At 36.3% G+C, this 72089-nt stretch overlaps 2 protein-coding genes across 2 annotated transcripts; one reads left to right on the plus strand and one right to left on the minus strand.

Annotated features, from left to right (window-relative positions):
- The first annotated feature begins 15999 nt into the window (after positions 1 to 15999).
- On the plus strand, positions 16000 to 16566 carry LOC121258679. Its single transcript, XM_041160223.1, has one exon. The coding sequence runs from the start codon at positions 16000 to 16002 to the stop codon at positions 16564 to 16566; it is 567 nt and encodes a 188-aa protein (XP_041016157.1).
- A 3895-nt stretch (positions 16567 to 20461) lies between these two features.
- Positions 20462 to 48431, minus strand: LOC121257764 (THO complex subunit 1). The gene is made up of 22 exons (XM_041158978.1): positions 48273 to 48431; positions 47922 to 48028; positions 47266 to 47349; positions 46731 to 46805; positions 35351 to 35441; positions 34882 to 35027; positions 34698 to 34769; positions 34152 to 34224; positions 33989 to 34054; positions 33824 to 33870; positions 30281 to 30352; positions 30060 to 30185; positions 29870 to 29935; positions 29731 to 29772; positions 29445 to 29561; positions 29252 to 29334; positions 28000 to 28066; positions 22670 to 22741; positions 22452 to 22502; positions 22129 to 22188; positions 21893 to 22042; positions 20462 to 20854 (listed from the first exon to the last, which is right to left on the minus strand). Exons 2-22 carry the CDS (start codon positions 47922 to 47924, stop codon positions 20594 to 20596), a joined length of 1824 nt encoding a protein of 607 aa, XP_041014912.1. The 5' UTR covers positions 47925 to 48028; positions 48273 to 48431; the 3' UTR covers positions 20462 to 20593.
- Positions 48432 to 72089: the final 23658 nt, after the last annotated feature.

Genomic DNA, 72089 nt, shown 5'->3' on the forward strand with positions numbered 1-72089 from the left:
TTACTCAAACTTTAATACCCTAAAACGATTCTTTTGGTTAAGTTTGGTGAGAGGCGGACCAAAAACAGCTGGACTGACCCCACTCGGGTTGAAAAGGAATGAAATATTCAAATATGTGGTAAAATAATTTTATTCATCAATTACTATTTATTTTTATATTTTATATTTATAATTTTTTTATAGGATATAGAGATATTTTTTTTATAAAAAATAATTATATTTTTTTATAAGATGTGAGATATGAAATAGTAAATAAGAAATTTTTAATTTAGTAATAATATATTTCAATCCGAAGTGACGATCCAACCAAACCGATAAAATTCATTTCAATAATAGACTAATATATAGTCCTGTCTTGATATTTTAGTTTTCCAGTGTTTATCTCATTCTTTTCTTTTTTTCTTTTTTTTCTTTTTTCTTTTTATTAATATAATCCTCTCTCCATCCTCTCACAAGTTTTCACCACTGACATCTATGACTTTCTCATCGGATATGAATCGAAAGATCGTTGACTCACTTCTGTATCAAAAACATTATTTATTTCATGATGCTTCCAGACATCTATGGTTTATAACGGTATGCCTCCTCTGTTTTAGAGCTTGTTTGAGATTAATACAAGAGATAGAGTTTAGTAACAACGTTTTTAAACGTAAAGTATTGAGGTCATATTTCACATCCGGAGCAATGTCACAGTTGCCAATCTTACGCCACCTACAACAAGGAGGGAGAATAGACTCCAATGACTTCCAAGGTAGCTTTGATTCCAAAGTTAGTGAAGAACACACGAGTAATGGCGAAAGCTTAGAATAAGGAGAAAATGACAAAAAGTGTTCAGAGATTCTTCCCATAGGAGGGATGGCTATTATTTATACTTAATTCGGACTCTACTACCGATGGAGGTCATGGAGTGTCAGGTCGTACCTGACCTGCCATCACTCTTCCTCCTGCTGTGACAGTGTGTCAATTTGCAGCTCAGACTGCCAAGAGAGATCGTGGCATGTCAGGTCGTGCTCGGTCAAATCCATTGCCACCATCCTACCAAGACAGGGTGTCAAGTCATGGCCAAGCCATCCTACGTACTCTGGCAGCGCGCCGTTGTGTGTCAGGTCTCCTGTCACACGCATTGGATGCGACGTGCCTTGCGTTTGACGCGCCCACAATGGGCACGTTCAGCCGTCTACGCACAGTGGGGTAGTCTGCACGGTTCCTTATGGCAGAGCTCGGTAGGTCACCGAGTCCCGAGACGGGGCTCTTAGCGTATTCGAGCTTGGTGCCAAAGCCTTTCCAGATAGGTTTACGGTTCTGGGCTCAATGCGTGGTCTCCTGGTCTAGGCTTCTAGCCCACGTCAGGATTTCATCCGAGGGCCTGGGGTTCCCGTAGCTTGATCTCTTTGGGCCTGGGCCCTTCTGAGATGGGCTCCCCTCACAGTACCCCACAAATTCCTATCACAAACATGTGGTGGGAATTCAAAACAACCCCAATAATGGTGTTGACTGTTTGCCTTCCGTCACTTCAAGTTCTCGAGGCCATTTATCCGTTTGATGAATGCGATTCGCCGATTCCCATTTCCCTTCTGTCTTTTGTCTTTAGTGGGCCGTCCACCAGTTGCGTTCTCGATGTCACCCGTTCGGCTTCCACAGATTCGGGTTCCCAAGGCCATCTGCCCGTTCAATGAACGCCTCTCCTCGTCTCCCATGGTCGTTCCGCCTCCCGATGATTGATTGGACATGCTGGCTGTCTCTTTCTCCATGTCTTGGGACCTCATTGGTTCGTGCCCCCTACTCACTTGACACAACGACTGCCATTTGTGCCGTCGCTTCGGCTACTAGGAGCCTCATGGCATTTACTGACGTCATCACTGTCATGACTGATTCATTTCCCATGCACTCTCCAACCTTCCTCTGCTATATAAAGCATGCTTCTCCTTCTTCTTCCTCCATTTCTTCCCGCCACTTCTCCAAGTTCCTTCTCCAACCGTCGTGCCTTACTCTCCTTCTCAAGCCTTTCGTTCATCTTCTGCCACCGTCTCCTTCTTCTTCTTCCATTGTGACCTTCCTCCGCCTCTTACTTTTCCATCGCTTCTCACTATTGCCATGCCACCCAAGGTTGACGCCGTTGCTCCGAGGGCGAGCACGCAATGAATCCTGACGGCACTGCGTCGCGGGTGGCTCTTTTCCAATTAATGTTTGCCAATGTTCTTTGTCTTCCATTCTACAATCTGGTTTGCGAGGTTCTTAATTACCTTGGGCTGGCCCCGGTGCAACTCCATCCCAACGCATGGCAGCTCTTGGTATCTAGTTGCGTCATCTTCCGGATAGCACTTAGTGGGACTGCTAAGGAGTACTCCGACTTGACAGCCCGGGAGTTCTTGTCGGTATATCGCATCAACAACCAACTGACGAGCATTTGCAGTTTCCATGCATGGACTCCTGGCCGGAAGATTGCTTCACTCAAGCAGTGTCACTCGAGCATAAATGAATGGTCCTGGATGTTTTTCTTCATGTTGGGCTCAGACTGGGAGTACCTTGAGGGGGGAGGCCGCCCAGAAGGAGTATCCTGTTCAGGCATTCTGGGGGTTCCTCCCTTCCTTGGAGAATCTGGAACTTACACTGAATCGGAGGGAGGAGGCTCATTTAGAGACGGTGATAGCTTGGGGGAGGGCCCATCCTGACGAGGCGCAGATTGATCAGACCCTCTCCGACAAGAACATTCACAATTTCTTGTCCATCCTCAATCACTCGTATGCGATCGATAGGAGCTTCTTGGGTGATTCCCTCTCCCCGGGGGCGAAAACGTGTCTCGAGCTCCTTTGGTAGCTGGGTGAAATGACCAAAGGTGCATCATGATCCGCCTTAGAGGAAGCCAAGTAGTGAGGCCGGGGGTTCCTCTTCCTTCTGTGGTCTTCCTTGGGAGTTTGAGAGCCATGCAGAGATGCCTCGGGGCTAGGGCATTCGCAGACAGGGGCAGCAATAGCCCTTGCGTCTGGAGATTCCGATCCCTTCAACGTGGGAGACCACATCATTTTCGAGCAGTTCGAGCTCCACCGTTGGGCCTTCTTCTTATTCAAGGGTCCATGACCTGCTTCCATTGGGTCCCTCCCCCCCCCCCTCCCCCTCGACCCGTTGTTTCCTTCCGGGGAAAAGGAGGACGCATGCGACCTTCAAGCGCACTTCTTCAATTCCTTTGCGCACTCCCCCTCGTGGGCCCAACATGTTCGAGCAGTTCATGTCCTTTAAAGATACCTTGGGGGAGGCGGTGGCCCATGAGGTCCCTCAGCAGACTCTAGAGGCCAGGCACCAAGGAGAAGGGCAAAGTCAGGGAGCCGAGCACCGAGAGGAAGAGCTGAGTCCAGAGGCAGGGGGCCGGGAGGAAGAGTAGGGTCCCTCCGAGGCCACGGGCAAGGAGGGAGAAAAAGGAGGAGAGAGAGAAGAATGAGAGCATCCCGACTTCTTCTTGCAATCGGGTGACGAAGAAGAAGAAGAAGAAAGGGAAGCAAGGGGAGGTCAAGGAGATGTCCCTTCTGCTGCAACCAGGAACCCAAAGGGGGTAGCCAGGTCCACCTCTCCCCACACCAAGGCCGCTCCCTCTCTGCCTCCTTCGCTATGCCTAGCAGGGCCGAGCGTGAGGGAACTTCCCAGGATCCTCCTGTTGTTGTGGAGCTAAGTGATTAGGACGATTACGTAGTACACTTAATTAAAATGAGACGCTTGAGGCTTTCTGAATTATTTGATTAGGCTAGATAAACTCGTAGAGGAAAACTTGTGCTTGAGGTATTCCATTGTATACTTATATTTTATTTTTTATTTTAATAAAAGTAGTGTACATGAGAAAGCCACGTGAATATATAAGTTTTTGGCCAGTATAAATAGCATTGCCCTTTAAAAAAAAAGTGAGTTTTTAGCCTTTTTTAAATGCGTGAAACATTTGTTATAAATTTATCAAACATTTAACATTCTATGCTTTTTTTGAAAAATAATTTATAAACTGTTTAATCAAACTCTCAAACTCAAAACTAAACAAGTGCTTAGACGTCTTTCTGCGTAAAATTCATTATTTTATTTATTTTTTTGTTAATTTTGAAGTTACCAAAAGTTTTGGTTAAGTTTGCCTTCAAAAATAATTTGGGTTAAAATATTATGTCTAGAATGTGTTTTGGGTTAGTGAACTAATAGGAAAATAATAATACCACTCTTAAATATGGCTATATCAAATGTGTCCATTCATATACATATATATATATGAATAAATATAGATAGAAGTTACTATTGGGAACATCCATTTTGCACATATAATGTGGCATCATCTAGACCACACATCTCCCCAGGTGAGTGGTGGAAATAATCAACTAGAAGCAGCTATGTAGTGAGTATAAAGTATACACTGCTACAATGGCTTCTCTCTAGTATTACTATATATATATATATATATATATCTTATATATAATAAGTGTCAATAAGCAGGTGTCGTCCATCTCTTTTTTCCAATTTTATCCTCAATTTTCAATTCATTTTACTGGCATTTCCTTCACTTTTCTTACGTTCTGCTTTCCACTTTTTTTAATTTTTATTTTATCACCGCTTGGACCACCGCTTGCACCGAACGCTTTAAAGTATAAAATCGAATTTCTTTTGCCTCTTCCTATAAAAACGTCGATCCTTCTGGTTTCAAGTTCTTATTTTTTGCACCACCACTTGCACTGAATGTTTTAGAGTATAAGATCAATTTATTTTTTCCGCTTCATGTGAAAACAACTATTTTATCAAATTGTGATTTCCTTTTTGTTTCCCACCGCTTCCGCAACTCTTATAGGATTCTATTATTATTTTTTTTCCATCGTTTTCTGGTTTCTGCAGCTTCTATAGATTTCTATTCCAGTTGTTATCTATAATTTTTTTTTTTATCACCGCCTGCACCGAATGGATTTAAGAATAAAATCTAAATAAATTTTTTTATCACTACCTGCACCGAGTGGATTTAAGAATAAAATCAAGTCTTTTTTACCGCTTCCTATAAAAGCCTCAATCTTCAGATTTTGATTTCCTTTTGTTTTCCACCGCTTCCGAAGCTCTCCACGACTTTCAAAGCTATTATCGGATTCTATTTTTAATCTGTTTTTTACCGCTTTCACCGCTTGCGACTTAGTATAAAAGTGATTGTCATCCTTCAATTCCTCCAAATTTGGTTCTCTACTTGTCAATCTCTGCAAAGCGTGGTATGCTTGCTTCTACTTCTTCTTGCCAGTTAAATATTTTTAGTCCGAATAATCTTCTCCCTCTGCTCTGTGAAACCGCTATGTTATTCTGCTGCTAGGCCGGAGACCTTGACATTGGCCATGCGGCCCCAACGATGCCGTCACGCTCAAAGAATCTGATAGAGAGGGAATTGACCATAGAGAATAACGAATAAAAATAGAATCAAATACTTCACTTCGTATATGGAAGACGAGATGGGTGGAGAGGCAGATGATGAGCCTCCTAACTCGGCTGGAGAGCTTGAACCCATGTGATGGCCAACAATGCGGTTTGTGGAAGCTGGAGGTTGGGGAGGCAGAAGAGGAGCAGGGAATGATCTGGACCCTCCACTCTCACAATGGAAACGTACTGGACACTTACACAGAGTTTTTACCTTCTGTGTGTTTCTGACGCTGCAAAGGTGGGTGGTTGGTCTAGGTTTACTAATGGGTCTTCCAATCTGCTTTCATAAGAGGTTCTGAGTTCGGACGGTTCGATAAGGGTACGTTTTGGTTTCTTATGGCTATGGATTAAGGTTACTGTGTTGTGTGTCAAAGTCAGTAATAGCGGACAAAGACGAGGGGCATTTTGTAAAGATGGATTTAGGTCATACATCACACTGTGAGGCTGTGACTCCACTGCAACGAGCGAAGTTTTTTCTAGAAACAATAAAAAGTGATCCTGTTTAGGAATTCGAGGATCTCGAGACATGTGAATGTACGCTTGTAGACCAATTTGCCCCGTGGCTAAAAGAGGTCACGTTTTGCTGGAATAGAGTGTATTGATCATGCGTGAAGTATTTGTTTTTTGATGGTTTACTTTAATGATGACTTGAACTTGAATTGGATAGCAAGTCAAATCAAAAATTTTAAATTTTTTGAACTCGCATGTAAGATGCATGTAAATAAGAATTTTTAATGGATTTACTTTGTTGAATATAAATATGTAAGGAGAGAGTTTTGTTAATGCAAGATTGAGAGTTGAGATGAGAATTTTATATTTTATTTAAAAATTTATTTTGTTTGATTTATAAATTTATTTTAATTTATTATTATAATTTTTTTAAATTTTAATATAAAATATAATAAATAATTTAGTTTTTTTAAATCTTAAAATAATAATAATATTAAAAAATAATATTTTGATAATATTTTATCATCTCAATCCAATTCAATTTAGTTCAACATCTAAACACAATCTAAAATATTATGTCTTAATATTATTATTGTTTTGAAATTTGAAAAAATTGAATTGGAATTTGAAAAAATTGAATTGTTTATTATATTTTGTATGAGGATTTGAAAAATGTGTAACAATGAGATGAGATGAGTTCAACACCTCGTTTGTATTCAAAACTCACCTCAATTCATCTCATCTCATCATTATAATTTTCTCAAATTTTCACACAAAATACAATAAATAATTCAACTTTTATTCTACTATTTATATACCATCTCAATCCATTTTGTGTTTTGTCTTGTGCTCTAAACTAGCCCTGAGATAAAATTTTATAAAACTAATTGGAAGAGAAAAAGAGTTAAGAAAAAATTATAAAATTAAAATATTTTTAGAATATAATTTTAGAATATTATTTTTGTTTTGACATTCAAATAAGTGAATTGTTTTCTACTTTTTATTTAAAATTTTGAAAAAATTTTAATGATTATTTTAAAAATTTTATATTTTAATTATGTTTGAAAACGAGATGAAATAAGATACAATGAAATAATATAAAAATTTTGAAATGAAATTTATTTTCAAATAGACATTTATTTGAAAATAAGTAAGGGGATGAACAGTTTTCTCATCAATTACACCCCTTTATTTATTTATTTATTTTTTTCAAGGTTCTCTCACGTGTTTTTGCTCTTTTGCCGATTAAGGTGAGTTTGAATATTGTGGTTTTTTTTTTTTTTTTTTGGATAGGTTGGATATTAAATTGAGATGAAAGTTAAAAGTTAAATAAAATATTATTTTTTAATATTATTATTATTTTAAAATTTTTAAAAATTATAATATTTATTATATTTTATATAAAAATTTAAAAAAATTATAATAATTTAATGAAATTAGTTGCAACAAATTGTGTTTTGAGATTAGTTGCAACAAAACAACTGAATATGGAAAAAATGAGAATGTTTTATATTATAGTTGCCAAAAAATAGAGACTTAACAATTAAGGTGAACATTCTTTCTCATATTCTGGAGTTCAAAATTTTTACATTATAATTAGAATATATTAATTTTTAATATTAATAAATAATAATTTATTTACTATTATTAGATATCAAGTGTATTTAGAAATATATGATAATAGTATATCAACTCTAATAGTCACTTTTGGATCTGCAATCATTAATATTTTGCAAATAGTATATATGATATTTTTTATGAACAATAAGAAAATTTAAAATATAGTTAAAACTATTACATTTCATAATTATATATATTAATCTATTTTTTATTATTACATATTTTTAAAGAAATTTCTTATTTTTAAAAATACTTTTTTATATTTATGCAATTGGGCACACGTGCAATGCACGTGTTTGCCCTTCACTAGTATGTATATATATATATATATATATATATATGTATATATATTTCTTAATAGTTAATTTGAGGCAAGCCGTGTGGTTTTAATAAGCCCAATTTTAGTATTTTTAATGAGCAAATAAGTCTAATAAAGCACAACTTGGACAGAAAGAAGGAGAGAGTGAAATGAGTTTACAGTTTTGTGGCTGAGGATTTAGGTAGGGATTAGTGGCTGAGAACCCTCCATCTAAAACTACGCTGACATTGGACCACGTGGCAGTATCTGGTCCCACTTTTTGTAGATGAGGATCAGTTTGGATTTTGGCATAATGCCATAAGGTGCCGTGTGACCTGGCGAGAGGTGAGTTGCATCATAAACTTGAATGCCCTAAATATCCCTGGATCTGTTGCGTTTGGGTTGGGACAGAAAAGTAAAACGATTCTTTTGGTTAAGTTTGGTGAGACGCAGACAAAAAACAGCTGGACTGACCCCACTCGGATTGAAATGGAATGAAATATTTAAATATGTGATCGAAAAATTCTATCAGATACTATTTATTTTTATATTTTATATTTATAATTTTTTATAAGATATAAAGATTTTTTTTATAAGATGTGAATATTTTTTATAATATATAAAATGTAAAATAATAAATAGTGACTTATGCCAAAAAATTAATTTAGTAATAATATATTTCAATCCGAAGTGATGCTCCAACCAAACCGATAAAATTCATTTCAATAATAGACTAATATATAGTTCTGTCTTGATATTTTAGTTTTCTGTGTTTATCTCATTCTTATCTATGGTTTATAACGGTATCCCTCCTCTGTTTTAGAGCTTGTTTGAGATTAATACAAGAGATAGAGTTTGGTAACAACGTTTTTAAGTGTAATGTTTTGTCAAAAAGCTTTACAACTAAAAAGTTGACTATTGCATAGTAAACATATGTCAAAGTGCTTTTAAAATTGTCACGGATGTTTCAAGCCTTATGCATTATTTCTGAAAGCGTTTTCAACTTTTAGTATTTTAGAAAAAGAAAATGTTAAATGTACTCACAAAAGCTTATTTATTCACTAGGAGGATCCTTTGTACGTGACATGTAGGAGGGATGGTATTATAGAGGATGAGACTCATCGATCTGAAAACTCCTTGAGTAGTGTCCAGTCATCGAGTGCTCGCCCACACGGTAGGCGTGATATACAGAGAACTGTTGATCTACTGACTAAGAAGGCATGAACGAACCAGAAGGAAAGAAGACTAAGAGGAGAAGATTGGATAACCACGCCGCATTAATGGTTTCGCCACCTGGACAACACACCACATTAATGACGTCGTCGCAGAGCCACACCGCATTTAAAGACTGACAAAAGCAACAGTATGGGGAACACGAACTTCATGAAAGCAGGCACGATCTGCTCCTTAGATTGGTAGTATAAATAACAGATCCCATGTACGAGAATGCTCTCTCTGATCCCTAGACTCTCTTACTTATTTACTACACTCTAAGAATATTTACTAACTTTGGCATCAAATGTTACCTTTTTTTAAAAAAATAGAGACAATGTCATATGTCCATGAGTGACCCCTTTCCAAATTTATTAAAAGCTCTCATTTATGGCGGCGGAATACCGTGGTAACATGGTAAAATCCAATAAAGACCAAATATTGACAACCTTAAAATCAAAGAATGACAAACCAGGAAAAAAAACAATTAAAATAAAATAGCCGACTTCACAATGAGAGTCTAACAAAACCTGGAACGAATCTGCTCCAGCTCAAGAAAAAACCCAACTGCATCCCTTATCTTAGGAGCACATAAGGTAAAGACCACTTGTCAAGGCACAACAAACATTTAAGTCTACGAGGAAGATGACTATGAGCCCAAAGATCCATGCATGAGTTATGAGCTCCTTCTTTGGCAAAATAATCTGCCACCATATTACATTCTCGAAAAACATAGCAAATAGGAGCATTAAAACTTCAAAGAAGATCAATAACTTCTTCCCAAAAATCCCATAAATACCAATAAGAGCATTCCCCACGTTGAATCCATGAAACCACCATCAAACAATCTATCTCAACCATAATCCCTGATAGCCCCAATTCTTTACATAACCTGAGACCATCCATTAAAGCCCAGAATTCAACAACTACATTAGTCTGGTGTTGATAGTGGTGAGAAAAACCTACCAAAAAATCACCTCTATGATCACAAATCACACCCCCCCCCCAAGACAGCCCAGGATTCCCCAACGAACAACCATCTATATTTAACTTCCAATACCCACGCTCTGGATGTTGCCAAGCAAAAGCTCTAGCTTTAATATGCTTCGGTGTAATAATCAGGCAACTAATACTCCGTTGCATGTCGTGGTCCCGATATGAACACGCCTTAAGTTTCATTGGCTCTAGAAAAACATTATGAATCTGAAGTAAAATAGCCAACACAATATTCTCCCAAGAGACAGTCTGATTCTCCATAGAAATCTTACATCTAAACAACCATAAACCCCAAATAACCAAACTCGGCATAAGCCTACGTACAATCCCCAGTTGAGAAGAACTATTAGCTTTCGCCCACCACAGAGAAGCACGATCACAAATACTCTGCCCACTTCTATATCTAACCTCTAACCTCTTCGAGAAGAATTCCCAAACTTTTTCAGCCAAAAAACCAATGCCAAATAAGTGTTCTTCTGATTTCTATCCACACAACAATACCATCTAAATGCTAGATAAATACCAATTTTTTTAAGATTCTCATCAACAGGCAGCGCATGATTCCAAAATTTCCAAGCAATATAAGAAACTTTCCTAGGAAGTCCTCAAAACCAAGTCCATTTTGCCCACTGGGCTTTGTCGAGACAAGTCTCAAAATATGCCATGCTCCCTTAGTCGAAAACTTTCCATCAGCCGAAGGAGCCCAAATAAAGTTGTCTGTACCCTGTTTCAACCAAACATTAGCTTGAAGGATTTCATTACAAAGATCTTCCCCTACCAAGTTTAACAGACGAGGGATATTCTAGCCGAGTGGAGAAAGCAAATCACAAATATGAAGCAAAGGAGAATCAAGCACTTGAACTCTATCAGCAAGCACACCAGATGGCAGCCATGGCTCAAACCAAAAATTTACTTTACCTTCCCTTATTTTCCATAAATCGTGTTTAAAAAGCAATGGAACTCTAGCAATCACACACCTCCAAAAAGAAGATCCACGAGGAGACTGAGAAGCTTAAAAAAGGGACATATTCTTCAATAATGACTTTTAAAAACATTTGCCGAAAGAGAATCATTCCCAACCAACTTCCATGCAAATTTAAGCAAGAGCGAATCCTGCACTTCCTTAAGACACCTCACTCCCAAATCATCCTCCATTGTCGACCTGCATATTTTCCTCCAAAAAATCCAAGTTCTTTTTTTCCTCCCATCTTTGAAACCCCATAAAAATTTTGACAAAATACCTTGAATCTCTCTAAACACCAGTAAAGGAATTTTCAACACCGAGAGAATATGAATCGGCACACTACTAAGGACATGCTTCAAAAGCACCAATCTTCCACCAGACTAAATAAAATTTCTCTTCCAACCTGCAACTTTCTTCTGGATTTTCTCAATTAATGGTTTCAAAATAGAGACAGTAAGCCTACCAGTATGCAACGAAACACCAAGGTAAGAACAAGGAAAACTGCCCTCATTAAAACCCGACATATGCAGCAACTGATTTTTCCTAGTATAGTTTATTTTGTTAGAATAAAACAAACTTGATTTTTCTACATTCATCTTTTGACCCGAGATTGCCTCATATAACTTCAATGTTTTCAGTAATCCCCGCATGGAACAAGTATCACCTCTCAGAAATAGCAACAAATCATCCGCACAAAAAAGGTGTGAAATCCTTAAAGAGGAAGTCGACAAGTGATAAGGCTTAATAGTACCCAAAACAAATTGCGATTCCAATAATCTAGAAAGGATATCTTCCGATAAAATAAAAAGATAAGGGGAAAGCAGGTCAGCTTGTCGAATACCACGTGAAGCCTTAAAAAAAACCCTTGGAAACTCCGTTCAACATAATTGAAAAGGAAGGAGAGGAAATACATTGGAGAATGAGGTCACACCACCTTGGGGAAAAACTGAAACCCTTCAACACTCGAAGAAGAAAACACCAATTAACCCGATCATACGCCTTCTCCATATCAATCTTACAAATCACATTCCCTCCATGAACCTTTTTATCCAATCCCGTCACCAATTCTTGAGCAATGAAAATATTCTCAAAAATACTACGATTACTTAAGAAATCTAATTGTGTAGGAGAGATCAACTTACTTAAGATAGAAGACTTCCAATTTACCATAATCTTGAAAAAATCTTATACACCACACAACACAAGCTAATAGGCCGGAATTTAGTAAAATTATCTGGTTTCTCCACTTTTGGAATAAGAACTAAGTTTGTAGCACCATAGAAAGTGGGCAAAGGGTAGCCAACAAAGAACTCATTCGCCGCCTTCCACACATCCATCTGAACAATCTTCCAAGCTACTTTGAAAAAATCTGCTGAAAAGCCCACAAGGTCTAGGTCAACTATCATCCAGAATGGAATCAAGCGCCGCTTTAACCTCCTCCAAAGACGGAGGTTGAATAAGAGCCGCATTCTCCTCCTCCGACACCAATTTAGGAATGAGGGAAAAAATAGTCTCATCACTAACCACCAGCTCGGAAAACAAAATTTTCTGGTAGAAATTAATGGTGCCATCATGAATCTCCCCAGGAGACTGTAGAGAAGATCCATCCTGTAAAACTAAAGAAGATAAGATTCTGCTTCTATAAAATCTCTTCTCTATCTACCCATTGTTCATGCTTTTCTTTAATAGAATCAACTGAGTTTCAACATTCTCAGAATAATTATTAGCAACTTCATTCTCCAATCCAACCAGTTGGTCTTCAACCCTTTGAATCTCCTTCTCCACCCGCCCAAAAGTTGAAACATTCCATAGTTTGAGGGCAGATTTGAGCTTAGATAAATTTATGGCCACCCTATGCAAAGCATTACAATTCATATTAGAATCCCATACTCTCATTACTAGAGGGAGAAAATCCTCATGAGAAGCCCACATTCTTTGAAACCGAAACTGACTTGGACCCAAGAAACTCCTATCCTGCAGCAACTCAAAACACATAGGGCTATGGTCAGAGGAAGTACGAGGAAGATATTTCATATTTGCATTCTGAAATCTGCACATGAACTCTGGATTAATAAGAATCCAATCTAGCCTAGCCCAAATACGCCGACGCCCCGATTGACCATTACACCAGGAAAATTTAGATCTCGTAAAAGGAACCTCTAACAAGCCACAATCATGAATAAAAGAATTAAAATATTGTTTAGCCATAGCAACCCGATATGCACCTCCCACCTTCTCTCCATCCTCCCAAATAATATTAAAATCACCCACCAAGAACCATGGCTGACCGTCACTATCTAAGTTACTAATATCCTTCCATAAGTCCAGCTGCATCCTCCTAAAACAACTCGCATAAACAAAAGAAGCCAATATACGGTTACCCCCACACGAGAACCAACCAAATAAAATCTGGTTAGAAACCAGGCTTGAGGAAAATTGAATGCCCTCATCCCAAAACAGCCAGATTTTTCCACCCACATATGCATTCGAAGTATAGTTAAAAAGCTTCATACGTCGTACCCAAAACTACATATTCTTGACATCCAAAAAAGGTTCCATAATTGCTACAATACGTGGTTTAAACTACTTCATGATACGGGATTCCCTTAATATTCCATACCCCTAATATTCCACTTAAGGATGTTAAACATAAATTAACGCTATTTTTTGGAGCGGGTAGTGACCCCGCGATTCACCCCAACTTTCACCTTCCTAGACTCCAAAATTTCTCGAATTGTTACCCCCATCTTCGTGTCAGAATCATAATCCTTTTGAGCAATTTTTCCAGCCTCTAACATGCATTCAAAATCCGACACAACAGCATCAACATCCACAATCGATTCCTCAGCATGTTCCCCTTCGAACTCATCAATAACATGTTGCGCGACACGACCTAATTCATATTCCAAAATTTCATCCACCATTTTTAAAGAGCTACGTGGAGTTTGCAGATTCTGAGCTAAATTCAAATAAGCTTCTCGAGGAGTTGCAGCCCCCTCATCCTCCTCCACAGAATTCTCAACAGTACCTGCATTATGCACACCATTTCTTGAGTCATGACCTTCTCCAAAATCCCTCAAGATACCTTCACTAGAAGCATACATGATTTGATCACTAGTCGCCCTGAAATTCTACCTCTATTTATTGTTATTCAAAATTTCTTCCCTTCGTTTATTTCACTTCTCTCGCTAATCCAATTCATGCCTCTCCACCTGAGACCATACTGGCTTAGACCTCTTCAGTTTCACTTGAACTCCCTCCTCTCCTACCTTAGTTTTCTTTTCTACAGTTAGACTCAGTGTGCCCCTGAACATGACAAAGATGACAAATGCAGGGAGGGTCTCAAAAGTAACCTCCTGGTAACTACTGCCAGATTCACCAGGGGAACCAATCCAAAATCCCTTACGGATCGGTTGAGAGATGTCCATCACCACACAACTTCTAGCACATTCTGACCGAGAGACACATGTAGTGGCATTGTCTCTCCTCAGAAACCTTCCATAAGCCCCTAGTAAGAATTTTCAGCATCGAAATGTGATAAAAATTTGGGGGTAACCTCAGCAAGAACAACCACACCGGAGCATTCACAGGTTCAATATTCTCATCAAAAGCAGGAGACCAATGAAAAATGCGATAGGGCACTCCTTCAATGTCGAAGAATTCCCGCGCCATAGCCATGCAAAAGTCCTCCTCATTCGTCAATCGAACCATCACATTGGCCAATTTCCTCATCCCGCCCACCACTAGCTGTATCGTCAAACCCCAACGCAGCTTGATAAATTTTCGAATACGATCTAGAGAGGGACGTTTCCTCAAGAATTTCAGAACCACTATAAATCGAAATGGTGAGGCTGAGCGTTCGATTTCCTCTGGTGAGAAATGAAAGAACATTTCTCCATCTTTGAAGCCAGGTCAACGCATAGGAATACCAACCTCAAGGAGAGGTTTTGGGAAATCCACCACAATATCGGCAAAGGAAGGGCGGGCCGCTGGAGGTTGAGACTCCAGCGGGGCCTCCAGAGAGGCCATGCAGCCAGGCAGAGGAAACCACGCTATCGCAAAAGTCAGAAAGAAAAAAGAAACCTAGGCCACGTTAGCAGAAACCTTGTGCTCTGATGCCTTCAAATACTTCTCAAAAAAATCTTCCTTCCTTTACTAAATCTGTGTTATTTTATGAAAATGCCATTCATTTTATAACATAATTATGAAAAGGTTGTGTCTACATGTTTTGCCAAATTAAAATGAATAACGAACATTAACTCGATCAATGGAACCTCATTTATAGAAACTATTCAAACAAACAATCCAACTATCTAGTTTTGTAGAGAATCAGCTTACTGTTACTGAAATCAAGGATGAAGATCAGGAACTTAGTCAACCCAAAAATGCAGGAACTGAAATTCTGAGAGATCACAATAACAACGAGAATCCAGCAACTAAAATCCCATGAGATCCTTCGTGAATGCAGCAACAAAATTGTAGCAATTGGGATAAAATCCTAGCAGCATATCTAGAGCCTAAAATTGAGGAAGGCACGATCCCATGATCCTACCAAAATTATATTGTACAGGTATTACTAGTTTTGAATGTATATTTTCATTAGAGTTCAAATTTAAATGCATTACTATATAAGTTGTACGTATACAGAATATTCATCAAGGAAAAACAATTATCATTCTCAACTTCCCTTGTTTTGAATTCTCTTATATGGTATCAGTAGAGCCACAAAAGACAAACATCTAAAATGTCTTCCTCAAATCCCTCCAACACCAATTCTGAAACACAAACTCTCAACCACCCTTCAGTCATCTCCATGCCTAACGTTGTCACTGTTAAAATTAACCAAGACAATTATCTCCTATGGAAAGCACAAATGGTATCGTATTTCAGAGGCCAAGATCTGTTCGGGTATATTGATGGTACCACCCCCAAACCACCTAAAACCATTTCTGTTCCTCACCCTGAAACTACCATTGTCTCTAAAAGACTAAATCCTGCTTATTCTCACTAGGTTCGTCAAGACAACCTCATTCTAAGCACACTAATGTCTTCCCTATCAGAACCATTTCTTGCTCAAGTTGTTAATTATACAACTTCCAATGCTGTTTGGAATGCTTTGGATGACACTTTCTCACCACGATCTCGTGCACGCATATTGCAAATTTGCACCCAACTCGCAACTGCAACCAAAGGCAGCAAGTCTGCCACTGACTATTTTCACTTCATCAAAAGGCTCGCTGATGAATTAACAGTTTCCAGACAACCAATGACTCGTGATGATATTATAACATATGTTCTTGCAAGTCTCAGCCATGAATATGACAGCTTTGTGGCCTCAATCTCAGCACGCACAGATAGTATCACTCTCGAAGAAATCTATTCCCTGTTGCTGACCACTGAAGCTTGCCTTTCTCGGCATCAACTCACTCCTACCATTCAGCAACCTTCTGCAAATGTTGCTCAGCGACAGTCACAACCTTTTCAACGAAATGGACGGAGTGACTTTCGAGGAAGGGGGCATGGTTATTGTGGCGGCTATAATTCAACCAACCGAAACAATGATCAACCTCCTATCATTTGCCAAGTTTGTGGTAAATTCAGACACTGCTAGAAAGTGTTATTTTCGCTTTAATCCGTCTTATCAGGATGCACCACAACCGCCATCAAAATAAGCAATGGTAGCAATGAACAATGGCAACAACTACACTTGGGACACTGAATGGAATGCGGATACAGGAGCTACTGATCATCTCACGAATGATGTTGTTAATCTAAACTTAAAGGAAGATGACTACACTGGCTTAGATAATGTGCAAGTTGGAAATGGATAAGATTTGCAAATTTTAAAAATTGGATTGGTGGCTGAAAACCCTCCATCTAAAACTACACTAACATTGGACCACGTGGCAGTATCTGGTCTCACTTTTTGGAGATGAGGATCAATTTGGGTTTTGGCATGAGGTGCCGTGTGACCTGGCGAGTGGTGAGTTGCTTCATAAACTTTAATGCCCTAAAACGATTCTTTTGGTTAAGTTTGGCGAGAAGCAGACAAAAAACAGCTGGACTGACCCCACTCGGATTGAAATTGAATGAATGAAATATGTGCTCCCAGCCTCCTTCCTAGGTTTGGTCTCCATCTCAAATATTAGAGATTAAAATAAATCTATTTGAAATTTAGTAACAATATATACTTCAATCCAAGTGACGCTCCAACCAAACCGATCAAATTCATTTCCACAATATACTAATATATATATTTCTGAAAGCATTTTTCAATTTTTAGTATTTTAGAAAAGGAAAATGCTAAATCTACTCACAAAAACTTATTTATTCGCACGACTTTTTACAATTTTTCTCTTTTCTTATTGTAAGATGGAGAGACACTCACATGATTAGATCATCTCCTATTATATGATGACAAGTGTTACATGCTTCAAATTGAAAGTGACAATTTCATGAAAATTAAAAGGTAACCTTTAAGGCCAGCCGTGCACAAGGCCTCGTTAGTTGGTTCCCAAACAATTTTTGATAAGCACATAATTTCTTTATATTTTTATTATATCTTGAGTCAGCATTTAGGTTTCTTTAGTATTATTCTAGTTTATTTTACATAATACACTTTACTAAAATGAGACGCTTGATGTTTGCTGGATTATTTGATTAGGCAGGAATAAACTCGTGGAGGAAAAGTTATACTTGAAGTATTTTGTTGTACACTCTTATACTTTATTTTATTTTTAATGAAAGTAGTGTAGATGAGAAAGCCGCATGGATATATAAGTTTTTTGTGAGTATAAATAGCACTGCCCTTTAAAAAAAAAAAAAAAAGTGGGCTTTTAGCATTTTTTAAAAGCATGAAACATTTGTTATAAATTTATCAAACATTCAATGTTTTGTTCAAAATAATTTAAAACTAGTTTAATCAAACTCTCAAAACTCAAAACTAAACAAGTGCTTACACATCTTTCTACGTAAAACTAATTATTTTATTTTATTTTTTTTGTTAATTTGAAGTTACCAAAAGTTTTGGTTAATTTTGCTTGTGTTTGAAAAATAATTTGGGTGAAAATACTATCTATGAATGTGTTTTGGGTTAGTGGGTAAAACCAATAGGAAAATGATAATACGACTCTCAAATATGACGATCAAATGTGTCCACTCATATATATATATATATATATTTCTTAATAGTTGAGAAAGTGACTATTAGTGAATTTATATTTTTTTTCTTAATGATTAAGAATGTTTAAAAAATACTTAAGGGAAAAAAAAAAAATCATTTACACTGGTGGGCATGAAATGCACATTTGTGCACCCTAGCATTATCCAAACCAATAATATCAATTGAGACCGATCGGCATCGACGGATGTTATTATATTCAAATGATTTAGAGCCATTGGAACAATTAATAATATCTTCTTTAGTTGTCTTGCCAATATAATACCTTCATCAAGATAAATGGCTATTTTGGTCATTTCAATGAGACACATGGAGGTTTAACATAAATTCAACATTGATGTGACTGTAGGGTGAATTGAGGAGAAGTTGGCTGAGCACATGTGAGGGGAAAGAGTGGGGAAAGGCCAAATAAAGGTATTGGTTGGTCAGATTTGAGTGTGGGGATAACGTGTGACAACAAACAGACAAAGGTGCCGCAAGACTCCAAGAGGGTGGAGTAGGAGGACCACAGCCACATATTAATTTGTGGTGCCAAGGGATCTCATTTACTTTAATTTGTTCTTTCCCCCCGACGCAACAGTCAACATCCCTAACTGTATGACATTTCGAATACAAGACATTAGACAAGCACAAACCAAATAGATTCATCCAAGGGCCCCTTAAGATATGAGTGGACAAAACTAAAATATTCAAGCCTAATGATAAGATAACTTCTATTTATAAAACTTCTATTTATAAAATTGCTGTGAAAAACATATCTTCTGCATTGTTAATAGTTAATACGATAGGATTTGACTAACAAAACAAGTTTAAAAATTAAGTCTCACATATGAGATGAGATGAATTAAAAAATTTAAAAATTGAATAAAATATTGTTAAAATATATTTTTTTAATATTATTTTTTATTTTGAGATTTGAAATAGTTGAATTGTTTATTTTATTTTATGTGAAAATTTGACAAAATTGTAATGTTTAAATAAGATGAACTGAGAGGAATTGTAAAAACAAACGAGACTATTTCTTATAAATCAAAGTTTTTCATATCAATAATATAAATTTAGAAAAAAAAAAAAAAAAAAAAAACTTTCACGCTAACTTGTAAGTGTAAAAACTTCTCGATAGAAATGAAAGCCCAACAAGATTCATGCACAAAGAACCATCTAGTCCAACACATGATGTCTCACGCTTGTATCTGTAAATGATTAAAAAGCTAAATATGCTAAATATCTTGAAGGTAACCTATGATTAAAAAATGACATTTTTTTTATTCTTGACTAGAGTTTTAAAATCTATCAAAGAATGATGGATGCTTAATTATTTCTCAATTTTTTTTTATTAATTTAAATGTGCAAAAGTTTCCTTTCTTGAGAAAATTTTAAGAGACCATTTAATAGTGAGAATTGTGTATGAAATCTCACATTACTTGAAAGAGAAATTCTTGCTCTTTATAATGATCCCTATTTACTAGTCTTTTTCAAGTAGAGCCCAAAGGTGCTCCACTACATGCTCCTTTCACAAATTTTGAATTCTACATGGGAGATCAAAGATCATAGCAATCTAGAAACCCTAGATCCCATGCTAGTTACAGTTATATAATGTGCAAGTCTCGTTTAATACACCTTGTATGAGTTTCCCATGATGTTACCATATGAATTTGTCAATTAAATGAAGTCCCCTATCATTGTTGAATATTAAATTTCAGTAGAAACCAACTAGCAGCACCACTAGACATGGGCCTCCAACATCGATTGGCAACCAAACAATCTTTAATATAATGCTTAATGCTGGATCAATGGGATTAGGATAAACTTCAGAACATTAAGGCATAGCTTATAATCAATTAATTTCCGTAGTAGTTGGTCAAGAACACCCATCTAAGCGGCTGTTAAAAATGCTTTGAAAAACCATTTGAGTACAAATTAGGCAGCACCAGGGCCAAAACTTTTTCTCAATATATCTTCCGAACAATCGAAGACATTCGTTTTCCTGCGTGAACGCATTTGGTTCTGTAGTTTTAGAATACTGGAGATCCCAAGTCCCCATCTCCGCCACTGCATATGATCTAATAAAGGAAAGCAGGAGGCCTGCAGAAATGGCTCGAAACGTTTTAACTCCTGGAATCAGGTCTTCCAGTACAGGGGCTGACGCCAAATACTTTTGAGTTGCTTTCTGTCCAAAGCCCTCACCAAAATCTATTTAGGATACCTACTTTCGAAATATATTGCACTTCCACTCTGGCTATACATACATACATACATACATATCTATATAGACGTGCGCGTGCGCGCGCGCGCACTCTGTAAACACTTCCAATAAAGGCATTAATGTTCCCCAAAATCTGGTAGTTACATTAAAAACACCAGAAAAATTGCCATTGTGGTGGGAAAAATACAATGCGCACATGCTTTTAATCAAAGATTTAAGTGCAACCAAGAACGTCCCTCAACTCTTACCATATCAGCCAACAGCATCTAAATCAACTTCAGCATCAGTCTCTCCATCTATCATTCCCGTCTCAACCTCAGCATCAGCTTCTAACTGACCTGCCTCTTGAACAACATCAGTGTCGGAACTTTGCTTCTGATGTTCATCCGGTGTTGGAGTGCCACCTTGGGATATATTTCCAGTTGCCGTGGCATCAATATCCATCTGTGCTGCCGAGGCTTCAAGATCAGCTCTGATTCCCTCACCATCAACTTCACTTGCAGGAGTAGCAATCTATGTCCAAAAATAAACGATTATACAATCTCAAGAAGAAAAACTAGAACAATGGTGAGGTGATTCATCAAAGAGAGGTGCTATATAAATCTTCTTTGAGCCCTGAGCATAAAGGAACATCCACTCAAAATCACTGGTCATTTTATGTCACCAAATATCAAAATTTTCAGTCATCTCTGGAGTTAAAAACACAGTATAAAGTGCTGAATGAGAATTCCCTCTTTTAACTGAACCATCAAATATTTTATTGCTCTCTTGAGGTCTATTTTGATGCCTACAAAATCTTATTGGGTATGCTCATGTTTGGCTTCTAATTTGATCGTTCTTTACACCACTTCCTATGCTTGATGTTGACATAAATATGCTGATCAATGTCTAAAATTTAAGAGCTTGACATAATGGCTGACACCACTATTTAATCTTTTATTTTCCCAAACTATCTATTACTATTGCTGTTTGTGCCCAAACCCACAACTTGGCACGTAAAAACACCAGAGTTTTGTGTTATAAAAGCCCCTTGTGCGGCATGCTAACTCGTAATAATTTCCAATACCTCCCTCTCTTTCTTTCTCTCGTCCGAAAAAGATAAATTCTTGAAAACACCTCTCTGTGGCACATGTAATCATCATAAAACTATTTTTTTTTAACCCCTAGGGGGTTGTCTCAAGTGGTAAAGGCTTTCATCTTGGTGGTATGCTCCGTCCAGATCTAAGGTTTAAATCCTCTTGGGTGCAAACAATTTTTAGGGGCTATCAGATTGAGGGAACTTCCCCTTGAATTACCTGAGATGCATTTGTTAGAAACTCCTTGCCAAGGGCCAGTGCACCCCCGGAATTAGTTGAAACTTTGTTCTCGGAAACCCGGTGCCTTTTTTTTTTTTTTTCGTTACTTCTATATTGAGCAAACAAAATTATTCACTTTACAACTTGCTTTTCAAACCTAGGCACCATTGCAAACCTTCAATTCATGCCAATATCATAATCCACCATTTTGAAAAATAAAACATCTCAACTGGAAAATTAAATACTGCAAAGCCACCTGATTGTCCTCAACTTGAGGTGCAGCACCCTTTGTTTCTTCCTTCTTAGCACGCTTAGACTTGTCGTTTGGCTTTGCTTGGTATTTTGACCGAACGTCAGGTGGCAAAAGTTCTAAAGGAACAACACCTTCAATCCCATGGTCTGTAAACTGCAGCCAAATGTACATAAACTCATTTTTTAAGTGATTATTCGACAATATTCAAGTTAAAAATACATTTCTAAAATTAAACATACTCTAGAAAATCCATCCAAGTCCTGTCTAGCTGAAAATCGAAGACCTTTCCAACAATAAACCTGCAGAAAAAGTAGACCATTCTGAGAACAAAATACGCTTGAATATTAAGTTGCAGGCCAGTAGTCAATGCTAATTGCAATTTAAAATCCATGCTCTACAGCATACATCCAAGCATGTGATAAAGCCTTTGAAAATAGTTAAAGAGTAACATGTATGAAAATAGGACCATCTTCAGGGTAACATCAAACTAAATTAAATGTGAAGTTCTATGGACTAACATCAAACTAAAATTGGACGTGAAGTTCAAAGAACTAAAACTCACCCGATTATTTTTGTGGTGATATTCAGCTTCTATTCCAGCTGATGCATCCATCTGTAATTCCAAGACGAAATGAGTAATTCTGAAAATTGACAATGAAATGAGGCCTAGATACAAAGAAGAAACATTAATGGTAACTTAGTTATATGAAAGGGAGAAAAAAAATTCAAACATATCATATTTAAATGTTAATTGGAGTTTAATGACGCAAGGGTGCTTACGTCTTCAGCCAAGGGTTTCCAGTACTCCATGATGGAAGGTGTTCGGACACGTTGAGGATCAGTCATTGCATCCTGAACACGTTAATAAGATCCTAAGCAATATATAAATAAAATTCCAGAAGTGCTGAATCAAGGCTATAACATCAAGTACATTTGTAAATACTTCTGAGTATTAAGACTATTTTTTTTAAAAGTAATGTTCTGAGTATAAGACTATTATAATCACATCTGGTGTTATCCAATGATAAAGGCAGCCAATAGAGTGCAGTAATAGAGATGAAATATGGTAGTAAGTGGCTTGGATGGAACTCTAATGAGGGGAACAAGAGTTCCGGAGTTGGATTATAGAAGAACAAAAGAGATTGGGTGTGGTGATTAATCCGTATGGTTACACAGATGAGATGAGATGAAAGTTGAATAAAAAATTATTAGAATATTATTTTTTAATATTATTTTTGTTTTGGGATTTGAAAAAGTTGAATTATTTTTTGTATTTTGTTTGGGAGTTTAGGAAAGTTGTAATGATTATATGAGATGAGATAAGATGGTTTGTGAAAACAAACTAGGCCTGTGTAAGCCAGCCCACCTATGTCTCTCTCGCTTACTTTCCAGGTTTTTCTTGCCCTCCTCTCCCTCTCTCACTGGGTGTATCTATTGTACACTCCCTGTATACTTCAATTATGCCTAAATATTCTTTTATCATGAATGAAACTATTAAAAAAAAGAATATTATAGTCGTAGAGCATTTACACACCACTGGAGGAGATCATTTAACCTTCCAACCAAATAGACAGACTTAATATAGCCAGTGATACAAATTTTTTTTTTTTTTATAAGTATATAGCCAGTGATACAAATTACGAGTTATTAAGATTATACTACGCGATTTCATCTAACTCTCTTAATTAATAGAATCAATCATCATCTTACTTATCAAAAAAATAAATAAATAAATAATCTAAGACCTAGTCAAAGTGGCAGGCTATATCTAGTAGCAGTCATAAGAAAAAAAGCTTGAAATTCCAATTAAGTTAAGTGTTTTATTTTGTATTTATGGAGTCTGATGTCTGGTTGGCAAAAACCGGGCAAAGGGTTTTAAAAATCTGTACAATCATGTGGAGACACTTACCAGTAATTTTCTCTGTGCTTGGTTAACCCTAATCATGTAGGGCTATATATAATGCTTTATCTATAAAAAATAATTGTTCATTAATCCTATTTTGTCTTATAGTGTAACGTAAATGGATGTACCTCACATTGAGCAAACCGCATATATGCCATGCTTTGCAAATTTTTTTCAACTGTTTTCTTTTGTGTTCCATGTGTGTTTTCAGAAGGGATTTTCTCACAACAATTTCTGGGTCTCAAATTATTCTCAATCCACACTTCAAGATATATATATATATATATATATATTCATAAGTAAACGAGACATAATCAAAAGTCGGCTAATATCAAGAAATTCAACACTTCAAGATATGTTTTGTGCGCTTTAAAAAAAATGGTTGCCATTCTGCCACCAGATGTGTCCCATGTGGCTGGCATAAACCAACCACCACTAAGTAGTTCCCTTCATTTAATTGGACTGCCTATCTCAAGAATCATTCCGTCCAGTGTGTCAAGTTTGGTTTATGCACTGCAAACACGTAGCTAACTTCTGTACTGAGATCCTAATACTAGCCCACAATCAAGCAAACCGCTATCCTTAACCGACCTTTTCTCTAAGTCCTTACCAGACCATGGCTTGCAACTTATTGGGTTTCACCTACACCATATTCTAGCTTCAACCTCATCTGTGCTCCACTTCCTTTTGTCCCCCTACTTGCATTAGAAAATTATTTTACATAAAATAATATCAACTTGGTCCTATCATTCTGCTGTCATGACTCATAACACTAGTGCATAAATTATCATCCTTTTTATTTTTCTCTCCAGAACACTAAATTCTTATATGCATAATTGTTTTTTTTTATAAGTAAAAATATATATATCAAAATGAGTAACCAAGTATACTGAATGTATACAAGAGAACACCTTACCCATAATAGAAAACCCCTAATAACCCAAAAAGTCCGTGAAAAACAACCCAAAATACACCAAGCCCGACCCCCAACCCCTTGCTTCCCGTAGAACTAAAACTCTACCCAAAAACCCCACCCCAACCCCTTGTTTCCCGTCTTCACAATGCCCTCCCTTTAGGGCAGGTTTGGGGGGTGAGATGAAAATTTTTAGTTTTAGATGAAAGTTTAAAATATTATTTTTTAATATTATTATTGTTTTGGGATTTGAAAAAGTTAAATTGGGATTTGAAAAAGTTGAATTGTTTATGATATTTTGTATAAGGATTTAAAAAATATGTAATTATGAGATGAGATGAGAATAGAATTTTGTCTTTTGTCTCACCCCCCAAACCAGCCTTAGACTTCCCTCTAGTTGAGCTACCACCCTTCATGTCGTAGTTGATTGCCGAAAAAAGACGCTATAACTCCCTGCTTTTCTTGAAACTTGATTTGGTTTCAAGTGTGCGGCTTGCCTCGATCGCAGTAATTAGTTCTTTAAATTGGTCTTCACATCCTCCATGTGAAATTTCCACAAACTACTGAATCTCGTTAACTTTAGGCAAAATCCAATCCACTATTGGAGGAAGAGAGACCAGAGGAGCCACAATATCCCCAGACATAGTCTCCAACTGCACTCCCGACTCTAGGCATTCCTTTACACAAGGTACCAACGCCAAATCCATATTCAAATCCCGTACCTCCTCAGCAATCCATTGGTTCTCTCCAATGGTATCATCAAGTCCCTTCACCTCTAATGTTAAGCTAAGAAGGGACAGTTGCCTCATCAAAAACCAAATTTGACCTTTCCTTAACCTTCCCTTACTTCAAGTTCATTTTAAGAATGAAGCTGCACATCTTTTTTTCTCAAAAACAACTGTAAGTGACGAGGATGTGTAACATATGGAGCCAACTTCTGTCACAATTGCAAGGCCAGAGCAAGATATCATTTGATTTGGGAGGAATAGAGGCTAAACCAAAGAGGTTATTGACAGAGTTACTGGAGAGAAAACCTTGTTGGGTTTGTGGAGCCTAGTTTGTTAGTGTCGGCCCGATTTGATGACCCAACCCGACAATGATGCATTATAGTTTTTTGGCAGATTTTCAAGGAGGCTTATGCCATAGAGCACAGGCTTGGGCCGATGCGGGAAAATTTCTGGCACTGTTTGCGATCAGAGGAAGCGCCAGTAGAAAGTTCGCTCGATGTTATTATAAGTGCTATTAACGCCTAAATTACAAGCTACTTAAGAACTTCCAAAAAGTTGTTAAAACTCTGATGCAAAGCAAAGAGATGAGTGTTTTCTAGTGAGGAAAATTTTCCACGGGAAAACAATCTATTACCTATAAATTTGTGAAACATTTCCTTTACTCTCATCAAGCCACCTCAGCAATTTCCAAATTACTTTAATTTTTTTACTATTTTATTGGTTCCTTAATTTTATTACTGTCTTAATTACAACACCAAACTTTCCACTTCACCCATTGTGATCATTCACTTACCCATCTCTTACACTCCCCCTACTACTTAAATGGTCATTTGTTGCATAAAAGGATCATTCAATTTTCAATTCACAAAAGGCCTTTCAATTTCCACTTCCCAAAAGACCCTTCGGGTTCCATTTCAATTCTAGGTACTAGGGGTATAACAATTCCTGTCCGGACCAAAGAAACTGACCGGTTTCGGTCAGTCCGAACTGGACCGATTAAGGAACCAGTCGGTCTCGATCCAAGAAAGTAGGGAAATTCATTTTTCGGTCCAGTCTCAAGGTGGGGTTTTTTCACCCCGAACTGGACTGACCGAATTTACCATATAAATTTTTATTTAAAAATTTACATCATATTTTAGATTTTTTTTAAGTAGTTATATAAATTGAAAGCAAGTAATTATGTAATTTTCTTCTAACCTAATTATTTATGCTTAGATTATATAAAACATTGAAGGCTAAGAATTTTAAGATAGGGTATTAACTATTAATTATTGATAATACACATAGTATTAACTTTATTAATTTATTACATTTAATTAAAATAATGAATTATTCAAATATATAAGACTTAAGGTATGATGGAAGGGACTAAAAAAGAAATAAAAAAAAATAGAAGTTGCTAACTCGAAATCAAATTCTGAAACATTTCGTTGAAATCAAGATAGTAATATAATTAAATAAGTAATAGAAGAATTTCTAACTACATTTATAATCCCAGTAAAGTATTTCATTTTTCATTTAAGTATTTTGTATAATATTGTTGACCTAGCCATCAATTTCCATTTTTAGTTAGACCACTTAGATTAAATCATTCAATTGATTACTTTTTTTTTTTTTATCATTTTATACAACCTTTTTGGTCAAAAACTTGAAAAGAAGCAGAAAAAAAGACCCGGACCAAAATATCCCGATAAGACATACCGGACCGAGCAAAATCGGTCCAGTCCAGCCCAAAGGCTTAATAATCTGGTCCAGTGTTTTGGTGGACCGAAAGAATCGGTCCAGTCCAAAATCCTCCTCCAAGAAAGACTAGACCGGACCGATTACACCTCTACTATTTACAACATTGAATCATGGTTTTTTTTATTTTTCTTTTCCTACAATGAATTTAAGGACTTTTTCCTGTACATGGTGCGGGTGTGCATCTAGTTTTCATTAAGTTGTTGATCCCTGTCCCTCTTCCCAAATTTTCAAATTTTTCTTTTTTCTTTTTGAACTTCCTGGTTTAGTGTAGAAATATGTTTAGCTAATCTTAACAAAATGAATGCATAATGAATAAAAGTGTAAGGAATGAAGTTTAATTCCCCTCTCTCTTTTTTTTTGATAAATTTAATTCCCCTTTCTCTTTTTTTTGATAAATTTAATTCCCCTTTCTGGTCTGGCAGACCACTCATTCCCAAAAGATCCTATACCTCATTATTTTATTTTTATCAGTAAATAAGAATTTTATTAAAATAGGCAAAGCCCTCTACCTCGTATTATTTTTATTCTAACTATCCACCATAATCCTGCATTAAGACTTTAGTAATGAACACTTTCCGATTGTAACTGTCAAAGTCAACCTGGATTTCTTTTTATAAATCGGGAAAAGGGCCTCACCTAAATTTAACAACAAAAGATAATTACTAGATGGTTAAATCACAAGCAACATATCATCATTGATAAAGTTGTTGGTTGCTACTGTCCAACGTGGAGACACTTTTGAAGTAAAACTTGCACAAGAGGGACCTTATAAGGTTAGTTTGTTGCCTGTTAAGAAATAGAGAAGTCGCTTAAGAATACACACCGGATTCTGATCTGCCCACTTCCACAGCTGAGAAAGTTCTTTATTTCCCAGTCTCCACCTTGGTCTACTGCAGTATTACAAACACATAATGTATAAGTAAATCTAGAAGTACTGCATTCAATAGTAAAGCGATATATGCTAGGAATGTCTTCATTTTGAATTGTAAGCATGAGTTTGAAGAACGAAATAATGCAATGCAGAAGAAAACAAAAGAGAATAGATGGGTCTACAAAGAGAATAGCAAAAGCTTTCTTTTTTGTAATTTTCTTTGTAGACCTAGCATTTCTCAAAACATAATGGTTGGATTGGTTTAGCAACGCAGAAGAAAACATAAGATAAATGATGGGTCTACAAAGATAATAGCAAAAGCTTTCGTTTTGTAATTTTCTTTGTAGACCCAGCATTTCTCAAAACATAATGGTTCGATTGGTTTACACAGTATCATATGCTGACTTCATGGTAAACACCCTCAGAATAGCCATATTGACACTCAGGCAACTAGATGCCATAGCCTATGCTCTCAGCACGTATCTGAGTTGGACACAATAACTTCCTACTCTGAAAACAAAAGATACGTGTCCTTAACTATACTAAATGTCCATATACTCCATCTCCAAAAATAGCTAACCCCTAAGACACTGACCAAAGTTGTAATATTCTCGTATCTCCTCAAATATTGCCAGAATAAATTAACTTTTCATTCCACACACTGGTGGAGACAAAAAAGTCCAAATGATTAGAAACTAAACACTCATTGGAAGACAAACCTCTAAGGGCGAATTTGTGTGCATGTGCCCCATGTCACAGGTTCAATTCCCTTTGGGATCAAACTGCGATTTAAGTGGAGGCCATGGCATAGGTTGTTGTGCTAGTCTCCCTGGGGGTATAGGTTCCATGGATGAGTCCTAAGGACTCTGCCGTGGGGTGGTTCCCCCGTTGTTAAAAAAAATCATGAAGTTACGTCCAAACTCATTCAATCAACAAGGATAAAGCTTGTAAGCAATATTTTCATTTCAGTTTTAAAACATCATAATTTTCAGTTGACTGATTCCTATACCGATGTAAAGGACCACTGCATAAACACCATCACCCAATGCCTCGTTTAAGCCCCAGAAACATGGATTACAAAGAAATGATTGATTTTTATCTATATCCTTCCAAGAATACCTCTTAAAACCCATCAAAATTTACCAGCATTTATTGTCGTTAGAACCAAAAAAAGTCAAAGGACCATACTCAGTTACTTCCATACCGCTTTTTAGCTCCATCTTGCACTGTTTTCTTCTCTAGTGGTTGCTTTTCAAATGCTGGACAACCATCGCGTTTCCACCACACCTAAGGGACAAGAGATTTGGTACCAATTGAGTTAGACAGCAAACAAAACAATTTCAAAAATATTTAAGTGAGAAGGGTGGGTGGGTGGGGAAGATTGATAGCATGCTCACCCAATTCTTCTCTCGTTCTAATATGTGTTCAGTTTTACTGAGAAAATCCTTCCCTTTAGGTGGAGTCATTTCAAGCAGCTTTTTCACACGCTCCTCACATGATTTTATTTCTTCTTTCTGGAATCAACAAAGAATCATTCAAGTCTATTGTAAAGTATTACACACCCATGGATACATCTAACATATCCTTATTACTATACAATTCTGAAGTTATAAGCTAAAATACAACAAAAAGCAGGATGTTGGCAAACACAAACATAAGATAAAGATAGGAAAGAGCATTAACCATGCTTTCAGATGGCAAATCTTTCTCGTTCTTTCCTGGAGCCTACAAGCAAATAAGAGTTTCATAATCTACTGTACAGATACAGAAAAACAGAAGGCACATATAAGGATTTTAATTAAAACCTTCAGATAAACATTACCCTCAGATAATCAAACAATATGAGGCACTGCACCAGAATATGGCGTCGAAAGCTTGAATCCTTCAACTGTGGCCCAAAATATATTTATATAAATATACTGATTTTAAATGAAGACTGAAGCTATTCTTAAAAAGTCAAGAAATATAAATTCTTTTATGAATCAGTATCAGAGCTTCTAAACACTGCTTACTTCTAAACCCATCAGTTTAGTGCTTGTAAGATATTTAATGCTGAAATTTGCTGCTTCTTCCTCCAAGTTATTAGCGTCCCCCTCTTCATCACTTAATGGTTGAGATTCGAACGTATTCAAGACAATCTATACATCTCAAAATCCAAAAGAATAATTGAGGTAAATAATGAAACATCAAGATCAAGTAGATCATAAAACCTATCTGGAGATGAAAGGTTTACCATTAAACCGGATGTGAATTTCTGCCACTTTGCAGGAGCAGGAGTTAAAGAAGCAGGGTTGCAAAAATATTCCTGAAAGCCCAGACATCCATCAGAAAAATTTAGCCAAAGTATGAAAACATCACATACGTCATCCATCTAAGCTGTCTAACTGAGACAATTTTCAATAGAGGTATTGAATCCCCATGTCACACATGTTTTTGAGATCAGGGTAATCATACGAGCAAATTCTGCTCTGACATGCTCATACAAGCATGAAATTATAACAGCTCCGACATAAAGAAAGAAATTTTCAAGGGGTAAAGTGTGTTAAAAATATTCCTAATACCACATGCTCACACAATCATGTTGTTGTTGACACACATCCTTATATTTGTGTCAACACCAATTCAATAAGGTGTCACACGTGGCTCCTTTTAGATGAAATCTCATTCTTCAATTTAGGTAGTAAATGTTTGATTAGAATGTTGACACAAATATAAGTATTGCTAGGTATTATTGATGTGCTCATCATTACAAGAAGCAAAATGGTAAGTAGTTACGATCGCACCTTTGAATGCACGCATGTACAAAAGATTGTCTTTATTTATTTATTATAAAGGTAATCATTTTTTTTTTTTTGATAAGTAATATAAAGGTAATCATGAGCATGTCTCTTTTTTGTATTTGCATCACTGTAATGTTCAGTGCTGTAAATTGTTGTATTGAATGTTCCCTGCTGTAAAATGTTGGATTGAATTATTATATGATGTAAATGACTATTTACTTGTAGCCCCATTGATGTACCTCTCCATATAAAAGCATGTGTTTGTAAAGAAATTTTATGAATGCTTCCGCTTACCATGTCATGTAAATGTATCATTGTGATAAATGAATAACTGAAAGATAAGAAAAGACGAGGCAATGATTAAAAGAAAAAGAGAAACAATTGGATGATTGTATGTCATGTATGATGACAGATGAGAATTGACAGATGATGGTTGACGGATGACAGATGACAGATGACAACACCAGGATGATTCAATAGATGTGTGCCTAGTAATGACCATTTCCTTTATGATGAGGTTTCACTGAGGCTTCAGGTGCAATGATGATCATCAAGATCACCAACCATGAGCACAGGGGGCAATTGTATGAATGTTAATGGTCTGTATAACAACCCCTCACTTTTCAAGTCTTCATGTTGGTCTAAGGCAAGGAGACCCATTGTCACCCTACCTGTTTATTTTGGCGGAAGAAGTTCAGAGTAGGTTGCCGCATAGAGCTTTTGACTCCAGAAGTATAAGGACATTTCAAGAGAATAGGGGCTGTCCTTCGGTGTCTCACCAGCTATATGTAGATGATTTGGTGGTGTTTGTGAATGGTGCCAAATCATCCTTAAAATCATTGTTTGAGGTTCAGAGGTATTATGAGAAGGTCCCGGGGCAGCTTGTGAATAAATCAGAGTCTGCTATGTTCTTCTCTTCAAAGGCATCGGCCACTAGGAGAGCTATTGGTAGGTTGGTTATGGTTTTATGGAAGCTAAGCTACCGTGCACTTGGGTATTCTAATTCATAATGGGAAGTTGCTTTCCTCTATGCTTGATCCTTTAGTGACAAAGATAAGAAACAAACTAGCTGGGTGGAAGTCGTGTTTGCTCTAGAATGATGGGGAGTTAGTCTTGATAAAATGTGTTATTGAGTATGCCTACACATCTCTTGTCGGTGCTTCAAGTTCCATAGAAAGTAAAGCAAGATATTTCTAGAATATTTGATACTTTCTTCCGGGGGGATGCTGCAGGCACACAAAAAAGGAAGTGGGTTGAATGGTTAGTATGTAAGCCAATAGATTGGGAATTCAAGACTTGGGAGAAGTTTTTTTTTATTGGCACCGGGTGTCCAGGAACAGCATCTCGACTAATCCCGGGGGTGCACAGGCCCTCGGCAAAGAGTTTCCCACAAGTGCACATCAGGTAATTCAAGGAGAAAATCCCCAGTCCGATGGTCTCTAGAGATAAGCCAAGGCCTTTACCACTTGAACCAACCCCTAGGGGTTAAGACTTGGGAGAAGTTAAAAAAAGCCCTACACATAAACCGGCATGTTAGTTTATGTATGGACATTCTTTGTGGGCAAAGTACTTTCCAGCCAAGTACCTTAGAGTTTCTCATCCATCTTTAATAGCTTCTTCCAGACATGACTCAAATCTGTGAAGACCTAGCCTATTTCTTATTCCCTCGGTCTTGAAGGATACAAAAGGGTTGGTGAGAGAAGGAAATTTTTCTTTTTGGCATGACAACTGGTCAGATACAGGACCATGTATTGTGCTGGTGACTTTTCTGAAGGTGTTCGCTTCTTTGAAGGACTTCTCGGGCTTAGGCTGGCTTGTAGGCAGGAGGGGAGGGATTGGATGATGTAGTGGTTTCACAAAGCCAATTTGAACTCAACTCAGTATGTGCTTGGAATCCTCCCCTCTTATAAGCTAGTGCCTATAGGTTAGATGTAAAGCAAGGACAGATGGGATAAAAGGGAATGAGGATGGTTGCGTTTGGGTAGTGAGATGATCTCATATATTCTATGAATAGTAGTGAAGTAATGAAAAAGTAATGATAGAATATTGAATAGTAGTGAATAGTAGATGAAAAGTAATAATAAAATAATGAATAGTAGTAGAGTAGTCTGTTAGAGTAAAGTCAATGTTAGCTAGTATTATGACCATGTTGAGCAAAGTAAATTCCGTCTCTCCATCAGATATTTCTGTGATCCAGCATCTAGGGCTACCACGTATAGAAGTGAGATGTCCAAGAGTAAGTCTTCTGAAGTGGCAAAGACCGATATATGGTAAATAAAAGTTGAATGTAGATGGGTCCAGCTTGGGTAATCAGTTATGTGGTGGGGGAGGGTGGTGAGAGATGAGATGGGATGGTTTTTTGCTGGCCTTCCTCATTCCTATGGGGAGGGTACTAAATTCCTATGGGGAGGGTACTAACTCTATGGCAGACGTGCAAGGTTTGTTGGATGGGTTGACACTGCATGCAGATGGGTTTGCCGACATTGAAGTTGAATCTAAATCAAGAGTATTAGCTGATTGGCTATGTGGCAAAGGCTGTGTTCCATGGTTCTTGTAGAGCTTTGGGAGCAAATATCTTCTCATAGACAGCCCACGATCTTTTCCTTTAGACATGAATCGAATCAAGTGGCGGATATTTGGTGAAAACAGGAGCAAGAGAAGTATCTAAAGAATTCTATAAATGTGAAGAACAACCTTGGCAGGTGCAGAGGGGCTCTAGTAGTTGATAGAGCTGAGACACCTCAGATACATTGTAAATGAGTTTAAAAAATGTATAGGATTTTTTTGGTTCTACCAAGGGAGCCACAAGTGAGGCCTTTTAATAAAAGTTACAGGGTTTCTTCCCCTTTTTTTTAAAGAAACAAAAGTCTGATTTGTCACCACAGAAGAGTAGTTATGGTGTTGTTTTATATGTGCTGGCAATAAAGACCTCTCAAAAGCACAACAGCAATATACATGGGAGTGGCTAGCCATGCTTCCAAGTGAGGAAAATTTACCTGTAAACTCCAAAAGGTCTTATAAAAGTTGAAATCAATAGATATTCCTGGAAAAACAGGAAATTGATTGGTGTATTCGCTCATAAAGAAACTTGTACACAGTAAATAAAAACAGATATAGATTGACATTGAAGGAAGCCAAAATGATGTTTGGAAAGGAAGTACCATCAGGAGGGTCTTTCTCATACTTTGTTTCATTTGATGAGTTAAAAACTCCTTTTATATTCACAGCTGAGAGAAATTAAATGAAATCAACAAAGTAACATAAGGCCAAAAAAAGAGCAAACAAAATTAAGGTGAAAAGTCAAGGTTGACTAAGAGTAAGTACCTGAACGTTCAGATAATGGAAAAAAATGTGCCAAAAACATGAGAATTCGCCCACAGAACACCACATCATTCGCCTACAAATTTAAACAATCACTATTGAAGTTCTTTGTTAATATGAACATGAGGTCAGACCCTCAGAAACTTACCAAAACTGGTTAGTTAGGGTCGGTCAGTTTTTGCCAACCCACGGCTCAAACCTTAGGCCAGAAAGAACTCCAAAGCAGCTACTTAATTGCCTAATGCTAAAATGTTGAGTTCTAACTTCCCATTCAACAAAAGTATGAACAAGCATAGTTGGGCAGAACCTTCCTTCCAAAAAAAGGACGCAGTAGAAATGTTCTTTTCTACATTCAGGATGTTAGTGCATGCGTATCAATAATAAAATAAATTCATTTCAAGATCAAGCTTAAGATGTAACTTAGATAAGCAAATGCACTACCCACTTCCAATATAACCGAAACCACAATGTTAAATGGGAAAGAGGCAAATGTAAGACAAATAATGCAAAAAACATAGCAAACAGCAATGATTATGGGTTTCTTACAACCTTTGATAGACGACGAAGAAGTTGATTGCACGTTCTCAACATCACAAGTTTCCCACGAGCAAAAAGCTCTTGCTGTTTGTATTGCAGCCAAATTTTATGATATAAATGTAAGTAAAAATAAGGATTACAATGATCACCAGGCAGAAAACTAAATAAACAAATCCATTAAAGAAAAAGTGGTTACCTTCCCTAAAATATCTTGCTTACTCTCTATGTAACCAAAAATATCTTTACAGTTTCTCATTGTAGACATTTCTGTCAAGTCTTCCAACAGTTGAAATATCATGCCACCTTCAACATGTTCTCTCTCACAAAGATACAGCACAATGTCTGACAGGAAAAAATGGTAGAGTCAAGAATTAAATTTTACAAAGAAAAACTGATTACATATTTTTTAAGAAAAATAGCAATAAAACTATAACTAAATTTAAATTGTGAACTTTTGGATAAACCCTAATTTGCATCATCGTAAGCTTATATGTCATCAGCAAGTAAATTGCATCCTAAGATGGTGTTAGAGACTGGATTTGTGTTATTTTCTACATTTTTATCCCCTACCAGGAAAGAAATTAATTTCTAAAAAATCTAAGCACAGACAATCAGAAACAGATTACAGAACACCTCATGTATAACAGGAAGAAAACTGTACAGACCAAGAAGACGAGGAATATGACCCTGAGTTTCCCCATCATCAATCAATTGCCCATACTGCATTATTTGCTCCCCTGATTGTACCGCAGATGACTGTAGCAAATACAAGCAAAATTTTATTCAGTGATGAAATCTGGTGACTAATAGAACTCCCATATGTCTAAAATCTAATACTTGTCCAGCTGATGAAAAAAAGTATATTGTTTTTGTTCTGTGGACTTTTCTGTGTTAAATAAGGGTGAAGAAAAATCCTCAACAGTACTTCCTACAGTGATGAAATGCATCTAACCTCTGAAATGGTAACAGCAAGCAAGGGATCATAATCAAATTTTACAAGGAAAGAAAGAAGAACAGGAGAAAATGCAAAAGGAAGCTAAAGGAATACATCAAAGGATAGACCATAGAACTAGAAAAATCAATATAAGCAGATCTACCACTGAGTTTATTTTCTTAAGATGATAGAGGAAATAAATTTTTGATAAGATAAATCTTATTAATGATGACAAGGGCATTATCCCGTTACACAGGAAATATACATGGATCCACTCAACAAACAAAAGGGAAAAGTGCTATGAAGTCTGAAACTAGAAATACAAAAGGAAGCAACCCAATGGGCCCTCAACTCTGATACCGATCTTTCACAGTCCAAAATTACACTCGTTTCTTTCCCTACATAGACACATAGTACGTACGCACAACAGAACCATCTTACATGGAGCAATACACTGTTGGCAGCTAAACTGCCCTTTCCAACATGATAATAGCTCACCACCTGAGAAGGCATCACTCAATTGATCCCAAAGAGATCAAATATCATGCTCCATAGGACGCATGCAGTCTCACAATGCAAGACAAGATGATCCACCGTTTCCTTACTTTTTTCTACACAAGCAACATTGGGTTAACCCAGTATTGGTGAAAGCGTTAGGTGCACTTAAGTGCAAATGCTATTTAGAGTCTAGGCGAAAAATACAAAGTGCAAGCGCATTCCTAACTGATGTAAAGCACACATTTTTTTTAAAATGATGTATAATAATAAGAAAAATCTAAAAATACAATAATAAAAGGTTTAAAAAGCAAGATGGTAATTAAGTAGTCAACTAATTACGTAAAATTTAAACATGGCATTTCATATAGTTCTCTCCTATTTACTGACTATACACATTTATGAGTTTTGATAGCCATAGTCAAATTAATGTCCATGGTTGAATTAAAGCTACCAAAAAGCCCATGATCAAAAGAGCTCACGAATTGTAGGTTTTGACTTCTATGTTAAAATAAGCTTGGTAATATATATATTGTTTTTATAAGCAAACAATTGTATTAATAAGAATAGGCATAGCCCAAGTATACAAGGGGGTATAAAAGAGGTAATACCTATTTAGGAAGAAGAAATGGAAATAAGAAAATCATGAAATCGAGGCCATTGAAATCTACAACTTTGGCCCATAGAAATAAACTTCTAACAAAAAGTAATCTAATCTCCTCCAACGCTCCTTGTCTTCAAAGTCCGATCATTTCATTTCTGCCATAGGCACCAAAGAATATAAATAGGAATCATCTTCCACATAGCTGTGATTTGTGGAATACTGCCCAAGTTTGTCCAACATGCTAAAGCTCGACTACCGTAGCAGGCATAACCCAGGCTAGCTCTAACCTTCTGAAGACATCTTCCCATAACATTCTAGCAACCTTGCAACGTAGTAGAAGATGGTCCACACTCTCACCACTTTTTTTGCACATACAGCACCAATCCACTATAATCACCCTACGTTTTCGTAAATTATCCACCGTCAGAACCTTTCCCATAGAAGCTGTCTATGCAAAAAATGCCACCCTGGGAGGCCCCTTATTTCTCCAAATCCTTATCCAGGGAAAGTGATTGTTCTACGGTTGTGTGCGGGACTTATAGAAAGAACGAACTGAGAATATACCTTTTCTAGCAGGTACCCACCACAAAATGTCAGTTCCCAATCTTGGGCCGCCCTAGTGAAACTAACAGTCCAGACTAAGTCACTAGACATCTCCATGAGGTCTGCTATTGATGCTTCTTTCTCACGTGCAATCCTAAACACTATAGGGAATGAGTCCTTAAGGGCGCTATCTCCATACCATAAGTCATGCTAGAATTTTATTCTTGAGCCGTCTCCCATTACTATTCTAGTATGGCGAGAGGCAAACACCCCCACCCTCGTCTAATGTGCTTTCATACTCCCACTCCATAAACCTCATGTACCTCCCTAGTGCTCCATCCCCCCCCCCCCCCCAAAAGAAGTTTCTCGATTTGGATCGCCACACTCACTAGAATGGGGAACAAGGACAAGAAATAAGTTGGTAAATTGGACAAAGTGGTTTTTATTAGGGTAATCCTACCACCTTTCGACAGATACAATCTCTTCCAACTTGCCAATCTACGTTCAATCTTTTCAATTACTACATCCCAAATGGATTTAGCCTTGGAGGCGGCCCCCAAAGGAAGGCTAAGGTAAGTCATAGGAAAAGAGGAGACCCTACATCCAAGAGTGTTGGCCAACAACCGGATGTTGTGAACGTTACCAACTAGGACCAACTCTGACTTAGATAAGTTTACTTTCAAACCGGATACAACCTCAAAGCAAAGTAGAAGTGCCCTTACTGCCTGAATCTAGTTTTTTTTTTTTTTTTGCCTCACAAAATATCAAAGTATCATCTACAAACAACAAGTGAGAAATGTTAAGAGTACCCCGATTGATGTCACCAACTGAAAATCCAGCCAAAAGGCCATTGTTAACCATAGCAGAGATAATTCTACTAAGCGCTTTCAATTGGGCTGCCGTTCACCAAAAGCAAGTATAGTAGGAAGTACACACCTCCCAAGCACCACCTCTCCAAGAGCACCACCTCTCTCCAAATCTATACCTCCCAAGCAAGTATAGTAGGAAGTCCCAACTAACGTGATCGTAAGCCTTCTCCATATCCAACTTGAATAAGATACCCAGATTGCCAGATTTTAGGCTTTATTTGGATTCAAAAACCATCTCATCTCATTTCATCTCATTTAATCTAATCATTATAACTTTTCCGAACTTTCAAACAAAATATAATAAACAATTCTACTTTTTCAAATTTCAAAACAAAAGTAATATTAAAAAATTATATTCTAACAATATTTTATTTAACTTTCAACTCTCATCTCCTATCTAATCTCAACTCAATTCAACTCACTATCCAAACCTCCCCTTAATCTATTATCTAGGCATTCATTAGTGTTGAGTATTGAGTCCAATATTTTTCTTCCTCGTATGAATGCGTTTTGGGGTTTCGTAATAATCAACAAAACCTCCCCTAGGCGATTTGCAAGCACCTTGGAGATAATCTTGTACACTCCAGGCACAAGATTAATGGGCCGACAATCCTTCACCTCCAATGCCAAAATCTTCTTGAGAATAAGTGCAATAAAAGTGGCATTAAGACTTTTCTCAAATTTTCCAACCAAAAAAAATTCATGGAACACCTTCATTAAGTCCTTCACCACATCCCAACATGATTGGAAGAAACCCATAGAAAATCCATCTAGACCAAGTGCTTTGTCTTTGACTATCTTCCTCACCACTTCATGAACCTCTGTCTCCTTGAAAGGCCTCTCCAGCCAAGAGACATTCTGCTGCTCAATGGTCTCAAAGGCTAGCCCATCAAGCTTTGGCCTCCACCCAGCTTGCTCGGTAAGCAACTGTTCGAAAAAACCAACGACATGTTGAATCACAGGAACCTTCATGCAAACAGCTCCATCTATGTTCAGAATCTCAATGGTATTAGTTCTCCTATGGGAGTTGGTCACTCTATGGAAAAAGTTCATGCTTCAATCTCCCTTCAACCACAATGCTCGAGATTTTTTGCCGCCATGAGATCTCCTCCAATAAGGTAGCCTTCTCTAGTTCTGAAACTAGCCATGTCTTCCAAGATAGTTCCTCCAAATAAAAAGACCGTCTCTCCTGTGCCCTCTCTACCTCATGAAGCTCCTCCAATAAGGACTTCTTGCGGTCGCCTATATCTCCAAAAGATTGCACATTCCATAGCTTTAAGTCTTTCTTTAAAGCTTTCAATTTGCTTGCGAAAATGGAGCTAAGGGTGCCATGGATCTGATAGGAGGACCATTATTTGCCTGACTCGTTCCACAAAACCTTTTGTTTTTGCCACATATTCTTGAGTTTAAAGTATCTTTGTCCTCCCTAAAGACCACAATCCAACAAGATAGGAAAATGATCAAAATAGAGTCAAGGTAGTCTTTTTTGACATAAACCCGAATAATGAGTTTCCCACTCCGAGGAGACTAAGGGTATGTTTGGGTAGTGAGGTGATCTCAGATGATCTATGAATAGTAGTGAAAAAGTAATGATAAAATATTTAATAGTAGTGAATAGTAGTGAAAAGTATGTGAAAAGTAATGATAAATGTGAAAAGTAATGATAAAATATTGAATACTCCACTACCCAAACACAGCCTCAGAATCTGTCCAATCTAGACCACTTTTCATGTATGCGCCACCCATAAAAGCAATGTCCACCAACCCCAAGTTGAAAATACACTTCGAGAAATCCATCATTGCTGGCCGCAACCTACTTTCTCCCGATCTTTCACTTGGGAATCTTATAACATTAAAATCCCCACCTCTACACCATGGTAAGTCCCACCAGCTATGTAACCCAGCTATCTCCTCCCATAAAATGTTTCTACTGTTGTCCAATGTCGGCCCATAAATTCCAGCGAAAGTTTATCCACCACCATTCTATCCCACATAACTACTCCACCTGAGGCCCCAACCGATGCAAGATTAACCCAATCAACATATCAACAGCTCCACAAGCTTCGAACGGTACTTCTTGAAATAATGAACCCCCTTACTAATCTATTACACAGTGCATAAATTGACTAGAAGAAAAGGTGATAGAAATTATACTCACAAGATTCATACGTCTGAGATTGTACAAAGGGTATTAGAGGTACCCAAAAACTCCATGAATGATAATGGAACCTTTAAAAATTATCCAGAATGATCCTCCCCATACCATCCTTCCCCTTTTACAATTCACTCAGCACACTCAAAGTAACCACCCAACAGAAAGTGCAAAAGCTAAAATGACTGTAGACAAACATAATAAAATAATAGACTATTGTAAACTGAAAGGCTGGCATAAAACGCACAGCATTGGCCCTAAATGAACAGCTTCGATAACCACTAAACACAGCGTCTCATTTATTCCTTCAAATGGCAATCTTTCAGCCGTTTTACCCAAACACAGGAATTACTTACTCAAGTCCCAATTTCCTCCGACCAATCCTAAGCTCCTAACATTCCATCTTAGTTTCCTGCAAGTACACGATGTCTGCTTACACTCACAGAGCAAATTTTTTATCCGAAAACTCTTATTAGCCCTCGAACATTCCAAGATACAATCTAGGGCTTCATAAAGAAAATGTAGATCCCCTTCCTTTGGATCTTTCTCTGTTTGAACTACGCTCATAGTTGGTAGACCAAGTTAATCTCTTGAGCTCCCTCTGTTTTTTGGAACCAGATTTCTTGAGTTGAGCGTGTCCTACTTCAATGACAATTAGTGTAAAATACGGGTCCTAAATTAGGGTTTAGAATTATTATTTTTTATTATTCTTATTATTAGTAGTATTTTTAGTAATTTTTATAAGATTTGTTTCGAGATGGTGATTTTATATGAGTGGGATTCTTCCACTCTGCACACCCATATATCCCTCTGTTTGATTTCCAAGTCTGAATAGTTTCCTAATTGGTAACTAATTCATGCACCAAAACCCTCCCATTTATACTCTCTGTTCCCCACAATTTTCCTTCAACAAACCCATAATATTCTTGCAGCCAGAACCCCATTGCAATTTTAAACCAAATTCCCTCCTATACAAAAAAGCCACCGTAGTCTTCCTCACACAAACCGACACACTCTCCTCGCCAGAATCATCTAGAGGACACCATCGGTTGGGCCTGGACTTGTGTTGTTAAACTGGTTGGGCCTGGTTGTATTTTTCAGAAACACCCTTGTATGTTGTTTTACATGGGCTTGGTTTTACTTGGGCAAATATTAGTCCAAAAACCTCATTTTTCAGAAAATACTTGGGAGTTAAATTATGTTATTAAGTATTAATCTTTTTACCAATTTACAGCAGTATATTATAACAGTTCAGATTTTATTTTCTTAAACGTTTTGAACGTGATTAAACCTCTGTTATATAATGAGATTTCCACGGCTTGTCTAATAGACTTGTAAAAAGCCTAAATTACGCAACTAAGTATATTTGAAAGATTAAATATGATATTAGCGTTTAAATGATATTTGATATTAGTAGTTATTAATTTTAGTATATAACCAAATATTACTAGATTAATTTCCCTAGCATGTGATTAATTAAGTCAAATGCTACGACACGTTTTCTAGAAACGTAGTGACGATTAGTGCTTCATATAGGTAACGAACGACGAAGTGAGATTGCGGAAGCAATGCTAAGAGATAAGTAACATGATCATAACTTTAAGTGCGCTGTAAATATTCTGTTTTTGCATGAAAAATGTGATGTTTACCTATGCTACACTATGAACCAATTCAAGGTTAGCCCCTTTTCATGATCCTTGATGAATTACAATGATATGCTTATGAATGAGACTATGTATACCATGCTGATATGGATTGTTGTAAGAATGGATGATATGTCATGAAAATCACATGTATGCCATGTAATGTTTAGATTATTTTTCTTTTATCGGTAATGTAATGTTTAGATTATGTTATGCCATGTCTATGCTATGCCATGTTGCATGAGGCTCATGTTAATAGGCTATGTTTAATGTTATGTCATGCACAAGAGCATGTCATGCCATGTAAATTTGAGAAGTCAACATGTTCATATGCATTACGAAAGTTAGTAAGAAGACACATTAATGACAAGCAAGCTTTAAGATTGGCCTTATGTTATGGGTGGGTGCAAGCCACGGACTTAAGCTTGGTCCACCACATGCTTATTATGATGTTTTGAGGTGACACGGACCCAAGCGTGTTTCACCACATGTTATGATATGTTATGCGGTGCCACAAACCCAAGCATGGTTCACCATATGTTATGTGATAATACGGACCCAAGCGTGGTTCACTACATGTTATGATACGTTATACGGTGTCACGGACTCAAGCATGGTTCACCATATATTATGAAATGTTGCATATGGTCAACAACAATTGGACCAATGCACACATGTTATGATTGCCACTAAATAAGTGAAAGACAAGATGAATAAATTATGTACGAATGGTAGGAAATGCATGGAGTCAGTCATTCATGCATCCATGTTACATGTATTGCCATAATTATGTTTCATTCTGCTTATGCTACTAATGAATGATCTATATATTATGTATATGTGTGACGATGTATGTAAGTTTTCAAAATTACGCCTAATGTTAAGCTAAATTAAGTTTACAGTATGATATGCTATTACTGAGTCTTCGACTCATTTGTTTGTTTCTCTGTTTTATGTTTTAATGTCCCAGATGATGATTTTGTGGATACAGTGTGGGAATGCCAAGAGTAGATTATTCTTCCAAAGACTTATACCTTGAGTAAGTGTCAGTGCCACATGGATCTAGTTATGATTAGGCAGTTGAATAAATGATTTTGATACATAGAACTAGTTTATGTTATTTGTATGTTGTAGCTTTATATTATGAAACTCTATTATGCTAAATTAGTTGATGGTTCAATAAATGAGGTATATTTTTATGGTGTCGAATCTCTTTTTTTTATTTTTTTTTTATAAGTAAAAATTTATTAATACCAATGTGCCTGCCCCTATGGTGTCGAATCTCTTTATTGGGCATTACACTACAAATGTACGTAACATTTCATACCTACAGGAAAGGGTGTTACAGTTAGCAAAGTCATGAATTGATCCTCAAAACCGTCACACTCAATCCCCACACAATGTTGGATTTCCTTCACCTTATGTATAACCCAGTCAGAGGCAGTAGACTGACACGATGGCAAAGAATTCAGAGGTATAGGCTCCCTGTCCATCTCAATCCCTTCCCTGGTTGCCCACTACGACTCCATCAGTGCCCTTGTCTCCTTCTCAGCAAAGATAGACCTACACTCCCACTCAAGAATATCATTCACAGGAACTAGCATCTGTAAGAGTCCTTCACCAACATCCCCATCACCCCGAACCTCAGTACACAGCTCCTGATCGATAACCACTGTTTGAAGAACCTTCACCAAAGAGGATACAACCTGAAACTCGAATCCTCGTAATCTCTACTACCCACCGTCCCTTTATGTCCATACTGTGCTGGAAAACTAACGATCCGATAGTGAGGAATGGTGGTGACCCATGTCTGGTTCTATTACTATCACTGCCATCGACTCCACCACTATTGTGTCCTCCATCTCCATCTTGACCGCCATCGACGGTTCCTCGGCCAGTCGTGAGTCTATTGGCACCACCTCCAACAAAGTTCCCTGCATTGCTGCCTTCACGGATCTTCCATACGAGTCTACCGGGGCCAGCATTCATCTTTCCTTTGTCTTGGCCCACAAGCTGAAGCCCATTGGATCAGCCCGGACCTGCCTTAGACTTCCCTTTGTCTTGGCCCTCGGATTGAAGCCTATTGGATCGACCCAGGATAGTTATACCTCTGGTTCGTACTTAACGACCCATCTACCACATTAAAGCCTGATATCTTGCCAGGTCCACGTTCCAAACAGCCCAAGCCCAACTCTTATTTCTCCTCAACGCACCGTATTAGGCTATCCATCCTCTCTTGCATTGCCACCAATTGCTTTTTCATGTCCAGCAGAGTACTATGCACGCCATCTTCTGTCAAGCCAATAGCGCACTTGCCACTAGCATCTTGCCACTGAGCACCTGTTGTACTACTGCACGAATACCAGGACCATATCCATTTCCATGGCTTGCAGTAGCTCCTCCCTGGGTAGCCAACACGTCATACCGTCCTCCCTTATTTTGTTCTTGGGAGTGCACTGGTGTCAGCGACTACTGAAGGACCTCCATGTACAAACGTGTTTGCGGTTGATTCACCGCCACCAACGACACCGTAAAAGCACGCTTCTATGTTAACTTAAGAATATTTGTTTTATGGGTCTTGAATTGATCTTTTATACTTCTTCAAAAATATTACCAAAGCGTGCTTTTTGGTCTTAATGCACGCAAAATAAAATTACCAAAGTGGGCTTTTGTACATGCGGCTCGATTTTGGTAAGGGAAGCACTCAAACTTGGCGCTTTTGGCTTTGTGCTTAAGCGCACTTTTGCCAACACTGGGTTAACTATCATGCCATATCTCCTTGCGTTGTCCAGAGTGAGGATTCTCTCAAGTGCCATTGTTTACATGAAGAAAGCCACTCTTGGGGGAGCCCTAATTCTCCAAATAAGCTTCCAAGGGAAAAGAGTTCTAACATGATTACATAGCACATTGAAGTATGACTTCACTTCAAACACAACCCTTCTAGATGGGAGATCCAAACCTTTTTATCATCGCCATCTCATCCCACCCTATATGAATATAACCATTCATATAAGGATGAACAAAGATCCACCTCCTAATTGATTGCCTCCCTAGTGAAGATGACACCCATTGAGTAGAGTCATGCTAGAATAATAGTTATCCACTGATCCGCCACATAAGCTTCCTTCATACAAGCAATTATAAATAAAATTGGAAATGTACTTCTCAAGGATTGATCACCACACCACAGGTCCACACATCATTCCAAGAGCATATCTTTGACTCGTCACCCAACATAAATCTAGTGAACTGGGAAGCCCACTTCACCCTCTTCTAATGAGTTTTCTGAGGAACAGATCAAAAAGACCCATTCATCTCATGTGAACACAAACCTCCTCCTCCCATGCTTCAATGATTTGTGTTGATTAACACCCTTCATTGGCTCTCCCTTTCATAGGCATAATGCCAAAGTCATTTACCCAAAAGTGCCCAATTAAAGAGAATTAAATTTCTCACCCCTAGCCTACCCTCTTCAATCAGCAAATAAAACTTAGCCCATTTAACAAGATGGAACTTGGTGCCCCCCCCCCCCCCCCCCCCCCCCCCCAATCCCTTGCCATAAAAGATCCAACTATAATTTTTCCAAGTGTTTAGCAACTCATAAAGGAAGTGGGAAAAGAGATATAATAAGTGGGCGAGTTGGAAAGTGTGCTTTTAGTCTATGTAATCCTTCCACCCTTGATAAATAAATCAGCTTCCATCCAGTTAGCTAACGTTCCATCTTTTCAATAATGTCATCTCATATAGCTTTGTTATTTAAGGGAGCTCCCAAGGGAAGGGCAAGATATGTCATGGGAAGTGAAGAGATCCTACGCCTCAAAACATCCACTAAGCTAGTCACGTTCTCAACTTCACCCACAGGAGCAATTCCAACTTTGCCAAATTTACCTTCAGACCAGGTAATATTTTAAAACGTATAAGTAAGCTCTGCAAATAGAATAGATGATCGAGATTGGCCTTGCAAAATATATAGTGTCTTATCAGCAAAGAGTAAATGAGGGATACTGGATCTGGTTCCATTTCTAGAGCCCAGTGTAAAACCAGACAAGAAATCCATGCGCTCCATACCCAACATCATTCTGCTCAACCTCCATGACAATAGCAAATAGTAACTGGAATAAAATGTCCATTTGACATATGCCTCGAAAACTGTTAGAGACACCCATGGGGGTACCGGCCAGCAATATTGAGAACCAAACTTAAAGAAATGCATTGTTAAATCCAGACACACATTTTATCCCAACTCCACATACATTCGGCAAATAAAGTAAGAAGCCCCAATTTACATGATTTACAATAGAGGACATAATGAAGTGGCTATGTAAATTATTGTTGACAATACACAAAAGGATAAATCATAGAACCAAAATGACAACAGAAGACATAATGAAGTGGCTGTCATTTATTGCCGACAAATTTAATGTGTTCACTGTAAATTATGGATTTCCCTGCCCTCCAAATAAAATATCTAAAAGCAGGACCAAATGGTGTGGCTGGAACTAAACTGAATGTCTTCAAGTATATTCAGGATATAGAGATTATATCAAACACATGTGACGTTTTGTAATATTTGAGAAAAAAGGAAGTACATATTTTTTTCAGGAAAAACAGGTACAAAACACATCAAATATTTCTGCAGTCTGTATCATGGAGTAAAGAAGATGATAATTTACAAAAATAACTAACTCATCCCTTCTTTGTTCATACACAAAAGATATGAACAACTGCAGTCCAAGAGTATACCCACATAAACTATTAAACAATTAAACTTACTGAACAAACAAGTACCAGAGAGTATAACATACCACCAGTTCCTGAAGCAGAGTCCGAAGAATATTTTCCAACAATTGATTCTCATCCTGGGCTAGTTTTGTTTGTTTCTGTCAAGAAAAAAAAATCACCCATGAAGGCTGAAAAAGAAAACTCTTAACAATACAAACATGCAAATCACCAATAGCTTTGTTTGGCAGCCTGTCACATCATATAAACCACTGAGGAACACTAGTTAAAATTTAACTTGTCCAGAAAATAGCCTATCAGAACTCCCATTAAGGATCAAGCTTTGAACGCAATTTAAAACTAGGAGACATAACAAAAACCAAAAACTTCTAAAGGTTCCAAATTCTTGTCTTTTTTCCCTCTTTTTGGGAGAAAGTAAGGCTCGTAAGAAGGTTTGCATACACCATCTTTTTCACAACTCCAAGTACTCAAATAAACTGAGCTAGGGCTCCTATGCGAGCTTACAATTGAAGAGACAAATACTTATATTGTATTTTTGTTCAAATAAGCATACCCGCATATAGAAACTTAGCTCCCGTAAAAGAATTCTATTTTTCTTACTTGAGGTTTTACAACTTCCTGAACTGTTTGTAGTGCAAAACTTTCAGGTGGCCCAGGCTGTAGGATGGCCCTCTTGAACACTTCCTAAGAATAACAAAAAAACAAACAGAATAATAATGCATTGATACATAAACCAGGATTAATAAGAGGAAAAAATAACAACAATAATAATAACAAAAAAAGGTGAAATAGTAATTACGATAGTTCACCTGGGACCTCATCGTTTTGCAATGGATAATAAGCAGAACAAAAAATAAACATATCGATTATATTTTCATCTTCCGATTATATATAGAGGTGGCAACTTCAAGAGCTAAAAATATTTTTTCACTTAAACAATGGGCTGTAGTCCAAATGGCACTTCCACTTCCTTAAACTGGAGGTGGTCAGTGGTGGGTCCAAATCTCATAGAGAGTGTAAGTTAAATTCCAGAAAAAAAAAAAGGAGCACTCCTAAACAACCCAGTACGACAGCTAGGTCCATACTTCGTAGCTCGGCCATCTACACTTGTTTTTAAACGAAGAGGATAAAACTAGGATGAATACACAGCAAAAAATACTCTTCGTATATTCAATCTCATCAGGGGGTCACTTGGTCGAAGATTTTAAGCTACTAACCATTACCAACAGGTAAAATAACCAACCAAGAAGGCTTACCATGCTGCAGATTCAACCAAGAAGCCTCGGCAGAGAACCAACAACTCTCAAAACAACAATAAGCAGTCGATGCTCCAATTCGGAACCCAACCAATGAGTTCTGAAACCTAGATTTTTCAGGTGCAAAAATGACATAAGAAGAAGAAATTAAAAAACAATAGTTTCTTTTCCGTGTTGTTGCAAAGATTTTCGAGAGGAAGAAAATAAACTCCTAACAATCTTCGTTTCAAAAAGTGGTAAGCAACTCTTCATAAGTTAAACAAAACATTGGGAATCAATTTCAACATTCTGTTTGGTTTCAAAGAAAGAAACGGAGGAAGAAAAAAATTATTAATTTCATATATCGTATACCTGCCGGAACTCCAAACGTGTTTCCAATCCCTTTCCCCAACGTTTTAATCGTCAACCGAAAAAACAAAAAACAAAAACTTGAAACGACAGGTAAAAGAAGAGTAGGGCTTTATGTGGCTCAAAGTCGAAAGGTACAGGTAAAATGGAATGCCAGAAATTGAATTACAAAAAGAGAAATGATTTCTACAAATTTTAAATAGACAAGTCTCATATAAATCTTTGTAAAAAAGTGGATCCCACTTTAAAAAAGTATAAAAAAATCTATTTATTAGTGGGACTCATTGTTTTAAAAAAGGTTTGTATGGGGCTTGTCTATTTGGGATTTGTATCTAGCATTACTCTTACAAAAAAGGTAGATGTAGTCGGTTTGTGCAAGCCCCACGTGAACTACGCTGACGTGGAAAAATGCAAACAATGTTATTTTTATTTCGTTTTAATTTTTTTATAATTTGCCCCCATTTCTCCAGCTCTCCCTCATTCTCTCTATATTTCGACATCTTCCTTCTCTACATGTTTCTTCGACCCCAAGACCTCTCTATTTCTCACCCCAGTTGCCCTTTCCATCCTTGGTCTCTGTGTCGCAGCGAAGCCCCTCCTTCCTTCCTCTTTGAGACCTCTCTGTTTCTCACCCCAACTGCCCCTTCCGTCCTTCGTCTCTGTGTCGCGGCGAAGCCCTTTCCTTCTTTCGTCCTTGTGTCTCGAAGACCCTTTTCAAGAAATTTCTCTCCATTGGCGAAGCCCCTTCCTTCATTCCTCTCTGTGTCTCAAAGACCCTCAAGAAATTTACAAAATGCAATTTCTCTCACTTGAAGCCCTTCTATTTCCCTTCATCCCGAGTTCTCACCTTCCTCGAAGATGACCCAGTAGATCTCCCTCCCTCCTAACCCTAACCCTAACCCAGCTCATTTCTCTTCATCCCGAAACCCTAACCCTAACCCTAACCCTAACCAGTCCATTTCCCTCATCCCGAAACTCTAGCCCTAATCCAGCCAATTTCCCTTCATTTCGAAACCCTAACACTAACACTAATCCTAACCTTTCCCTTTCCCTTTCCCTCATTCCGAAATCCTAACCCTAACCCTAACCCTAATCCTAACCCTAACACAACTCCTTTCCCTTCATCCCGAAACTCTAATCTTAAAAGAAGGTAATCAAGGAACAAGGAAGAGACTTGCCCCTGTCCTGTGTAGGTTGAAGGCAAGTACACATCCTTTTATATTCCTTTTGTATTATGCATTACAAAAACTTTTATTGTATTGGCCTTTCTTGGAGATCAATGTATGTAATTAAAGAACAGGAAGACTTTTGGAAGGACCCAGAATGTCCTGATCAAATTGTATGCATGCATGTCTTATCCAATTTCAATTTTGCCTATTAATATATTAATATTAATTCTTGCTTACTAAAATAAAAATATTGTTCTAATTTGTAAGTAAACATGATCAATATTAAACTGCATGGAGTTGAAAATAATATTTAATATTATTCGTCATATTCTTAATTATCAATCATTTCTCATCTCAAAATATGATATAAAATAATAATTGTCATATCACATTACTGTAAAGGATGATATAAACTGAGGGATGATAATTAAAAAAAAAAAAATGATGCATGAATCACATTTTACATCTCATGAAATAATTAATTGGTTAAGCAATTTTGCACGTGTCCACACATTCTTTTTTTTATATACATATACTGTGAGATTCTTCCCATTAAAAAGGTTTCGAACCACTAGTACAGCTAGCTTTCACCAACATCTGTTCATATATAGCAGGGAATCTAAAACCAATTAATAAAGTCAACGCATAAATATTAATTATTGTTAATCCTAATTCCTATATATGCTCATATATATTATTTTCTTAGTCTATTATTTGTTTTTGTTTTACTTTTCAACTCTTGAAGTTTGGAGTTTTTACTGGTAATCATGTTTGGACTAGTGAATGAATTGTGCCAATGGTATACGTGCATTGTATTCCTTTTGAATGCTTGTATCACGATTGGACTAGTGAATGTGCCGTGCATTATTAAATCAAAAGACTACTTAGTTGTCTTTCAAAAGCTTCCACAATTCCACAAATCTTTTTTTTCCATTTCTTTTTGTGTTTGTTTTAATGTTTTTTACAGTAATAAAAATTTAGGTGTATGATTCTTATGAAGCATCTTCTGTAATGAAGTAGCAGTATGGTTAGCATTATTTTCTTTGGGTGAATTTGGATCTCAAACTCATTTCAACTCATCCTTACAACTTTTTTAAATCTCAATATAAAATATAATAAACAATTTAACTTTTTCAAATCATTAAAATAATAATAATATTAACAAATAATATTCTAATAATATTTTATCATCTCAACTCAATTCAACTATGTTCAACATTCAAATGTAATCTTAGTCTATTATTTGCTTTTGTTTTACTTTTCAACTCTTGGAGTTTGGAATTTTTTCTGGTGATCGTACTTGGACTAGTGAATGGATTGGGTGTATGATTCTTATGAATCATCTTCTGTAATAAAGGAGTAGTATGGTTAGCATTATTTTCTTAGTATATTATTTGCTTTTGTTTTACTTTTCAAATCTTGGAGTTTGGAGTTTTTTCTGGTGATTATGCTTGGACTAGTGAATGAATTGTGCCTTGTACACAGGTAAAATGTTTGTTCTTTTGGCTCTATTGTTTGATTTAATTCGATAGTAGTTGTGCTTATTTTTCTTAAGTTCCATTCTCCATGGATGATTGGAATATTGAACTGAAAACTGGTTATAATATGACAACCAGTGCTATACTGTTCAATTTAGAGTAACTTTTACTTATTTATGTATTTCCCTTTCTTTTTGTGTTTGTTTTAATTTTTTTTTCAAAACTGCCGACTCATGTGAAAGTGGAGTCTCGGCAAGCGAGCGTTAGTCTCAGTGAAGAACAAGTACCAAGCAAGCCTACAGACCCATTGGGACCTTAATTGGTCTCATTTTTGGACCTAGACACAACTTCAAATTTGGGACCTTCCTTCAAATCTGGTTCAGTGAATTACACCCACTTCAAGAGGCGCGTAAGATAGAATATGAGTTTCTTTGAGAGAGTACAAATAATTAACAAAAAATAAGAAATAATTTTTTGCAAGTTATTATTCTAAAAAAAAAATACAGTGTTCATTTGTTTCTGGAAAAAAATTGTTACTTTATTTATTCAACTCTGTGGATGATTTAAAAAGTCTTTCATGGAATCTCATATCTGCTACTTTGCTAACATTTTTTAATTTTCTGTTGTATTGCTTGATTGACCATTTATTTCTAGTTGACTTCTTAAACATGATGATTTACTGAGAAAAATAGAGGATTGATTTATTATGTGTCTTTTGATATGTGTGTCTTTTCATTGTGATTCTGGTTCATGTTAGAATGTCGTTATCATCAATGTCTTCTTCATCTTTTGGCAAACGTACTTTGACATCTCTCTTGTGCTTCTGTGATGTTGAAGCTATATTGAGATACTCAAATACTAAGGCAAATCCAGGACAATCCTTTTTAGGGTGTCCATAGTACAACACGAAGGTAACTAAAAGACTTGTAATGTAATGTGTTTAATGAATTGATTAATATTACGTACGTCTAACATTTGAATTGTTTTGTGTGCAAATATCAGGGATTACCATACTGTAAATATTTCAAGTGTGCAAATAATGATCAATGCATAGAGCTACAAGAAAGAAAAAATGAACTATCAAAGAAGGAGGAAGAGCTCAAGAAGAGACTCAGCGATGTTGAAAATAAAGTAACTGAGCACCTTAAGATAGTGGATGACATTAAAAAGATAGAAATGGTACTATACAGTATATCTAAAGAGGTTCGGAAAAAAGAGTTGGTGCTTCTTGATAGAGAAGCTGTCTTAAGACGTTCACGCACACTATTCCGGATGTACTTTGGTCTTTTTGTAGTTGTTTGTTGTTATTTATTGACTCGGTAATGGTTTATATTACATCTTATTCTGAATTTGTAGTGTAAGTGTTATAAGTTATTTAGTTATTAGATTTGTATAATTAAGTGTTATTAATTATTTAGAGAACTGAATTGCAATTTAAGTGTTATAAGTTAGTTAGTTATTAGATTTGTATAATTAAGTGTTATTAGTTATTTAGAGAATTGAATTGTAGCTGAAGTGTTATAAGTTATTTAGTTATTAGATTTGTATCATTAAGTATTATTATTTATTTAGAGAACTGAATTTGTAGTTTAGTTTGAATTGTAGTTTTTCATTCTAATTACCAGCAATCTTTAAAACCGTGTATGTAATGATTACTTTGTGTAAAGATTGCTTTGTGTATGTAATGTAAATGAATCTATCTAAATGGAAAAAGCGGGACTGCTTTGTGTAAAGATTGGTTTGTGTATGTAAGTTAAAGGAATCTAGCTAAATGGAAAAAGCAGTAGCGCTATGGTTGGCCAAATAGATTATTCATCACTAGAAGCAATGTAAGGATTTTCCCTATTAGCCTCCATGGGATATAGCACATGTAAAACATCTTCCTCAAATGCTTCTCTCTTGCATAGGGACCAACACATGATGTCTTCTCTTCCGTCACAATGAAAAAAAAAAAAAAAAAACTACAACCGAACATAGAATGAGGCAAAAGGGTCCACCTCCCAATCATGCGTTGTAATAAATTTTAATTCTCATTGAGAGCCATTTGAAAGTTGCAAATCATCAGCCATCAAAGTATCCTTGACCATTTGTCTTTGAATGTACCTGTAAATACTCCTGGAAAGTTACACTTAGGCAAGTAACTAAAATTAGAAAGCCACAATCCCGTATTTGTTGCGATTGACTATTTGTCTTTGAATGTACCTGATATACTCCTGTCAATGCATAATAATCCTACTCAAACCACCAAACTTCACTAGTAATATAAATAATTATAAAATCTTTCTTCTTGCAAAAATAATTAGAAATACTATCACTTTCCAAGCTTTGTAAATATAAAATAATTACAAAAACTTTAACCACCAAGCTTTCTTGTTACAAAATAATTACAAAAACTCCACAATACCACCAACCTTTCTTCTTACAAAATAATTACAAAAATTCCTCAATAACACCAAGCTTTCTTTTTACAAAATAATCTCAAAAAGTATAACCGCCAAGCTTTCTTCTTACAAAATAATTACAAAAACTCCTCAATGCCATCAACATTTCTTCTTACAAAATAATTACAAAAAGTCCTCAATACCTCCAAACTTTCTTCTTACAAAATAATTACAAAAACTCATCAATACCACCAAGCTTTCTTCTTACAAAAATAATTACAAAACCTATTACTTACCAAGCTTGCAAAAATCAAAATTCAACCTTTTTGCACCTGTTGTGATCCATCACAATCTAGGGAGGTCCGGTTGTGCGCCATCCAACCCAAAAAAAATATGTTAAGATTAATATGAAAATATTAATGTCATATAAATATTACAATTAAATTGTGTAAAGTTTATAAATGTTATACTTTCTTGAATATCAATCACTGTTTCTCTGTACTGGATTCCACTACTGTCAATTACTGAGCTGTCTAGAACAGGCTGTTTATAAATAATAAAATTCTTAGTAAATATTAAAGGCAGGACAAGTTACCATCTCAACTTTCTACATGATTAGCATTTATCACAATACAAATATTGATCAATAATGAATGGGGGTGAAATAATTGTTTGATTGATAAATAGATCTATTTCTGATACTTGCACTTATCCAAGATTAGTGATATCCACTTCTGATGGACCAAATAAATTCTTGCGCATGTCCATGGCTGGTGTATCTTCGACATTGAAACTCTTATCTTCCTAATAATAAAGTAACAAGTAAAAATACTTTTTCTTCTAAATTTACAGTATAAATCTAACACACATTCACACATTTATTTTTAATTCTACCAATGTTAAAACATTCACATGTTTGAGTTCCCCTCTAACTTGTGCTTTCTTCTATTTGGTTTTAACCTTTTGCATGTATGTCTCCTTCTTGGATGCTCTCCTCAGAGATGGGGGTCTTCATTTCCTTCTAACAACAAGTGGACTCTTGACTTGTTATGAACCACCAACTGAAGTTGTGTCTAGTGTCATAAAACCAGCATTCGAATCTGTTATGGGCAAAGAACTGTTAAATAGGACATCATTAAATAATAGAAATTAAGTAGTTATAAAGAACTAAACCAAATTAATAGACTTTTAAATTTGTCACCTTCGAACCTGTTTGGGTTAAAGATCTGTTGCGTGTGTGCTCGCAATAACATTCAATCATCTCATGTATCCTCTTCTTTGCATCTCCGAATTGCTCATTAGAATCCACCGCATATGTTATCATCCCATAACACATATTCAACAGAATTGAATATCTATTACCATTTGGCCTCTGATCTCCTATGTCATAACTACTGCAGATTAACATGTATCTCCTCTTAATGTCCTTCCTTCATTGGTCTAGAATATACCGGTGTGGCAATGATTTTATACCTTTAGATTTAAATACTGCCAAAATATGCCTACACAGTATCCCCTTATCTGAAATAACTCACATGAACATTGCAGTCTTCTTCATTAAAGTCCACTGGATATGTAACAAGTTTAGTGAACTCATCAATACGAACTTCATCTTCTACCAAATAACTCTTCATTACACCATCCGATGTAAGTAGAGATGGATCCAAATCGAGCACACATATTACTTGCTGCTGAACTTTCCCAAATTTAGTGTTAGTGTACAACTCTTGAAATTTCTTTTCAATTAGAGATCTAGAAACGCAGGGAATGACCTAGCTAAATGACTAAAATTCTGCATGATTTTCATTCTCAATTTTCTTCCTCAGCGCACTGTCAAACTGGTCGACAAACTCTTTCAAGTTTGTCTTTGAATGAACATAACCATAAAAAAAGCATTCCTACTCTCGTTGCATTGAGTTGTACTCATTCCAGCCCAAAAGTGTTCTTTCCGAAAAACTGGTACCCAATACTCATGCTCCGCATATAAACTTTTCAACCATACATTCTCATGTAAGTCGTATGTGTTAATAAACTCGACCCAACATTTCTCAAACTCCTCAATAGTTTGTGTGTCGTACACACATTTTATCAGTTGAGTTTTCAGCCCACTTCTATAGGCAGCATATGACCCAAGCTTCTCAGAGATCTTCTTCAGTATATGCCACATGCATAATCTATGTCGAGTTTCTGGAAAGACAATAGCTATTGCATTTTTCATTGCTCTGTCTTGATCAGTAATAATAGCATTTGGAGATATACCATCCATACACAGCAACTAGATTTGGAATAGCCATGTAAAGGTCTCCGTGTCCTTACTGGAAATCAACCCAAGTCCCAAAAGAATCAACTGCCCGTAGTGGTTTACACCAACAAATGGTGCAAAGGGTATCCCATACCTATTCATCAGGTATGTGGTATCGAATGTAACTACATCACCAAAATACTGGTAGGTTGCCCGCTACGTGGATCTACCCAAAAAATATTGTTTAACCTCCAATCATCGTCTAAATCCATCAATACAAAAAATCTATTATTCTTGTACTGCATCCTCATAAAATAATCTCGAAGTGCTTCAGCACCACCTGCACCAAGTCATAGATGTCGTGCTTTGTCGATGTAATTGCGACAATCCTTTTCAAAAGATGAGAGGTTCTCAAAGCCACCTGCGCCAACGACAAAAGATCTGTAACTCTTATTCAATTGGATGCCAGCTAAGTCGTTTATGTCTAGGACTCTTTTAACAGACTCACTCATTTCTCTGTTACATTGAAAGAAGCGGGATTTCATTAGGCTAAGACCGTGATTATGTGTATTATGGACTGTTATCAATTGGAACTCTTATTCAAGGCCTTCCCTCCCTGTGTACAACCAAATGTGACATATCTGACACTACTCTTTTGTGTCATCACCCCAAACTCGTATTTTTTAGCATAATACTTATAATAGCTCAGCAAATCTTCAAACGAATTGAACTCCATCTCTGACTTTGGCTCCCAATATTATCACCACCATCCGACGATGGCACTACCTGTGGTGTACCGGTAGTGCTATCGTCAGTTTCCCGTTCATCTGGTCTATCTAATAGAATTTATTCATCTACTCTAGCAGAAGTACATGGTGCTTTAGTTTCCAGACAATCAAGTCTATCTTCTTGACCAACTCTTGCGCTCGTTGCGGAGCTTGTAACGATAAATGGCCTCGAAAGTCCCATTCCATATTGAAATGGGTAACCAACGTTTTGCTTAAAACAAAAAAATTAAAACATTTAAATTGTTTAAAAAATAATTAACTTATAACTAAAAAACAAGCAGGAAGTTAAAAAACCACCTGAATGTTGCTTGGATTTTTGGTTCCATCTGGATATGGGAAGGAAGCTTATGACCATGCAGGCACTGGTTCAAAGTTACCGTGCATGTAATTTGGATAGTTTAGTAGATGAGTTTGAGGGATGTCCTAACATAAAAATAATAACAATAATTAGGATGTTAAACATTGAGTTGCAATAAGTTTTTTAATTATGAAATAACATAATGAGTTTGAGGGATTTGAGCTAGATGATGTTAGCGGAGATGGGTGTTCTTCTCCTTTTCCCATGCCCTATACAAGTTGTTCAATATCCAAGGTCAATTTTTGATAAGTTATTAGGAAAAATACTTCAATCAACCAAGAGTGAAGACTAATATTGCACATACTTCTTCCAAGAAAACAAAAACTGATCAAGATTTGATTAGCATCAAATAAGATTTACACATGCCAGACATGATTGATGCCTTTGTTCTCAACTAAATCATCCATTGGCTTTTTTTTTTTTCAGAATTTAACTAACGTACATGAGGAAAAAGAATAATAATCCTTCACCTAAGGTCATTGTTTAAAAGGCCACACTGATCAAACTTCACAACATCAATCTTCAATATTTTTTTGTATGCGTAGGAAATAAAAAGATCATTTGAACAATTGTTTTCATGATCTACTCCAAACATTTTGTATATTTAACAACAACTAAACCATAATAATTAAACCACAACATTTAACCAGGAAATTAATATTTTCAGCCAAGAAATCTTGTATATTTAACAATATCAAATCTAAATCACAACATGCTGTGGAAGAAAAAAATCAACTAAATCACAACATGTTATGGAAGAAAAAAAACAATTAAATCACAACATGCTTGATTGTTTATTAGTGACCAAAACATTTAATCAAATGTTAAAATTGCAGATTGAAGCACATATAAAGATGACCCATGAAGGCGACGGTATGGGGACAAAGATGACCCACGAAACCGACCCACGTCCCTGACCCGAAATGTTGGCTCACGAATCTGACCCGAGATGCTGGTCCACGAACCTGACCCAAATGAAGCCCACCAAGCTGACCCAAAGGATGCTAGGCCTTGACCCAACCCAACCCAACGCAGACCGGCCTTGCTTTGGGCACCCAACGCAGTTGGATCGAGGAAAGAACTCAGAGTGATGGGTTTCAATCTGCAAACCAAAACGAGGAAGAAAAGCTAGGCAAACTCACCCAAAATTGACTTTGATCTCACACGGCGCACATAAGAAGTGGGAAACGACGAAATGAAATGAAATGTAATTGCTTTCAAGTTTTTCTTCTTCGTTTCATTTTTTTTAATATCAACTAACGTGGCATAACACCACGTCAGCCGACTGCACGCTGTCTACATGAGACGACTGTGCATAGAAGAACTGATTGAATTAAATATACAATTCAATGATATTTCTGCCGTGTATACACTGCCACACTACAAGCTAGTCCATGCTTTGTGCACTGATTTTGTGCATTTATGACTCATGGCTACACAAATGAAATTAGATAAAAATTGAATAAAATATTATTTTTATTTTCAAGTTTGAAAAATTAAATTATTTATTATATTTTATATGAAAACTTAAGAAAATTATAATGATATGAAATGGTTTGTGTAACCAAACGAGACCTTAGATACGAAGTCAATTTTCGACACAACCCACGAACATGACATGCAAAAATAGAGTTAGACCTCGTTTGGATAGTGAGATGACATGAAATAATTTATAAATAGTAGTAAAATTATTTGAGTTAAGATGTTTTATAGAGTTTTGAAAAATGAGATAAAAAGTTGAATAAAAAATATTATAAAGTTAAAATATTGTTAAAATATAATTTCTTAATATTATTTTTATTTCGAGAATTATACTGTTGAATTGTTTTTTGTATTTTATTTGGAAGTTTAGGAAAGTTGTAATGATTAAGTAATGCTTAAATGAAAATTTTGGAAAACCCCAAGGGGTTGGCCCAAGTGGTGAAGGTTTTGATTTTGGGGTATCACTCCCTTCAAGGTCCGAAGTTCAACATCTCCTGGGTGCAAATAATCCTTTGGGACCACACTTCGTGATGAAAAGCTAGCGATTTAACCAGTTCCGTGAAAGGAAACTTTCGAGGGTGTGGTGCACAAGACCAGAGTTTGCTCTGCAGCAGTGGGTCCGAATGGCCTTGCCTTGGAGAGGTTCCCTGACATAAAAAAAAAAAAAAAAAAAAAAAAAAAAAAAAAAAAAAAAATTGAAAATTGAAAAATATTTGTGTTTGTAGTGTTTGGGTATTGAGATGAGGTAAGATGAGATGAAATAAGATGAGATGTGATTAAAGACTCTTACTATCCAAATCAGGCCTTAAGTGGGGAGTTATTCGAATTCATATCGGGTCAACTTATTGGGTTGGCGGATTGACCTGACACCACCTTTTTTTTAAAAACAAATTGAGAGAGAAACTTGCGAGAAATGAAAAGTGAAAACTCATGAGCTGCTTCAAGCACTAACTCGCACAATCCCACTATCAATGTATATGAAGATTGAAAGTTGAAACCCTAGAAAAGAAATCCTAAGGGAATCTCAAATAGTGAAGAGTCAAAGACTCAAACGGTGAAATACTAAAGCCCACGTTGACAGGGTGACAACGACTACATCACTAATGCTTCTAGCTTTCCACCACCATGCCATTCGCCACGCATTGACTCGCTATATCGCCAATTCGCCATCAACATTGTCCACCGACCACCATGGTCCAAAGCGTCACCATCAACATCGTTGGTTCGTGCCATTGTTCATCCTCCACAATTTAGAAGGTAGATCTCTTCACTCTTATTCTCTCTCTCTCTCTCTCTCTCTCTCTCTCTCTCTCTTTCTCTTGAAAATTTCTTCTTGTTCACTTTATAGTTTATAGTGGCCTTTGTAAGGACATCTGCCTATAACCCCCGATTATCTATAAATAATATTACTAGATTATTATATTATATGATTTAGCTGTTTTGGTTTATAATCATATATTATACGTAAATTATGTTGTTATCATTTTATTAGAATAAGTTCTTTAGGCTGGGTTTAGATACACAAACCTCCTTATCTTATCTCATCTCATCATTATAATTTTTTCAAATTTTCATTCAAAAATATAATAAACAATTCAAAATTTTCAAATCTCAAAATAAAAATAATACTAAAAAATTATATCTAACAATATTTTATTCAACTATTATTCAAAACATCTCATCTAATCTGAACTGTCTATCCAAACCCAACTTAGTATGTGAATTTTGAAGTTGAGAGTGGGGTTAACGATAACAGTGGGATAGAAAATAACTTAAAACCCGAGAATAAGACTCAAGGCCCTTAGAAGAGCCCAAACCATGACCCAAAAACCATAAGCCTGAACATAACCATCTCGGATGATTCAATCCAGTGCATCACTGCCACATCTTCACCTTGCATATATGCACACCACCACAGTAAGTTTTCTCTCATCCTCTCTCAAGTTGATGTATTATGTCCCTTCACATATTGACTCTTGACTAATTTTGAGACCCATGATTAAAGAGGCTAAAGGGAAGTGAAACATGGAAAGTCAATGTGAGTGTTGTGCGTAGGAATGGAGTTACACGGGTAGGGGACTAAGGTTAACATTTGTTTTTAGTAAGGGGAAGTTAGGTTAAAACTGCACAAGAGTTTGGGCGAGGAAAAGCAAGGAGAGAGTTGGGCAAGGAAAGGAGAGCAAGGTAATGTTAGGAGAGCAAAGTAGATGGCGAGCAAGGTGTTAGGCGAGCAAAGTGAGAGATGAATTTCTTTAAACTTTAGAAAGGTCATGAAATTCCGAACGGATTTCACAAACTGTGCGATCAATTAGGTTTTAGTCTGTTAGCATAGTTGAATCCCAATCTACTATGGTAACAAATTCTCCTTTTTATGTAATTAAGGCACATAGGAGTATAATTGCACCATTAGACTCGTACAAATATTTAGGATTTTATAGTGTAATAAAAAAGTTTTAAGTTTTTTGAATGAATAGTAACCCTTCAAGAGAGAGCCACGTGGCATCTGGTTCAAACAAGTATCAAATCACCATGTAGGATGTCCAAATATATAATGGATCACTAGAAAAAAAATTTTATTTGGACACATGACACAATCATATCCATCTACTTGGAAACCCTAGGACTATTATAAAGAGGAGGATCAAGTGTGTGAGAGATTAAGGGTGAATCAAATTTGTCATCATGCTCTCTTACACCAATCACTATTCAGTCCAACCAAACACTACTCGGTCAACCAAAAAAGGGTTTTAACCCTAATGAAATCCCAATGGGTTTGAGGCAAACTGAAACCCTGAAACCCTTTAGGCTAACCGAAACCCTAAACGGTTTCCAAACCCTAAACATGGCCGTTGTGACTAAGTATTTTCCCACTTGGTTAAGTCACTTCTACATGCAACCAACCACTCAAGTACACACTTTTACACCCTCTACCGTTCGCTTACATCTTGGTTGGGGTGGCAATACGTGACATGACCCGTTTACCCAACACAACACGATAATAACGAGTTTGGGTTTAATCTTAACGGGTGTAAAAACCAGCTAGAAATTCAATGGTGGATTTTTTTACGCTTTAGGAACCTCATGAAAACTCCGTAAATTTCCACAAATCCACCAGTCGCGCAAGTTTTAGTCTGTCAACATAGTCAATGTTGCCACTCATTATGGTGCCAAAAGTGCGATTTTATTTATTTGAGATAGTTAGAAGTGTCAGAATGATATATGGTCTACGTCATTAGACTCAGTTGATTATTTAGAATTTTATGACCCAATAATCACATTTTTAGTTTTCGAACAAAAAGTTTGTTCGAAAATACGTTTTGTTTATTTCGATACACTATGGGATTGAATTTTGATAAAAGAATTGCACATTTATTTTAGTGTGTATATTTAAGATTTTACAGTGCAAAGTTTGTTTTTCACTTTTCCGGAGTGAATAATGACCTCAATAGTAGCACCTAGTGAAGTGTTTTCAGAATCACAGTGTGGAATATCCAAATTAGGTTAGAAAAGTTTTATTTGGGCACTTGACAAGATCTTAGCCACACTTGATGATGGATACTTGACACCAAGAGGAACCATGAGATGGTTTGTAAAGGAATCAAGGTGTGAGATCTTGCCACCTAAGTAAAATCTTATTCCATCCAACCATCCAAGTTGTGCCAAACTAAAGAGGGTTTCAACCCTATTGAAATCCTAAATGGTTGGAGCCCAATTGAAATTCTAAAAATTTGGTTGAAACCAAAACGCTAAACGGTTTCCCCAAACCCTAAACCTTAGAAATTTAATTGGGGCAATAAAAATTGGCCTCCAAACCATATTTGACCTGATTTCTAGTATTGTATTTAATCACTTGATTAAATCACTTTCACATACTATTACTTCCTCAGATTCATGCTATAGCATCATTATCCAATCCTTTAAACCTTAGAAACTTAATTGGGCTAATAAAAATTGGATTTGGGCTTAATAGCACCTCAAACCCTAACCAAACCCTCTTTAAATCTCAAATGAAGCCCATCTGTTTAAGGCCCACAAATTTTGACCATCTTGGAAAAGCTTCTTGAGGAAGTTTCCACCCACCCATGGTAGATCAACCTCTACCCTCAACAATCGCAAATAGTCCCTTGATGTGAGAGAAATATCCACCTCATCACCCCCATTTCCACACTGAAGCAGCAGCAACCCACTCTCCTTCACTATTTTTACCTTTTTGTGACCTAACCACCATACCTCGAGATGTCATACAAGCCCATACCTCCCTTTTCAAAAGTACCTGAGGTGCGCAGGTCACCACTTCCCTCACTTCACCACTTTTCACCCCATTCTTGGAAAGAAACCCTTAAAAGCTCTCTCGGACAGATTCTAAAGGCTTTTTGCATGACATTTTTGGAACTTTTGTAAGTATTTTCTCACAATAATTCCTTCATAAAAGTTGTTTATCTTTGAGTCTAGTTTCCATGGATATCTTGTTTATTTTATTTCATAGTCATTTATCTGGTCAACAGTTCTTTGAACCTTATAAAGGTCATTTTGAGCGATAATTTGGATAATGTGTTATATTTTAGAGTTTTTAAACAAACTAACGGACAAATCTAGGTATGAAATTTCTATTGAGTATTGTCAAAATATTTATATGAATGTTTGTTGGAGATTAGTTACATGATTAAAGCTTTTGATGAAAGATTTTCTTAGATCTAGAAACTTAGAAATTAAAAGAGAAAAAATAGTTTATGTTTTAAGAAAATTTGGATCTTTTATAGTTTAATCTTACTCTAATGGCTTTGATATTTTTATTTGATAATCCTAAGCCTTTTATCTACATTTTAGGATGTTATGTTGAATATTCTTGGTGTTAGTTTAAAAAATATTAATTTTTATGCAAGAGAATACTCTGTTGGGTCAAAAGTTTGATGTTTTCTGCTAGATCCATGTTTTGGTTTATTTTTATCCATGTGATTTTAAGTTTAATTCTTGGATCTACTTTAGGACACATTTTTAAACCACTTGATGTTTTGGTTTAAAGATATCACCATGGTATGCCTTAGATCAAGTGTTTGATCAAAACAAGTTGAGAAAATATTTCTGTTTTTGGCTTAGTGGTTGCGCCTAGTACTTCAAGTGAGATTTTATACTTTTTTGTGATTTTTATGTGTTGATTCAAAGTATGTTAGTTCTTAGGAATGCGTTATGAACATGTTAGAAGAAAGTTTTGGATTTCTGGAGTTCTTGAATATGTTTTGAGGTCAAACCTTGAGATTCAAGAGTTGGTATTTTAGTTAAAAAGTTTGGATATTTTTTCTAAAATGTTTTGTTTCTATGTGAGTATAATTTTTTTGGATGTTTTAAACTTATTTTTAAGCTTAAGATAGGAGGATCTTTGTTACAATATTTTGGTTTGAGCATATGTTTGAAGTTGAATAAAATTGCAATAAAAATCAAGAGAAATGACGCTTAGAAGTTTCGGCCCTATCATGCTTTATATAGTTGTGTTTAGTTTTAATTTTATAAGTTGATATTTGAGTTTAGGACAAAAGTTACATGAGGAATGTAAATTTTGTTGATTTTTAGAGTTATGATGTGAAATCCTTAAGGTATGGGTAAAATGGTAATTTCACTCTAAGTTAATATTTTTTTCATATTTCTAATTGTTAGTGATTAAGTTTCTAACATTTAAAACTCCTACTTACAGTTTCTCACATTTCGTACATTGTCACGTAAAATGCGACGATCAATGTAAGTTAGTTTTTAACTTAATGTCAGATTATTATGTATGTGTAATGGGTATGGAAACTGTTGTTTATGTACTTATGTTATCCTATATGTCATGTTATATCATGTATGTCTATTATGCATGTTATATTCTGTCATGACCTATGTATCTGTCACACTATTTATTCTGTCATGAAATATTTACCTGTTACATAATATATTATGTCATGTAATGTTATCTATTACACGTTATGTCATGTCACGTAATGTATTCTATTACACGCTATGCTATGTCACGTAATATTTTTGTTGCACGTTATGTCATGTCACGTAATGTTTGTCTTTACATATTATGCTCTGTTACATACTGTTTGTCTGTTTCATATTATGATAAGTCTTACATCTCACGTATATGTCACATTACATTACGTCAAGTCATTTGTCCTTTTCGTGTCATGTCACGTTATATCTCGAGTATAATTTGTGTATCTTAAAACCAATATTTCCACGTCAGTGAAGTCTGGTTACGTTTATCACGACTTTTAATGCTAGGATGTAATAATATCCTAGTAAAACTCATTTGTTTATACTAGAGTGTCTAAATTAGTGTGAAATCTGCTAGGTTGACAAAGTAAAGTTCAACGGGATTCAAACGACGCATAATTAACTGGCCACCGGAGCGAAGAAGGGCACTAATGCCGATGATGCCCCTATACATTTCAATTTCATTTTATACGTACTCGTGTTAGTGCAGATACCTGACACGAGATACGTACAGCACATGTGTCCACAACATGTGCAGATACTTGTGAATTGACACGTACAATACGTGTATCCACAACAAGTGTAGATACTTGTGAACTAGCACATATGATAATGCACTCACAGCTAGTGCATATACCTGTGATGTGATGCGGTAATCAGTAGGGACATACGACTTAAAGGGAACCGTGTAGCACCCACATTTCATTTTTATTAATCACACTTATTTATTGAATAACGTTCCAAGTTCATGTATTTCACGTTCATACTCATGTTATTTAACTTTTAATTCAAATTCAATTCATGTTCAATACACGTTCGAATTTATGTCATGTTTAAGTTCACGTAATTTCAATTCTTCTCATGTCGCATTTTAAGTTCAGTCCATGCTCTGTTTAAGTCACGTTAGTTCATGCCCTGTTATATGTCAAGCCAAGTTATGCTTATTTATGATTACAATTATGCATTTATGCATTTACTGTCATGCCTGCATTTGTAAACTGTATGATAAGTTATCTGTTAACTTGCTGAGATTGTAATCAAATCTCATTGTGGTAGTCCCAACTACCATTTCTCCCAGAATGGTAGATCATCTGTCAGGATCTGGAGATGCGGCAGATGATCATCTGAAGGCGGTCGAATAGACAACGACGGTAAGACGTAGAGCCCTTCGCTTCGATGCTTCATTTCATTGATAGTTTTATGACATCCTTGACCGAGTAGTGTGAGCTACTCGATGGATTAGCGTAGCAGTTACCTTAGTTTTATGCATACTTAGGGAGCTCTGTCTCCAATACTATTTATGTTACAGACATGTAGGACAAGTACTATAACATTTTGGATGCCAGTTATCATGTGAATTTCATAAAGTATGTTTACGTTTTGGGATACATTACTTTTGGTACATAGTCTTGCTAAAAAAAATTTATCCGCTGCAAATATTGTATATTTCTAGATGCAATGCTAGGTGCATTGTATCCTTAATTGTCATGAACGGGGGCAAGTAACCTTGAGTTTCATGTCCCGACGCTTCAGAGTCCATCCGATCCCAAGCAGAATTTGGGGGCGTCACAACGGATTCAGATCAAAACTAGTTGACTCATTAAGACACGATTGCTTAACTGGTCGATAACAGGTCAACCCATTTAAAATGTTAAAATTACGTTTATACCCTTATACCTAAAACTAAAAAAAACCCTAACCCACGCCACACTGGCCACACATAGTCACTCCCTCTTCAATCTTCACTCTTCACTCACGCCGCTCCCTCTTCAATCTTCACTCTTCACTCACGCCGCCCCCCTCATTCAAATCTTAGATTCAAAAAACCCTAACCCACGCCCACGATACCCATCGGCAAGCCACCTCAGTCACAACTCACAAGTAGCGGCCTTACCGTGAGCTCTTCAATTGGTGTCCCAGACCTCTCTCTGTCTCAAACTCTCACAACGTCCTCACACAAAGCTCTTCAATCTGCTAAACACAAAGCTCGTTTTCATAGAGCTCTTCACGACGTCCCAGTCCATCGGTCTCCCCCTCTCCTCTTCTTTTCACAGAGATTTTCAATCAGCTCAACTCATCAACAATATTTTATCTTTCAGTTTTGGATTATTTATTTTTGCTGGTCCCCCTTCTTTTCTTCATCATCTTGTTGCTTAGTTGTTGTTGGAGTACTAGTATACTGTAAAAGGTATGTATAATCTATCTATGTTGGCTAGCATTTATAACAGAATGTGGTCATGTTTTGAGATGCGAATGTTCATTACTATTTGGAGGTGTGTTTGTGTATCTTCTGATATCTAAAACCTAGAATATTCATTATTGTACATAATCAACATACAAGATGACTACAATTTGAGCACTATGAAGCCAAGTTTAATAAAAATGATCCACTATAGTACTCTTTGTTCCAATTTTCTTTTATGACTCTCCATGCGATTTTGCATTAAAGTGGTGCCATAAGAGTTCTATTCTATTTTTGTTCTTAGAAATGCTTGAATGTTTGAATTTCTTTACAGATTTTAATTAAAAACAGAACTACCAAAGAGTTGGAAGAAAGGCACATGGTCGATCTAAATGGAATCAAAGAAGATAGTATTTTGTGGACGAATTTTAGAATTAGTTTTGGGTTCACAATGATTCTATTTTGTGCTTTTATCCATAACTTTTTATTAGTAATATACCTGCTGAAATTGTATGGTTTAAAGACAGACTTGTGAATCTATGATGGTTCACAACACATTCTTTTTATTATCTTTTTATTGTTGCTCATGCATTTATTTAATACATTAGTAGTACTTGTGATGGTGCCAGCAATTACATTCTGATAATTAATCAGTAAATTTAACGAGAATATAAATAAAGGGCGTGCATGTTGTTGCCTTGTAATACAAATGCATTACTATTATATATTAGCAGCATGTCTTTAACTAAATCTATTTGCAATATTTTTGGTTTAACTATCCAATCTGAAAAGAAAAAAGTGAAGATGATTTATTGATGGCATAGGTTGTTTTTCCCCCTTCTTTTTTAATAACTGCTTTCTGCTAAATAAATCAGTAGACTTATTCTGTTAATTGTATAGTTCCTCATCATGCTGATTTTTCATGTTTCATTTTATTTTGTTATGTCAAATGTCTGAGGCAGCAGGCGAGAACGATATTATAGAGGAGCTAATTGAAGATGTTATGGAGTTGGATATCAACAAGATCAAGGAGGATGCTTCAATTCCCTCTATAAATCAATCAAATGTTTAGTTTGTGTTTATTATTATTGGGATTGTACTTTAATAATATTACTTTTAGTTTGTATTTTTTATTGTAAGTTTGGACTTATGTTTAATATTTGGTATTGTTGTGATTTTGATTTTTGTGCTTTTATTGTTTAGATTTTATTTTAGATTTGTGTCTTTATTATTTGGATTTTCATATCGGTTTTATTAAATGTTAATAGATGAAAAATGTTTATATTTTTTTTTATTAGTAGTTAGTTTTATGTTTTTGAAAGATATTGTGATTTTAATTTTTATGTGAATTAGGTTAAGATAAAACGGGTTGAAATGGGTCAGTTTAACCCATTAACATAAAAGGATTGAAATGGGTCGTGTCGACCCATTTTTTGATTAATTAATAACGGGTCGTATCGTGTCAACTTGTTATGTTAACGAGTTGTATTAGGATTTGAGATTTTAACACGTTAAGCTTAATGGATCGTGTTTGTGTTGACCCATATAATATAATATTCATGCCTTTACATGATATGAACACGACTTGTTAACACGATTTGCCACTCCTACATCTTAGTAGTTACTTTGAGCAAGAAAAAATTAGGATTGGACTAATCCTAACCGAAAACCCCATGGAACCCCAAACTAGATGCATTTCGGTCAACCTCCATTTAGTCCACTAAAAACCATCAATTGCCCCAAGCTTCTTCCCACCACCTTAGAGCATCCTCATTGGCTTGGCCAAAATTTAGATAATCTGTGTCAAAAAGACCTCACATTGAATTGGGCATCTCTAAAACAATTTGGACTTCTGTTACAGTGGTTGGCTAAAGATGGAGAACCACAATTAATTCACCAAACATTAAAATACTAATTTCTTATTCCAACTACTTGTAGGTTATTATGTAGGTGTAGATTTTTTTATTAACATTGAAATGGGTATGTTGCTAGATATTTGGTTAGTGAATAAGAAATTTAGATAAGATTTTAGATAAATTTAATCTCAATTTTTTGTTATTAGCACTAAATGACTTTTGAAAATATCATTTTTTTTAATATTAATTTAATTAGAATATGATTATTATTAATACTAAATTGGTAGAATTATAAAATATGATATAAAAAAATTAAATAAAAAATTATTAATTTAATAATATTTTATTATTATATAAAGAGTGAATGGCTAATCCAATATGGGAATTGAATTTAAACGGAATTGACAAATGTAAAAAAAATGTGATATTGACTAAATTTTAAAAATGCATTTAGCCAAGCCAATGAGGATACTCTTACAAGGCCATGTTTTGGCTGCCATGCCTCAGATAGTGTCTTGATGATAAGTCAAACAAGCCACACATCAACCTCACCTACTCGGCAGCAGCAATAGGAGGAAATCAGCTGCACACTTGAGCTTTTCCTCCTCCATTTTCACAAGCCAGCCCATTTTCACAAGCCATCTTCACATTAAATGGTCAATCACTCACCCACCAAGTCAGCCCTTCATCCATACCCCACGCCTCGCCCATTTGCTTTCCCCATACTCGCACATTTCATCCATTTTTTCCAAGAGGAGACCAAGAGAGAGCTTGAGAGAATTTTTGGGCAGTTTTTGCTCCTTAAGTTTCAGCCCCTTTGTGAGTATTTCCTTAGCTCTATTCTCTTTCATTTTTTCTAGCATTGAGTCTAGTTTACTTGGGTAAGTATTGGTAAATGTTTCTTGAAGATATGATTGATGAAAATGGGTGTTGATAGTGGAAATATTCGGTTATGATGAACTTTAGGAGTTTTGTGAGATTTTGATGAAATGTTAGGTAGATCTTGATTTGATTAAGTGTTAACATGACTATATGCAAGTTATGATTTGAACCAAATCATGTTATTATTCTTTATAAAATGGTTTTGCATGATTTTATAGTGTTAGAAACCGGTCAGTTGAAAACATATTTTCTTTTGGCTTGTTTGTGATTTTAGCTCTATGATTTTAGTTTTATGGCTTTGATTCTAGATCTAGGATCTTAGATCTATACATTTAGAATGAATTTTTGGATAATTATGATTTAAATCTTTGTTGGAATGATGATGAACATGCAAGAGTTTGCTTTAAGTTTAATTTGGAGGCTCTCGGGTTTGATGAGTATTTTTATGAAATTTTTGCTATGACATGTTAGATTTAATACTTAGATCTAGTTAAAACTTGAATATGAGGTATATGGTTGTATTCTTTCAAGAGTTATTGCATGAATCAAGGGTCTAGTCACTTTGTTTCAAGTCCAAAAGCATGTTTACTCGGTTTCTAAGTCTTCATGCAAATTGAGTGCTCTATGTTGTGTTTTGTGATTCTTGGTTGACTAATCAAGCATGCTATCACTTATATTTGAATTATCAATATATTAAGAGAGTTATTTATAGACTTTTGGAGTCCTTGGAGTTGATATGAAAGTGTTAGACCAATAACATCAAGAGTTGATTTTATTTGACCTAATCTTCATGTTTTAGCATTTTATTTGATGTAATGAGTCTAAGTTTTTGTGGAACGTGTGATTTAGTGTTTTAACATGATTTTAGAACTAAGGATGTGATTTTTAAAGTTTCTATTTCAGTTTGAACATGTTAGAGTGTTAAATGGCCAAGTAGCAACAAAACCATAGATTTTAGCTTATACATAAATCGGGCAAGAGAGAGTTTGCATATTTGGGATTAGTTTTAAAAATTTCTAAATTCATATTTCGGTTAGGATGAAATTTACATGACGAATATGAATTTTGGTAAGTTTTCGAGTTTGCTTGCAAAATCATTATTTTTAAGGGCAAATTTGTAAATTCCCATAAGTTGAGAAGTAACTTTACAAATTTGGCCCTAAGTTAGTAAGTTTTGTAATTAGAAAAATTAAGGGAGATAATCTAATCCTAGAATTATCTCATTTTAGCTTACACTCTATTACAATTTGCTTATGTTACGCTACATTTTTGTAAGCTAGTTTCTAACTTACTCACGATATTTTATGTATGTGTTGTGATAAGAACTTTATATTCATGTTTATTATGCTTATATTTTTTATAATATATCATGTCATGTCACTTATTATGGTATATAAATATCTATCATGGCTCTCTCTCTAACCCATCTCCCTCTCTCGAACCCGTCTCCTTCTAAACTCTCGTTACAGTTCTGTCTCGAGAGGGTGGGAGCTTCGGCTCCTTCTCCTTCCTCCCTCCCTCTCTCTCTCTCTCCCCCCGTCCCCTATGTGTAGTGTTCTGTTTTTGTGTTTGTTGTGTTTTGCAAGCTAAATAAGGGAGAATCGCGGATCTGGAATTTCCGGCGGCCATAGATCAACATATGCCTCCCCATGGTGTTGCCCAGTCGCCGATCTTCAAGTCTAACGAACGCGGCGCTAAACGGAGTGGTGAGTTGCTCACACATGCGGCCAAAAGTTATCGGAGACATTCGGCGAGTGGCTTTCTCAGGCCGCCAGAAGGCCTTCTGCCTTTGTCATGCGAGGCGCCACTGGGGTCTGTGAGTCCGGAACCTCCAAGATCGATCGATGATTTTCTCCCAGGTGACACGTGTACTGCACGCGCCACTGCAGCCGCTTGGAGCATTGTCCTTTTCCGTTTTTACAGTGATTTTTCCATTGTATTTTATTTCGTGTCCTGTTTTTCTTTTTTGAAAAAAAAAAAAATCCAAAAATTTTGTCCCTTCGGATCTTGGTCCAAACGGTGTGATCTCCCATCTCCGCTTAGGCGGTATATGGGGTTGGTGCACCCTACTTAGCGTAGTCGGGGTATAGGTTTTGTCACCTGGTTACTATTTCTCTGTCGAGGACAAAGATATGCACGACGAATCCCTTAGACTTAGGTCTTTAGAAATCTATCTTCTGGACTAGACCATGTCAACCACGGAAGTGTGCTGGGGAGCTATTAACGTATGTAACTTGACTTTTTTAAGTCAAATTTGTATGTTCTCTATTATGAATGAAATATGATCCCTTTTATCAAAAAAATAAATAAATATCTATCACATGCCATGAATGTCATGTTATTTGTCTCATGTTTATTTGTCACTTGCCATGTCATATGCATCGAGTATATCGTGAAATATTTCTAAGTTATGCATGGGCTTTTTTATTTTATCACGACTCCAAGTGCTAGCATGGGGAGTTGTCCTAATGGAACTCATTTGTCTACTCTGGAGTGTTTAAATTGGATGTGGAATCTCCTGGGTTGACAAAGTACAGTCAACAAGTTTTGAATAAGACCTAAGTAATTGGTTTCCGGAGCGAAGTCAAATACCCATCGTTGGTGGTGCCAAATTACACGTTTACAGGTTCAGTTATCACGACGTACTCACAGCTGGTGCAGATGTCTGTGATGTGATATTGTACTAGCAGGAGCACACGACTTTTAAGGACTCCTTAATCATCTACAATTCAAGTAATCAAACATGTATATGTTAACAAGGTCTCATGTTCACACAATCATGCCATGATCATGTCAAGTCATGCCACGTTCAAGTCAAATCATGTTATGTTCATATATAGTCATGTTATTTTCAAGTCATGTCACACATATTCAAGTCGATGTTATGATGCATACATGTCATATTATTGTCATGCATGCCTATTTATAATGTGGTAGCTTAGGAGCGTTACTCGCTTGGATTTTATAAATCTCACTTAGCAGTCCCAACAACCATTCCCTTCTGAATGGTAAACGATTTGTTAGGAGGA

Source organism: Juglans microcarpa x Juglans regia, chromosome 3S, assembly GCF_004785595.1.
Source record: "Juglans microcarpa x Juglans regia isolate MS1-56 chromosome 3S, Jm3101_v1.0, whole genome shotgun sequence".
In the NCBI taxonomy this organism is placed as follows: Eukaryota; Viridiplantae; Streptophyta; class Magnoliopsida; order Fagales; family Juglandaceae; genus Juglans; species Juglans microcarpa x Juglans regia.

Excerpts from the sequence above, each read along its gene's own strand:
- LOC121258679 (XM_041160223.1), top strand. The coding sequence starts at position 16,000 with ATGTCTTCCCTATCAGAACCATTTCTTGCTCAAGTTGTTAATTATACA.
- LOC121257764 (XM_041158978.1), bottom strand. Across the intron at positions 22,043-22,128 it reads ACTTGGATGGATTTTCTAGA|TTTACAGACCATGGGATTGA; the intron begins GTATGTTTAATT and ends ATTTGGCTGCAG. Across the intron at positions 20,855-21,892 it reads CTCAAGTTGAGGACAATCAG|ATTGCTACTCCTGCAAGTGA; the intron begins GTGGCTTTGCAG and ends TTTTGGACATAG.